This window comes from Arachis ipaensis, chromosome B3 (genome assembly GCF_059453495.1).
Source record: "Arachis ipaensis isolate K30076 ecotype BB chromosome B3, ASM5945349v1, whole genome shotgun sequence".
In the NCBI taxonomy this organism is placed as follows: domain Eukaryota; kingdom Viridiplantae; phylum Streptophyta; class Magnoliopsida; order Fabales; family Fabaceae; genus Arachis; species Arachis ipaensis.
In genome coordinates, this window is record NC_142438.1 from 133,642,351 (window position 1) to 133,703,298 (window position 60,948).

The 60,948-nt window shown below is 35.6% G+C and overlaps 8 protein-coding genes and 1 non-coding gene across 21 annotated transcripts; 5 read left to right on the forward strand and 4 right to left on the reverse strand.

Moving 5' to 3' along the window:
- Window positions 1-1,549: 1,549 nt before the first annotated feature.
- Window positions 1,550-3,031, reverse strand: LOC148572507 (uncharacterized). The gene is made up of 5 exons (XM_088507556.1): window positions 2,794-3,031; window positions 2,345-2,547; window positions 2,196-2,252; window positions 1,783-1,883; window positions 1,550-1,637 (listed from the first exon to the last, which is right to left on the reverse strand). The coding sequence occupies exons 1-5, from the start codon at window positions 3,029-3,031 to the stop codon at window positions 1,550-1,552; spliced, it is 687 nt and encodes a 228-aa protein (XP_088363682.1).
- A 386-nt stretch (window positions 3,032-3,417) lies between these two features.
- On the reverse strand, window positions 3,418-3,960 carry LOC107633722 (uncharacterized). The gene has a single exon (XM_016337323.1). The coding sequence runs from the start codon at window positions 3,958-3,960 to the stop codon at window positions 3,418-3,420; it is 543 nt and encodes a 180-aa protein (XP_016192809.1).
- A 4,121-nt stretch (window positions 3,961-8,081) lies between these two features.
- On the forward strand, window positions 8,082-11,038 carry IQD9 (IQ-domain 9). 7 transcript variants are annotated; one of them, XM_088509174.1, is made up of 7 exons: window positions 8,084-8,372; window positions 8,709-8,815; window positions 8,956-9,105; window positions 9,402-9,560; window positions 9,744-9,971; window positions 10,191-10,304; window positions 10,410-11,038. In XM_088509174.1, exons 3-7 carry the CDS (start codon window positions 9,031-9,033, stop codon window positions 10,749-10,751), a joined length of 918 nt encoding a protein of 305 aa, XP_088365300.1. In that variant the 5' UTR covers window positions 8,084-8,372; window positions 8,709-8,815; window positions 8,956-9,030; the 3' UTR covers window positions 10,752-11,038. The 7 variants fall into 7 exon arrangements, with proteins under 7 accessions (XP_088365305.1, XP_088365303.1, XP_088365300.1 ...); XM_088509178.1 differs by lacking the exon at window positions 8,084-8,372 and adding an exon at window positions 8,386-8,610 and having other exon boundaries at window positions 8,989-9,105; XM_088509175.1 differs by lacking the exon at window positions 8,084-8,372 and adding an exon at window positions 8,387-8,610.
- Window positions 8,148-8,221, forward strand: TRNAI-UAU (transfer RNA isoleucine (anticodon UAU)). The gene has a single exon. It is a non-coding gene; the product is annotated as a tRNA-Ile (tRNA).
- Window positions 11,039-11,151: 113 nt separating the features above from the next.
- LOC107631176 (nudix hydrolase 15, mitochondrial) lies at window positions 11,152-13,530 on the forward strand. Of its 2 annotated transcripts, XM_016334533.3 has the most exons (5): window positions 11,152-11,778; window positions 12,010-12,152; window positions 12,763-12,882; window positions 12,965-13,159; window positions 13,252-13,530. In XM_016334533.3, exons 1-5 carry the CDS (start codon window positions 11,388-11,390, stop codon window positions 13,255-13,257), a joined length of 855 nt encoding a protein of 284 aa, XP_016190019.1. In that variant the 5' UTR covers window positions 11,152-11,387; the 3' UTR covers window positions 13,258-13,530. The 2 variants fall into 2 exon arrangements, with proteins under 2 accessions (XP_016190019.1, XP_016190018.1); XM_016334532.3 differs by having other exon boundaries at window positions 11,164-11,778; window positions 12,965-13,530.
- A 1,576-nt stretch (window positions 13,531-15,106) lies between these two features.
- Window positions 15,107-18,117, reverse strand: LOC107631175 (magnesium-chelatase subunit ChlI, chloroplastic). Of its 3 annotated transcripts, none has more exons than XM_021119517.2 (5): window positions 17,832-18,117; window positions 17,586-17,695; window positions 17,339-17,457; window positions 16,713-16,822; window positions 15,107-16,343 (listed from the first exon to the last, which is right to left on the reverse strand). In XM_021119517.2, exons 3-5 carry the CDS (start codon window positions 17,433-17,435, stop codon window positions 15,291-15,293), a joined length of 1,260 nt encoding a protein of 419 aa, XP_020975176.1. In that variant the 5' UTR covers window positions 17,436-17,457; window positions 17,586-17,695; window positions 17,832-18,117; the 3' UTR covers window positions 15,107-15,290. The 3 variants fall into 3 exon arrangements, with proteins under 3 accessions (XP_020975176.1, XP_088363518.1, XP_088363519.1); XM_088507392.1 differs by having other exon boundaries at window positions 17,607-17,695; window positions 17,832-18,084; XM_088507393.1 differs by having other exon boundaries at window positions 17,573-17,695; window positions 17,832-18,083.
- Window positions 18,118-18,772: 655 nt separating this feature from the next.
- LOC107631174 (dolichol-phosphate mannosyltransferase subunit 1) lies at window positions 18,773-21,622 on the reverse strand. 4 transcript variants are annotated; one of them, XM_016334530.3, is made up of 9 exons: window positions 21,503-21,622; window positions 21,019-21,171; window positions 20,664-20,763; window positions 20,544-20,577; window positions 20,401-20,477; window positions 20,178-20,203; window positions 19,913-20,077; window positions 19,702-19,816; window positions 18,773-19,106 (listed from the first exon to the last, which is right to left on the reverse strand). In XM_016334530.3, exons 2-9 carry the CDS (start codon window positions 21,126-21,128, stop codon window positions 19,002-19,004), a joined length of 732 nt encoding a protein of 243 aa, XP_016190016.1. In that variant the 5' UTR covers window positions 21,129-21,171; window positions 21,503-21,622; the 3' UTR covers window positions 18,773-19,001. The 4 variants fall into 4 exon arrangements, with proteins under 4 accessions (XP_016190016.1, XP_020975177.1, XP_020975178.1 ...); XM_021119518.2 differs by having other exon boundaries at window positions 21,312-21,577; XM_021119519.2 differs by having other exon boundaries at window positions 21,019-21,157; window positions 21,503-21,557.
- Window positions 21,623-22,225: 603 nt separating this feature from the next.
- Window positions 22,226-22,948, forward strand: LOC148572508 (uncharacterized). The gene has a single exon (XM_088507557.1). The coding sequence runs from the start codon at window positions 22,232-22,234 to the stop codon at window positions 22,946-22,948; it is 717 nt and encodes a 238-aa protein (XP_088363683.1). The 5' UTR covers window positions 22,226-22,231.
- Window positions 22,949-36,784: 13,836 nt separating this feature from the next.
- Window positions 36,785-42,478, forward strand: LOC107634671 (uncharacterized protein At4g18490). Its single transcript, XM_088509554.1, has 14 exons — window positions 36,785-36,863; window positions 37,381-37,507; window positions 37,769-37,954; window positions 38,087-38,860; window positions 39,030-39,218; window positions 39,307-39,423; window positions 39,537-39,671; window positions 40,199-40,393; window positions 40,478-40,658; window positions 41,059-41,120; window positions 41,227-41,263; window positions 41,416-41,577; window positions 42,036-42,146; window positions 42,240-42,478. Exons 1-14 carry the CDS (start codon window positions 36,803-36,805, stop codon window positions 42,294-42,296), a joined length of 2,394 nt encoding a protein of 797 aa, XP_088365680.1. The 5' UTR covers window positions 36,785-36,802; the 3' UTR covers window positions 42,297-42,478.
- The last annotated feature ends 18,470 nt before the right edge of the window (window positions 42,479-60,948 follow it).

The following is a 60,948-nucleotide window of genomic DNA, read 5'->3' on the forward strand; positions in this document are numbered from 1 at the left end:
TTTGGTTTTCTAGCTGGAGGAGAGAAGGACGGTTATCTAATGAGATGGATTATGTTCACATTTCTGATTCGAATCTCCGGATACAGGATATTTGGTCGGTTAGTAAGTGGCATTTGGATACTCTTTATTCTCCTTTATCTCAAAATCTGAAAGGTAATATTCTCTCTTACAATCCAGATGAACAAGCAGGTCCGGAAGTGGGTTGGTATTGGTGTGGGTCTGCTGCCAAAGTCTATGACTCACGTAATGGTTACTTGTGGTTGTGTAAGCAGCTATTTGGTTGGGAGGAGCGGGAGAATTGGCTTTGGCTTTGGCTTTGGCGTCAGCTTGTTCCAGAAAAGCATAAGTTTTTGGCTTGGTTGTGTCTTAAGGAGGCTCTTCTTACTGCAAGTTTTTGCTTTAGAAGAGGGATGTCGTCATCGGATAGGTGTCCAAGATGTCTTTCTAGCCAGGAATCGGTTTTACATTGTATTCGGGATTGTCCAAAAGCTCAGCTTGTTTGGCATAGGTTGGATATTTCTTGTCATCCTTTGGATTTGAAGAACTGGTTCTTGTATCATAGCAGAGAGCATCCGTTCAAGTTCTTTTTGGGACTTTGGTGGATATGGAGAGCAAGGGATAATGACTTTAATCCTCATGAAACTTGGCCTCCGGAAAAAGTGATTTGTCTGGCATTAACTTCAGAAAAGAAGCTTAGGAATATTTTTGAATTACAACGTATGTCCCTTCCCTCTACTCTAAATGGTTTTTGGAATCCCCATCCATTGGTACTTTTAAGATTAATTGTGATGCTAGTTATTTTGGTTTGGGTGATAGTGTTGGTTTTGCTTGTGTTATTAGAGATTGTAATGGGAGTTGGCAAAGGGGGTGTTTGGGAATGATTGAGAGTAATAGTATTCTTCAAGGAGAATTGTTTGCCATTTGGAGAGAATATCTCTTAGTTTGGGATATGGGTCAACGAGATGTTATTTGTGAGACGGATTGTGTGGAAGCATTTAATCTTGTTACTCAAGATGGTTTTGGATTTCTTGATCCATTGGTACTCAAAATAAGAGATATCATGCATTGGAATTGGCGTGTTGACTTTCGTTTGATTATGAGAGATGCAAACACGGTGGCAGATACTATGGCAAAGATGGCGATGAAGTTACAACTTTCACATGTGGAGCTTCTTTCACCTTGGGAGGAGTTTAAGAGTAGTCTTAAACAGGACTGTCCCTCTATTTAAATAGTTCCTTGTTTTGTTTGTTTTATTTTTCTTTGTTTAGTTTATTTCAATCACAAAAAAAAAAAAAAAACAACAAGCAAAAATAAAAACCTAGCTAAAACGATCTAGCCATAAAACTCTTTTGTCATCTCTGACAATGTCATCAACAACTAAAAGGGTCAGCACCTAACCACTCAGTGTAGCTCTGAACAGACAAGTTTATAATCTCCTCTGCTCTTTTTTCTTTATTCTAAAAAATTCTCCTATTCCGTTCCAACCAAATGTTCCACATAATGGCACAAAAAGACACCATCCATCTCTTGCGCTCCTCCTTGTTAATTGCTACCTCAGTCCAACTGTGAAAATGCTCCTTGACTGTACCCGGGCATATCTATTGTAAACCAACATGAGATATCCAAGCACACCAGACCTGCCATAAAAAATTACAGCCCAGAAACAAGTGGTAATCATTTTCATCACCTACTTTACATAAGACACATAGAGAATCTTCTTGGTTAATAACCCCGAAACGACGTAGTCTCTCCTTCGTATTAACCCTGCCAGTCAATCCAAACCAAACAAATAACTCCACCCTAGGAGGGACAAGTCCTTTCCAGATTGAACTAGTAAAGCTATAACTTGATATATCCTCCAGAGCCATTTCTACCTGCAACACCTGCACAAATGAGTTAGTAGAAAAAACACATTTTTTATCAAATTTTCACACAACTCTATCCTCTCTCCCACGTGCAAGTTTAACTATGCTCAAAGTATTGTGAAGCTGGTTCACTAGATCCAACTCCCATTGGAACAGTTCTCGCCTCCATTGGAAGTTCCATATCCAAGTTAACCCATCCCAAAACCCACAATCTCCTATCACTGATCCTGTTTAGTTTGACACCGAGAAGAGCCTTGGGAATCGATCTTTCAATGAACCTCCAATAATCCAGACATCCTCCCAAAACTGAGTACGTCTCCCATCACCTACCTCCATAGCCAATCCAGTAATCATCTTCTGCCTAACTTCTTGATTCTTAAACTGTAGCTGACAAATGTCCTTCCACGGACCCCCCGATCAGGCAATTTCTGAGAGGATTATAGCTCATTTGGATTCAAGTTATTACAAGAGCAAATAACCTTCTTCCACAACGGACAGTCTTCTTTAGAGAACCGCCACCACCACTTAAACAAAAGAGCTGTATTGCGTACCACAACATCTCCAACTCCCAATCCGCCCAACTTCTTAGGAGCCTGCACCACTTCCCACTTCACTAAGGCCATACCAGAGCTCCCATCCTCCTTACACCATAAAAATCTTCTTTGCAAAGAAATCAGTTTCTCTGCAATAGTCTTTGGCATCTTATAAAGGCTCAAATAATAAACCTGAAGGCTATTCAACACAGATTTGATAAGCACCAACTTACCGGCTTTATTAAGCGCCTTGGCTTTCCAAAGGCTAAGCTTCTACTCCACTTTGTCTATTATTGGCTTCCACGTCTTGACCAACCTTGGGTTGGCGCCTAGTGAGATGCCCAGATATTTAACTGGAAGGGAGTCTTGCTTGCATCCTAGAACACAACACATACGTTGCACCCACTGCTCATCACAGTTGATAGGAATTAAACTCGACTTCTCAAAATTGATACATAAGTCTGACATCAACTCAAAGCACCGAAGCAACCTCTTGTAGTTCTTAATGGTCTCATCTTCAGGAGGGCAGAACAAAATAGTATCATCTGCGAACTGTAGATGCGACAACTCAATATGATATCTTCCAACCAACAATGGAGATAAGCGACCGTTCCTCACTGCTTCTTCAAGCATTCTATGTAAGACATCCACTACAAGTACAAAAAGGAACGGAGACAATGGATCACCCTATCGCAGGCCCCTTTCCATCTTGAACGGCTTAGAAGGCGAGCCGTTTATCAACACTGATATTGAGCACGACGTCACACACTCCATAACCCACGCCCTCCATCTCTGTCCGAAACTCATCTTCTGCAACACGAGGTCGACGAATTTCCACTTTACCCTGTCATATGCTTTCTGGAAGTCTAATTTTATTATTGTCGCTTCCAACTTCCTCATTTTGATCCACTGAACCGTTTCACATGCGATAAGCGCCCCATCATGAATCTTCCAACCCTTGACAAATGCGCTCTGCGTCTCACCTACTAATCCAGGCATAACGGCTCTCATCCTCCTCACTAGCATCTTCGAGATAACCTTATATACACACCCACCATGCTGATCGGCCGCAAATCTTTGATTTTCTTAGCACCAGTAAACTTCGGGGCCAGTGCCACCCAAGTTACGTTAGCATCTGTCGGCAGCCTTGATGATTGGAAGAAATCTAGTATAGCTGTCGTGAATTCAGAGCCAATGTCGCCCCAACACTTCTTTATAAAGTTCATGTTGTATCCGTCACTTCCTGGAGCTTTGGACGATTCACAATCCCACACTGCCTCTCTAACCTCCTCAGGTGTTGGTAACATCTCTAGAGCCATAGCATCCTCATCGTTGATTCTTTCCACTAGTCCGTCTCTGAACCCCACCATCGGAGACTCCTCTTGACGATATAACTCCTTGTAGAACTCCCTTATGGCAATCTTAATCCTAGCTTGATTCCTTATCAACCTCCCATTAATGACCAGAGCATCAATTCTATTATTCCTCCTTCTTGCTGAAGCTAAGTTATGGAAATATCTCGTGTTTTTATCCATTTGTCTCGCATGCCTAGACCTCGACATCTACTTCCAGTGAATTTCTTTCCGAACATACCACTTCTCACAGCAAGTAACTAAGGCCCTCCTTCTAGCTTCCATTGTTCCATCATATGCCCCATTGCCAACCATGTCATTAATTTTCTTAATTTCTTCTTCAAACATAGTGATTTTCTTGTCCATGTCATCAAAGTTGTCTCTGTGCCATCTTCTCAAAGGACTCGTCAAAGCCTTCAATTTGACAGTGAATTGTATAGCTCCCAATCCTCTCCATTCCTCCTTGACCATCCTTAGAAACCCTTTTATGAGTAAACCACGAATCAAGGCTGCAGAACGGTCTCGGACCATCCCTTATCCTCTTATCTTCCACTATAATAGGACAGTGATCTGACAGACCCCGTGGTCCACCCCTCAAGTGGGTTCCTGGAAACACCTCAAGCCATTCCAGGCTAACCAGGGCTCTATCAAGGCGGCTACAAGAACGTCTTCGAAACCACGTAAACTTCCTATCAGTAATCAGCAAGTCCACCAGTCCCATATCATTTATCCAATCCTTAAACTCTTGTGCTGACAAAGACAAGTTATCAGTGCCTTGCCTCTCCTCCACATGTGTAATTTCATTAAAATCTTCCAAAAAACAAAAGGGCCCCTGTCATAACTCAGCCACATAGCATAACTCCTCCCACACAACTAATTTCTCATCTCTAGTATGTGCACCATACAGCAAGAAGAAAGCACAGTTGATAGAGTTTTCTAACAAGACATCTCTCACCTTTATAGCTATTTCTTTTTTTAAAAAATCCCTCATCCCACATTAACAACAACCCTCCAGAAGCACCATCAGATTCTACATACTCCCATCCCGCACAATGTTTACCCCAAATTTTCAAAACATCAAATTTCGTCACTATCTGTCTTTTGGTTTCTACCAGACCTAACATATTCAATCTATATTTGTTCTTAAAATGTTTCACCATTCTCAACTTTTCGTCTCCCCTTAGCCCCCGAACATTCCATGAACTAACAATCATTTTAAATTAATATTACACACCTTATTGTGACATTTAGGTCTGCTCCGCCTTACTTTAGCCTTCTGTTTTGCAAGCCTTCTTTTCCGGGTAATTTCTTCATTCTGTTCTTGAAGGATAGCCATTATGTCGTCATCTTCATTACATAGCATTGCTCCTGACTCCTTTGCTAAATTCCAAGTCTTTTGCTTTTCCAACATTTGCTCATCCAAGCTTGCACCCTCGTTTTCTTTGTCCTCATCATTATTGCCCTGCCCTTCATTTTCCACATGGTCTTCAGTGTCTCCGTAGCCCTCTCTCTTATTCTACCCCATCAGGTTATTATCATCAAGCGAGACGTGACCCGGGCCTTCGTTAGCTTCCTCTGCATTAGTAATAACCTCCTCTGGTATAAGCCTTCCATTCGCATCTTCCCCTGGTTGAACCCCTTCAGATACCGCCCCTACCCCTACATCCTGCTTATCCTTATTAGCATCACGACCCTCTTGACATTTTTGCTTCGCTCCGGGATCAAGGTGTCGTTCGAGACCTTTAGAAATTTTAATATCTTCCAACACGGTACTTCCACCTATTCCTTGCTCTGTCCTCAATCCCTGTACAGCCTCTGGTTCCAACCGGTTATCCCTTCCCATCTTCCCGTTGGCCCCTCCGCCCGCCTTCATCTCACCACCAACAAGGTTCATCTCCCTCGCTCCACCAGCAAACCTAGGTGCAGCTTCTACTTGGGCCAGCAGCCCCTTCGACTTTCCATCGCGCACCCTACCCTCGTGATTGGCACAGCCGCACTGCACTGAGACGAAACCCTCCTCACGGTCCAAGCGATGCCGCAGAACAACGTCTTCAGTGGGTCCAGCGTTCGTCCCTTCCTGGTTGCTGCGGAGCCCCCGAGTCCATGAGACCGCACTTTCAACACTGGATTAGCGCCAGACCTGGGACTAGTAATCGGTCCACTTACAGCCCGCCCCATAGCTCCTTGACCCAGCCCAGAATAAGCCACCACTTCATGCTCCTTTCCATACGGTAATGTTCTTTGAATCACTTGGCCCAATACCCTCCTGTTGAGGTGATAATTATTGTTGGCCCAATATTTGTTTCCCATGCTAAGATTATTTTTTTACTCCCCTTGCAAGTCCATCAAGATCACCGTTATAATTCCACGGGATGGTAAGCTCTAAATCCGCTTCAAAACTTTCCTCATATCCCCCAAGTTCAGCCAGGCGTTCAGTATCACCATTAATATGTTGATACGTTAATAAATTGGTTTGATTGGGTCTTAAATTGTTATAACTCCATTCATTCAAAATTGATTCAGAATTTACCAATCTGCCCTCATCTTCAACCCTTATCGTTCGAACCTCCATAGCTACTATTGCTGCTTGATCTCCAGTATCTATCAACTCTGATGCTCTAGACAGCGTTATATCTACACCATCCGAGTCCTTTGTGATTTCGTTACTTTGGAGAATATTACCATTACCTTCTTGCATCTTATTTTCGGAGTTACATTGCGAACTATATACTTCCTGTCCCATCTCCTTTACCAGAACATCAAATTCACTGGTACCTAATGTGATATGGATCCATTCATTCATCACATCCATAACACAAGTATCAATTAGTACACGTCCAACACTAAAAGAGGATCGGGATTCCGTCACTTTATCGCACCCAATTACCTCTCCCCATTAACCTCCTATCGTCTTGAACGTATCCACTGACCAAACATACAACGGAACTCCAAAACACTCTAGCCAAACTCTTCGAGATTCACTTCTCTCATATTCGTCCCACCTCCAAACACTATGAAAAATCTGAAGTAGGCTATTCATCTTAAATGTGTACGTCTCTTCAGCATTCAACAGGCTATCAAAAGTCAATAAAGCTTTATATGCTCCCATTTCGGATACTTGGATAACTTGTGGGAAGTTCTTCGCCACCGTATCCTTCAAGGAGCCAAAGTCAATAGCCTTCGTCGTTCCACCTATCAGGCTTTTCTGCAACCAGTCCAAGTTTTCTTTTGCCACAACCACTTCTAACTTTTTCGTCCACCCCTTCCCATTTGAATCTTGGGTCTCTTTATCCTTTCTCTCATCTTTAGAGCCACTAGCAGGGGGTAGCGGCGCATTTTGATGTTCTCGAAGCGGCTGGCGAACAATTCCATTTCGTATGTCAACTCCTACCTGTACCCTTCGCGAGTCCTTAGCATCCGACGACGCTCTTCTGTATTTTGCCTCACCAACAAACACGACCTTGCCTCTCAATCTTATATGGTTCATTTTTGTTATAGCCTTCAACGCCCCTCCCTTCGTAGTGTAGCGTATGAACGCAAAGATGTATATTCTATCTCTCTTTTGCTTTCGTGATAGATACATGTCATTTATGTGCCCAGTCCATCAAAAAAGTTGAAACAGTTCTCGCTTCGAAATGTCCTCCGAGAGATTATCTAAAAGATCGAAAACGACTCATTCTCCAGTCGACGATACTCTTCTCGGTTCCAAACTCTAGGATCCTTGATACTTGATAGCATGCTGAATCAGTTACTTAGGAGTTATAGTTACCATAGACTTAGTTAATCCCTTTATTATGTAAATGAGCAACGTAGGATTTGGTTTTACTTTTAATTTAAAGCCTCACATTTTTTTCTCTATCTATTATGAGAAGAGAAGGCTGAAAATACTTATTTGTTGTTCCAACATCACCAATCAATAACTATGTATAGAAGGTGACACTCAACAACCTCAAGGCAAATTTCCAAAACACTTCAAAAATTTTCCATCGAAAACCAATGTTTCTACTTTACGAACGGAAAACCAACAAAGTTGTTAGTTGATGTGTTTTCTGCTCAGTTTCTAAGTCTATGTTTTGGGTGGATTAGGGAGCAACCTAAATGGAGTCTATGGTAATATATTAGTAACCTGATGAAAGTGATCGATGTGTGTGCTTAAATCAGATTATCAAAATTAAATACTATATTGTCTTGACAATCAATTTTATTTTTTGAAAATATTCTTTATATGTTAGTGTATACAGGTTTATAAAAGATACACACACATAATTACATGAAAGTATATATATACTTGTAGGAAAAAAATCAGTAGCATATAAAAAGAGAGATCATTTTGATACCCAAAGGAAGTTTATTTTAAATCATTTGAAATATAGAAAGTAATACCTATATAAACACATGGTCCCGTAGCTCAGTTGGTTAGAGCGTTGGTCTTATGAGCCGAAGGTCGCGAGTTCGTGCCTCGCCGGGACCATTAAACTTTTTAGGGGCTTGCATGCTATCTATTGGACATCATTTATCACCATAGAAAGTAGAAACAGTTAATTGCTCCAATAGATGAATACAAGAAAGCAAAAACAAGATGAGAAGCAACCCCCGTGGGAGGTTCACTGTCAAGTATCAAGGTATTTTGTTATCACAGTTTGTTGTGCATTGCTTGTCGCTGTAACTTTGCATTCACCAAAACTTTCCAACCAACAGTGTCACACTGTCACATAACAACGTTACGTTATTCTCTGCCTCTCAGTTCTGAGACTAAACATGCACACCAATGGCCATCTCTTTTCTCTTGTGGGCCTTATGTTCTGCATAAATGGCTGGTTGATTATTTGATTGAGAGAGAGAGTGTGTGTGTGTGCTTGTGTATGTACTGTTTGTTCTCTCTCCTTTTTGTTTGGTTTAGTTTGTATCTTTTTCTCCTTCTACATCATAATAATGTCAACAAATCAATGGTGGTGTAGGGGTCATGGCATCTCATATTCTACACCCACTCACCTTTTACTTCTGACCCTTCATCTCTATTTCTCTTTTCTCTATTGAGCTTTCCTTGGATACTTCCCATTTCTTGGTAAGTCATTCTCAAGCAGATTCATCTTTGTTGGATCAACATGTATTTGGTTTCATACTTCCATTAAGAAGTTCTTAATATGTATTTTTATCTTTGATCAGCAGTTTTGTTATTGCTTTTTTTCTTGTTCTGTATGGTAGGTAGATCATAGTTTCAACTAAAATTACTACCAGGGTTATGTCAATTTGAAAGAAGTTACTTACTTCACATCAAGCATGGGTTCAGGCCATTGGTTTAAGACAATCATTCGATTAAGAAAATCAAAGCAAAGCAGATCAAAGAAATCAAAGGTACAGCACACTTTCTTTGTGTCAATTTTACCTTCATTAATCATCCTAGTCCAGGATTTCATTGCATGAGAGTCAAAATGATTATGCAAAACTATGTAGTACCACTATGTGGAGAGATTTGAAGTTCATGTATGTCTTCCTACCAACAAGGTCGATACAAATGAAGTTTTAACTTGAGTTTAGCATCAAGTCCTTAATTACAATGATATGAAATCTACTTCATATGAGGGTTGTTCACTTTTAAGTTCTAACAAGAAAGTTTCTATTTCCACATATCTGCTAATAATTTGATATAGGGATCTTTAGCTTCATTGAAGATAAAGAATAATACAGAAAGAGAGTCTAGTGGTTTAGCAAATGGAACTAGTACTGCAAGTGAAAATCTTGTGTCCTCTGGGCTACCACTTGAAACTATTGCTGCAACAAGAATACAGATGGCATTCCGGGCATACAAGGTATGTCAAAAATTCAGAGTAACGATTTGAGATCATTGATTTAGCACCTCCCTGCCAAGCATGCTTCCCATTTCATATTTTGTTGTTCAACTCTGGATAATATGCTTAACATTTATTTACAGATCTTTCTTAAAGCCATCTACTTTTTTTTCGTTTTACCAAGACAACATTCAAATTCTACAGGCTAGAAAATCTTTAGGCCGATTAAAAGGATTGGCAAAGCTAAAGATTCTGACAGAAGGTTACTCTGTTAGAAAACAAGCTACTACAGCCATAAATTATCTTCACTCATGGAGTAAGATACAGACAGATATTAGAGCTCGCCGAATCTGTATGGTGACAGAAGACAGGATCAGGCGGAAGAAACTGGATTCACAGCTAAAGCTTGAAGCAAAGCTCCATGATCTGGAGGTAACCTTCCCATACATTGTGGTATGCTAGCATGTAAAGCTAGAAAGTTTTCATAAAGGAACATTTTCCCTTTTTAAAACTAATGCTTCTTTACAGAACACTTTTTACAATGTGATATTACCTAGTGAAAATCTTGTTAATGTACTAATTTTATTAAAGTCAATAGATAGATGAACTTATTTGAACCCCCCTTTAGATACTCTCTTCTCTGATTCATAGGTGGATTGGTGTGGAGGCCCTGAAACCATGGAGGAAATCGTTGCAAGGCTACATCAGAGAGAAGAAGCAGCAGTTAAGAGGGAAAGAGCCATGGCTTATGCCTTTTCTCATCAGGTAGGTTAACCTTAGAACATGAGTCTCATCTGAAGTGCATGATCTTGTTTATTTCCCCTGACACAACTGAAAGCCAATTATATATATATATATATATGCACACAGTGGAGGGCCAACTGTAGTCAGAGTCAAGGGCTAGGCAGTTATGAACTTGGCAAAGCTAACTGGGGTTGGAGCTGGAAGGAGTGCTGGATTGCGGCTCGCCCGTGGGAAAGCCGCATCCCCAACCTAACCGTGAGTCCCAAGAAAGCTCAAAATAAGTACTCAAGCCAAGGTCAGAAGGATAAGAACACATTGACACCAAATGGACAAGTTTCAGTTAAAGCTCCTTCACCTAATGTAAAAGGCACTCCTCCTTCTTTAGGTAGTGCAAAAGGGTCTACAAAAGCTAGGAGATTATCTTACCCAACCACACAGAAAATGGTGGTGCATGAAGGAAAGCAATGAAATCTCATGTGGCTGGCACTCATAATATGCAGTTTTCTTTTAATTCAAGCCTATTGTGTAACACTTTTTTTTTTTCCTTCCTTGTGTTTTTATGCTACCTTTCAGGGTTCCAAATTGATCAAATATTCACAAAATTAGAGAACCAACAGACTTGTCTTTCTAAAGAGAGTAGACATTCAAACTGTAATATCAAGCTTATGACATGGACTAATTTCCCTTAGCAACTGGGCCCCTGGTTTTCATATTATATGGCAATAATTACTTGGATTTATATGCTTTCCACCAAACATCTATTGACCACCCAACTACCTAAAAGGCTAAAAATTATTATTGTCTTATTTTTTATTTTAATAATTTAGTTCCCATAAATTTTAACTTCCAAATTAATTCATAATTTTTTAGACAAATCATTCTTCGCATTATATTTTTTTTTCCGGAGTGTTTGAGGCTAATCATAATAGGTTGTTCTGCCAATTCTGTTATCGCTGAAGAAGAAATGGTAAACTCAACCACCATAACAATTAACATAATAATGTTCCATATCTTCAAAAATGTATCAACATAAAAGTGGGTCAAAAACCATAATTAATTGATATAGTATGTAATATAGTATAGGCTATAGCAGCTAGCGCACACATGGTTTCCATTCTGAGAGCGTTATTATCAACACCGTTATTATTACCCAGAGCATCTCTCTCCAGATTCATGGATTCTTCTTCTTCTTCTTGTTCTTCCAACTTCCACGAAGGAGGATCCCAGAAGCTTCGGGCTTTGGCGCAGCAGCTCCGATTCTACAAGCCACCGCCTTTTTCGGAGGAGGTTGAGGAACAGAGCAATGAAGAAGAGTGTGGGAGCGGTAAGGTTGTTTCCCAAGTGGGATTTCCTGAATCGGCCACACCAGTGGCTCAGAACCCTGAAAAGTTCAGACCAAAGAGAGCTGCTGTTTTGATCTGCCTCTTTGAAGGGGATGCCGGTGATCTTAGGGTTATACTCACTAAGCGCTCTTCTAAGCTCTCCTCTCACTCCGGTAGGTCCTGTATTTTTTGGGAGTGTTGTTTGTTTGCAGGTCAATTGTTTGAGAAATTGTCTCAAAGAGATTAATTTTGAATTTTTGTTATGGTGATCATATGATATGGTAGCATCATGTGTAGATATGTAATACAATATTGAATTGGATAATTGTGTATCAAAATTAAATCTTCGTGTAAATTCAGCTTAATTAGTTTTGCAATTAAGGTTCTGTGAATTAAGTGTTCAGGTGAAGTGGCTTTGCCCGGTGGGAAAGCAGAGGAAGGGGATAAGGATGATGGGGACACTGCAAAGAGAGAGGCAAAGGAGGAAATTGGGTTGGACCCTGAACTTGTCAATGTTGTTACTGTTCTTGAACCATTCTTGTCTAAGGTGTGTGTTCTATTTTATTTGATACTTGGATAATTTGATAGACAGATCCCTGGCTTGCTTGTGTTTTTAAAGCAAGACTGTGTATTCTCCAGTTGTGTGTGATTAGGATTTTAGCTGTAGGATTCAGACACTTTTAAGAGTGTTGATTTTTGGTTTCCACAGGTCACTGATTGGTGAAACTCAGGGTTCTTGCTTTATTTTGATTATGCAACTAGATGATTTCCAGTAAAATAGTAATTGTTAATTAATGTTAATGTGATTATTGTCTTATATACTAATTGCTTCATAAGATATTGATGTAATGATGTCTGTGTAACTCTAATGAGTGGTCAATGGGTTGATGATGAGATACATCCCCTTTGTTATGATTGAGTTCCAATTCACTCGTTATTTCTGGAAATAGAAATCTATAAATGATATGCTAGAGGGTCCTCATTTCTATGCATATTTCATTTCACTAGTTAGTATAGTCAGTAGCTGTTATTTAATCTGTAACAACTGATGTTAGATGATTGGGACTCCTTTTAGTTAGGCTAAATCTCATCTTCTTCAGATTATAAGTGTTTGATAGGAAATTTACCAGCAGCTCCCTATCATGCTTCTTTTGTAGCACCTCCTCAGAGTGGTTCCAGTCATTGGCATACTTCATGACAAGAAAGCATTCAAACCGGTTCTAAATCCTGCAGAAGTGGACGCAGTATTTGATGCACCTCTGGAAATGTTTCTGAAGGTGCGGTCTAGTTTCTTTCTCTGTGTCTTCTAAATTATTGACATTTCTTTTACAGGTTGTCTGATGATGTTGCTTGAATCAGGATGAAAATCGGAATCAGGAGGAGAGGGAGTGGATGGGAGAGAAGTATTTGATACATTACTTCGACTATGAAACTGAGCATACAAACTACCTCATATGGGGTTTAACTGCTGGTATATTGATTAGGGCTGCGTCAGTTGTGTACAAACGGGAACCAGCTTTCATGGAGCAGAATCCTAAATTCAAAGTTCCAAAGGTTTTAACTAAGGATACTGTAATGCGTTGAGTTCAATATTTACTTTAACTTGTCATTAATATTTGTTCGTCCCACAATAATATTTTACACAGCTATAAATTTCTTGAGTCAAAGGAAGCTGTTTTATATTTACTGAAAGAAAGGAAAAGGGTATGACGAAGTTGAGGGTTTCGAGACCACTTAAAAGGGCGTGGATATCAACGAATCCTAGAAGCATTTCCTGAATATTGTTCTTTTTCCTCAGGTACCATGGTCAGTTTGTTTTGTCATCTCCAGGATTCATGGTAGTCTTACTCATGTGTTGTGTGTCTGATACTCTGATCCAGTGCCTGATTACACCATTGATAAAGAAAGTAACATTTATGGGTCCAGATGTTTGGTTTTTTTTCTGTTGAATTGAATTTATAGGTTATGATATAATTAGGCTTAGTTGTTACTTGTTATGTAAGAAAGAGCCGCATGCCATGTACCATCCTACACTGACTACGTAATGCTGGGTTAAGGTTGGAGGGCTTATAGTAGTTATTTTATGACTTTTGAGTTGAACTTTATATGTTCAACACTAAAAGTTTGTGACGACCCACTGTAAATCGTGGTAAATGCCAGATGAGTACTGCCTGGACGCTTGCTGATAATGCATCGTGCAACAGAACAAGGAAAACTACCGAATAATATAGATAGAGATTATGGTGTGTGGACAATTCATTGAGTTATAAAGGTTAGATGATGATATTTACATTTTAGCAAGAGTACTGCAAAACACTCAACCCCAAACAACAACAAACCCCCACACCCAACCCCCCCCCCCCTTTTTTTTTCTCTTCTGTCCCAAAGAAAAACAAGGAAAATCTAAAAAATAAGGAAGCACACTTCTTTTATTGATATAAAGTCCAAACTCAAACACACAAAAGGCCTAGGTATTAGAATTGAGATAATATTCAGATTGTTCTCTGAAATTTGAAGGTAGGATTAAATTGACTCCTAAAATGTCAATTGACCCAAAATGAATTTTAAAATTTATAGTTGTAATTCATATTAGTCCTTAAGCTCATATTCGTTAAAGGCACTGCTGTTTTGGCACGTTAACTTATTAGACTCAATAAAACAAAACGACATTTTATATTGACGCTCAATCTTTAAAAATTTATGTCATTTTATTTTATTCAGCGTGTCAAGTTAATGTGTCAAATCAACCAAGAGCTTAGTGACTAATATAAATTTGAGGGTCCAATTTAGATTAATTTAAATTTTAAGGTTCAATTTGGGTATTAACACCTCTAATGACTTTATCCTTAAAGTTTTGTTTGTTTTTAGAATAATCAGATATTGGAAATATAAAAAGTTTCACCCTGCTTTTAGAACTAAAATTTATGGAGATAGATACTATCATACTAAAACTTTAATAACTTTTTTTTTTTTAATTTTCTTACTTAACTTTTCAAATTTCAATTTACCCCTCGGTGATTGATGAGAGGCTGATGACTGAGAACCAAAATTATAAGAGAGGAGGGGGAAGGGACAGCGCTGGCGGGTTGAATGCCTTCGTCACCATTGACGCAAAAAGGAAGAGGAAAAGTGAACAAGAGAGAGGAGAATGCTGGTAGGGGAAGAGAGAGAGAGAGAGATGGACCGCGCCAGTGAGCAGGGGAGAAGAGGAAGAAGGCGAGGACGGCCGAGGAGGACGCCGCCATCGCCAATCAGTAAAAACACACACACACACACAGAGAGAGAGAGAGAGAGAGAGAGAGAGAGAGAGAGAGAGAGAGAGAGAGAGTAATCATTGTCGAGAAAGGGGAAAGGGAAAATGGATTAGGGTATATTTTGTATTTTTTTTTTAATTAGGTATTTAAATAATTCTATTTGTTGCAGTCTTTATATTTATATCTTAAACTAAATAGGATACTAAAACATAAGTTAATCATGTACACCTTGAATCAAACACAATCCTAAAACAAAATTTAGTTATGTAATTTTCCTTCTAAACGCAGCTTAAGAGATGTAGAACTTGTAGTACCAGAATTTGTTTATACATGAATGTCCCAGGACAACAGATGAAAATGTAAATAGTAAGGTGATAATAATATCTTTAGTAAATACTATATGGCATATAATGTTATATGTTATTCCACAATCAGCTAAATACCTCGTAAAATTTCTCAATAACAAGTAAACCTGAGTCTATCGATTCCAAGGGATCCTTTCTAAGCCTGTGCCTCAAGCAGTTAGGGATGACAGTAGCAATATCCTCTGCACTTACTTTGTCTCTTCCCTTCAAAGCAGCAAGAGCTTTTGCAGCCCTATTGGTTACTATGTCTCCTCTTAATCCATCCACATTCAAGTCAGCACAAACCTTGGAGATTTTCACCTTGAGATCATGATCAATTTGAACAGATGGGAGGGCACTCCTTGCTGAGGCAATTTGTTGCTGGAGCTTATCTTGCTCAGCTTTGTAGGAATCTCGGAACTCCTTTGGATTCTTGTCGAATCTAGCCCTCTCCTCCACAATCTTCACTCTTAGCTCAGCGTCCCTTACAGTCCCAACTTGAGCATGCATTCCAAACCTGTCCAGCAGTTGAGGCCGGAGCTCACCTTCTTCCGGGTTGCCTGAACCAATGAGTATGAACCGAGCTGGATGTGAGATTGAAATTCCCTCTCTCTCCACTGTGTTCCAACCTGATGCAGCGGAATCCAATAAGACATCCACCAAGTGATCATCCAAAAGGTTAACTTCATCAACATATAGTATTCCCCTGTTGGCTTTGGCCAGTAGGCCAGGCTCAAATGCCTTCACACCCTCAGTTAGTGCTTTCTCAATGTCAATTGTCCCACACACTCTATCTTCCGTAGCACCCAATGGCAAATCAACCATGTTAATTTTGGTGTACACAACCTCGAGTTGCTCTCCTTTCAGCACCCGCTCTCTCACTTCAATGCCCATGAATTCTGGATCTTCAGGATCTGAATTGTATGGGTCACCAGCAACAACCTTGATCTCAGGAAGCAAATCAACCAGTGACCTAACTGTTGTAGATTTCCCGGTTCCCCTATCCCCCATGATCATCACACCACCAATCTTGGGATCAATCACATTTAGGAGAAGGCAAAGCTTCATCTCATCCTGTCCAACTATAGCAGAAAATGGGTACACCGGCCTCTGGCTCTCTTTAGAAGCAATCTTCTGAGCCTGAATATGATAAGATCAGAGAGTTGGGAAGCACATACAGATAAAAAAAATTAAGAACTACAACCAGATTCCTTGTTTGTAATGGACTTTCAAATATATATCAAGTGTAGCCTTTACAGGAACAACAATGGGAAGCTATAAAAAAGACTGAATAAAAATTTAAAAGGGAAAGGATTTACACACTATTTGTATTATACAGATAAGCTTCGTATCAAGTGTTTTATACATATTAAGTTCGATCAATGCTTCCCCTGACTATGAATCCAAAGCTGAAAACCAGTAGTTTTAAGATTTTACAAAGCATTTTACTTTCCATGTATGAACAATGGAAGAAAATCTGTCATAAAAACTGGAATATCCCTTATGTACCTGTTCTACAGAGTTAACTTCAGTGGCAACACTGGCAACTGAGAATTGAGGCCTTCCCTTTATGCCATGAAATCCAATTCGTCCGTAAAACTTGCGCCCAAATACCTGCCCTGCAAAGCCAAAACCCATCCAATATCAATAACAAGTTACACAGTACCTGCAAGTGCAACAAGCACCCACCTTCCATTTCCATGTAGAAACTCCCCAAGCCGATAAAAGTTAAAGAGATTTGGCACAAAAGAACAGATATGAAATGGGTTTTCCTATTAGGCTATAAACACCCAAAATAATGGGAGGACAAAAAAACAGAAAAACTATTGGGGCCAACAATTTTTAATATTTTTTGCCATCATTTGACCAGCATAAATACTAAATTGTATTTAACAAATAAATTCTACTAATTTATGTGTGCAAACCCTGAAAAATGTGAGTGCAAACTATATTGGCTCATGTGTACAAAACTCTAATAAATATAAGTGAAAACATTATACTTCTTGTGTGCAAAACACTGTAAATATGGGTGCAAATTATTGCTGGCCAAGGCAAAAAATGATAAAATTTGCTGGCCATGTAAATTGGGATATGATATAGGTACAAATAGTGAAGTGTCTGTTAATGAATTGTACCTGTGGTTAGAGAGAGAGCGTGGACAGAAGGGGAAGATTGGCATCTGGAACGAGAAGGAAAGAGTGCAATTGAGGAAGTGCCGAGCATGGACGCCATATTCAGTTAGTATGCAGTAGCTCTACATGGTTAAGGTTAACCAAAAAACCAAACCTGATTTCAGTTAACTAGAAATTTGATTTAGGTTAGTAAGTAAAACTGGTTTTAAATGAGAAAACCGGTTATTAACCAATTACATAAGTAACAAACCAATTACGAAATCAGCTATACACTTGAATGAGTGTGTGATGAGCACTGAAATCAGCAAAGACTTGAATCCAAACAGAGGCTGAAGAAGAAGGAATGTGTTGAGCACTTCACTGAACGCGCCAAAACAAAATCAATCTCATTATCACATTCTTATTGTTATTGTAATAATTGTTAAAATCATATTAATCACAATTATTTATTGTCAAAGCATTAAAAAGAAGGGTGAATGGCGGAGTGAAGATGTACCCGAAGGAGAGAGAGGAAGCGGAAGAAATGGCGGAGAAGCACAGGCGACGACAGAGCACCACCGACCACTAACGTAGTAAACACCACGGCGAACGTGAGGGGAAGGAGCTGAAGCAGCAGTGGCGGCGAGCACAGGAGGAGCGGAGGCCGGAGAGTGTCTCTGGTGAAAAGTGCAAACAGGTTTGAGGGTGAGGCTACCTGAGGATAAGAAAGTGGATGATTTCGCATTTGCAATATTCGGGTCACGTCTCCTTTTTCCTTTTTTTTTTTTTCAATTTTTTTTTATAAATTTTCTCATTTGTTATTTTTTTTTAACCAACATGTATTATTTTCTCTTCTGGTCACTCGTTTAAGCAAAAGCAAGCATAAGAAATTTGAATTTCCACTTTATATATAGCAACTCATTGATCAGTAATAAGCTTTTAAATAAAATTTAAATTCGTAATCAATTAATCTTTATATATAGCAACTCATTGATCAGTAATAAGCTTTTAAATAAAATTTAAATTCGTAATAAATTAATCTTTAACCTATAAGACTAAAAGATACCATAAACAAAAAATTAACTAAATAAGCACAACTAACTTAGATTTAACTAGTGATTAGTTCATTCTTCGATTTAAGTAAATATCTAATATTTAAATAAGGAATGCTAAGAGACTAGCAGAATTTGTGATATTTAGCCATCAATTAGCCATCATCAATATTTTCAATAGTGTGAAATGAGATCTAATGATGTAGGATTAATTATTTTTCCTTTGATGGTTAAGTGCTGGCCAAATTTCAACAAAAATACTGACCCCATAGACTTTCTCTAATTTTAATAAAAATAGCATACAGATGGCTTAAATATTACCACATGGTAAATTAATTCTTTTAAGCCCGACGTGGGCTAATTGTGAGTGTGAACATTTCAAGAAAAGCTCAGTGTCATAACCTCCGCAAAAACCGAACAAGATGGTTAAAAACTTAAAATCACAAATTCCACAAAAATTGTATACACATGGAACCATACAAATGCTTCCTACTAAATTAGAGAAACAAATGATAACATTCTACCAAGAAGCTTATGTCATTATTTGAATATTTGTAAATAAATAACCACCACCCCCCACAAAAACAAAACAAAAAAAACATACAAAAAAAATGACACATGGAGGATTTATCTTTTTATGTTGTCACCAAAAGATATGCTAGGCCTTTCAGGTATTCAACAATCTCCGATCCACCAAGTTTTGAACTTCCAAATACTCTATCAACAAATGTGATTGGAACCTGTATGTATGCGAAACTAAAGTCAGCTCCAAAGTGAATTATGAACTCTTAGTCACCCAATCCTCAAGTTGCCATCATGAGAGATGTTTCATACGTAGATTCAAATGTGAAATTTTGTAGCATCATTGTTTTATCTAATCATTAAGTGCTTACTTCGCTGTATTAAACTACCGGTCATGTTTATGCCTAGTGGCAAGCAAATAATATAACTCACAAAAAGAGAAAGATCAATAGAAAAGAATAGAGCCAACCCTGAGAAGAATTCCAATGTCCAGCCAATTCAGTGCTATTAGAAAATGTTTCTATGATTTGTTTGTGTTCAACATCGTTCCAAATCTCATGGATATCTACTGAAGACCAAGGGCTATCTACTTTTGTACGTTAAGGTAAATTTCACAAGGTGACCGTCAAAGGCACAACTACAGTGGCCACTAGCACCAACAGTGCACTAATTGTCTCAAAATAAAGCACACACTTGTATGTTGTATACAAATGATCAACGCTAATACACATCTAAATCAAGAGCTATGAACTAATGAAAGTCAACAAAACAACCAGGTTAACCTATATTATAAACATCATTATGTAAATGTACCTCTTCAATATGGTATCCTTTTCTGGATGCTCTTACTATCATCTCCATTTGAAAGACATATCCCTTACTAACACAGCAACTAATGATGTCTTCAAGAACAGACTTCCTATAAAGTCTACAAAGAACAAGAATAAATTTATTTCAAATCATGGAAACAAGGGAGAAACTTACTCTCAACAATGTATTTATTACAAATTATCAAGATCAATACCTAAATGATCCTGTCAAATCTGAGACACCGGGCCATAAAAATGTTTGAGCAAGAACATTTGCTCCCCTGCTTGTTAGTTTGCGCATAAGATTCCATCCGTGCACACCACCACCTTTAACATAACGAGTACCAGTAACTATATCTGCTCTAGTTTCCATCTGCTTGCTGAAAAACATGAGAGATCAATAGTAACAGCTACTCATATAAAGATGGCATAGGCAGTTCAAAAGAGAGCAAGAAATGAATTATTGAAAGCTTTTCTTACCTAATGAATCTTGGCAAATATTTTGGCTGCAGAAGAACTAAACAGATCAGACAAAGAAACATAAATAAATAAGAAGAGGTTAACACATTTCTCATACTAATAATTGTCTAAACTAAAATGAAGTTCACCTAATTATTCTCTCTTATTTTTCAGTATTTATTTCCAAATTTAATCACTATTAATAACCACAATCTGTCATTTACATGTAAACAGCAAATCTTACATGGTGTGACAGATCAGCATCCATGATGACAACAAAATTTCCAGATGCATGCTTCATGCCATGAATATAAGCAGTTCCTGCACATGAATTGTATCAAAGGCCAATACAATCAAGATCATTTAGCAAAAGTATCAGGTACATACCTAAACCCAGCTTCTTAGGTCTCGGTCTTAAAAGCTGGAACCAAAGAAATAAGCTCGATTATCCTAAATGATAAAAACAAAGGGGGGAAAATCAAAGATAACTAGTTGTTTAACTCGTACAATTCGATCTTCTCCATAAACTTTCTGCAGTTGTATGACTATATCTTGGGTACCATCAGGACTCCCATCATCCACAACGATAACTTCAAAATCAACATCCCTAAATTGGGCAACGAAAAGGAGTGTCCATAAAGATAGATAAACACGGTATCAATATGGTATATAAGATGGTTTTCTGAAATTTTCACATGAAACACAAAAGCATAACAAAATGACTACTCTTTGTCAACCTTTTCCACAAAGGAACAAGCTCAGAATACAAAATTGGTGATGCAAATTATAAATTTATACCCATAGGAATACGGTAAACTGAAGAAGCGGATTGCAAGAGCCATGAAGAGAATGGAAAACTTACTTAAGATGCTTGAAGATGAGGTAAACTATGAGACCAATGTTGAGCCGTTCATTGTACGTAGGAACAATTATACTGTACTTGTTTGCTTGATTCTTATTCAGTCCATCCATTCTCTAACGGAGACCAAAGCCACCCGATGCTGAGTTTGTCAGTCTGATGAGTTATCATAGATTAAAAGGAAAATATACAATAAAACAACAATTCATTAGGGAAAGTAAAACGGTTAAGCAGAAAAATCAGCATTCAAATATTAAAATCTCAAAAGATCAGTAAGGAGACAGAATCATGACAACCAGTGGCTTCTCGAATTCAACCTAGCAACTGGAGGATACGCAAAATCGCTTGTGGATCATCAAGGTGCAAAATTTGTCAGAAGGGGAAAGCTATTTTCTCGGTGACGAAAAAGCCTTGACGTGAATCACTAGATTCCATTGGGCAAATTCTATCGCAAGATTGAAGAAAATTAAGGGAGCGATGAACTAACCTTAGGATCCAAGCAGCGGCAGCTAATTCAGCTACGGGTTCCCTCCCTGGCTCCTATTAATAATATTAATAACTCGAGAAATACTCAGATATCTATATAATTTATTGTTTTTGTTTATTATTTAATTATTTATCTAATTTTTTTAATTTAATAATTTAATAATGTATTTTAATTCATACTCAAAGTTCCTATGGTCTTTTAGTGTTCTCCTTGACAACTCTCCATTTTAATACAAAATAAATATTATTAATTTAAGAGTAAAAAATAGGATAAATCATATGCATAAACTAAAGGCAAGAAAAAATGACGTGTATCATCAAAATAGAAAATCGTTATGTGTATATTTCTAGAGGGTATTTCTATATAAATTGAAGCAGGCAAACTCAATTTAGCATGGTTCTATGTAAATCGAAATAGAGAAATTCGATTTAGTAAAATCATGTAAATCAAAATAACCTCCTTCTATTTATGTATGTAGGGCTACATTTCTATGTAAATCGAATTTACCTCATTTGATTTATGTATGGTTGGAATGTTTCCAAGTAAATCGAAGTAACTTAATTCGATTCACCTCCTTCTAGATCAACGTGAATATATTGAATTAGGGGGGCAGATTTACTAAAGTTTCAGCAATATATATAAATGGATACTGGGTAATTCGATTTAGTAGGGTACAAATGTGTATAAATAGCTATGAAATATGAATTCTCCATCATAGTGAGCCCCACAATGGCTAGTGATGAGAGTTTCTTAGTTTTAGTACGCTATAAAGGGTCGATTAAGAAAAAAACGCATTCCAGAATTAAGTTTATTGATAAGGATCCGCTTAGTATTTTCATGAAACCTTCGACGAGTTTCACCGAGTTTCAGGATACTATAATCCAAAAACTGGGGTTGCAAGACGAGAAACGGGTGGAGAAGTTATTCTACAGAATTTTGATATCTATTTTGCGGGATGATGTGAAGTATGATTTGTTCGTCTTAAGCAGCGATGAAGATTTGGAAGTTCTATTCCATTGTCGTCGGCAATTTCCGGAGGTGAGGACCGTTAAGTTGTTGGCCAAACTTGTGGATGTGGTCTTTAGTTCAGGAGGTTCTAACCGGAATCCTTTGCCTTCAGCCACAGCAGCCGACTCGAGTTCGAGGCCTATTGGTGCCTCTTCATCTCTACCCGTGATTGAGCCTGAGGCAGTTTTGGTGGCCTCCCCATCCTTCGATGCTGATCTAAATCGCACTCGTGGCGGAGAAAGGGTTGACACTGGACCCGTAGTTGATGTTGCGATTGCTATGGCCGGCATTGATGATGTGGTCCCAGAATCCCGACAGGGTGGAGCACCGGATGGCGTGGAAGATATATTTCAGGATGAGGATGATGATGTGGAGCCCGCCACGATTAATTATAAAAATCAAGTACCAAACGGTTTAACATCACTAACAATCCTCTAACACACTACCAACCCTAAATCGATATTCTAACTACTACTTTAAGCTTAGACCTTCTAATAATTCTAATCATCAAATTCTAAGTGACTCAATATTACTAACAACAATTTATTTCTTAAATTAAAAAAATTACTAATCTCGTCATGCACGCTACCAGCAATATGCGCGACTCCATCCAACTGATAGATTCGATTTGGGTCATCTTCCATTTGTACGCTATCAAACTTGAAGAGTAAAGTCACTTTCTTTGGATTTTTTTGGAGTTGGTGGGGTATGGAGGTGTAATGTAGTTCGAATGAAACGAATTCGAACTCTATATATAACTGAAACAATGGTAATGAAAGAGCCTAGCAACGAAAACGACACAAATATCCAACACAAGAATAATATGGAAGCACTCACAACACAATATGGCAGCAACCATAACAAGAAAATATAGCAAGTAAAGCAATAAGAAGAACATACCGAGATCTTAACGTGGAAAACCCCCCTCAGTGTGAGAGGTAAAAATCACGGGTCGTCCAGACCAATAAAATAGCTCCACTATAATCAAATGAGGTACAAGAGAGTCTCAAACAAAGTACAAAAACGTGCATATAACCAGCCAAAACATCAAAGCACCAAAGCTTACAAATGAGAAGCAAGAAGATGAAAAATACCCAAAAAATAGAGCTTCTATTTGAAGCCTATTTCTCCATTTATAGACCTCTAATTAAAATCTTCACCGTCCAGAATGAAGAACAAGATGTGAAAAATCTGCAGTTCAAATTTAACGTCGATCCAACGGTGAAAGAATGAGAAAATGCCATTTAAATTTTACTGCTTTGCATAAAAATAGAAAATCTGTTTTTCCCTCTTCTCTCTCACTTTAGTGGCTATACTCTCTCTCTCAAAAAAACCTAAAAAAAATATGAGTAGGATTGTGGCACATTGGGTGCAAAGAGACACCCTCAAAATGTTGGGTTTGGGCCTCACAAATGAGAGAAAAAACCCAACAAATCTCCCCCTTCTCGACTAGGTGGAAGCCCTCGCCATTCCGGCGATCAAACAACATATTTCAACATTTTCTCTTGACAATGCTTTTGTCATCATATCAACACCATTGTCATCAGTGTGAACTTTCTCAAGTTCCAACAACTTGGAATCTAACACATCCCGTATCCAGTGATACCTAACATCAATATGTTTAGATCTTGCATGAAAAGTAGAATTCTTGGCAAGATGAATACCACTTTGGCTATCACACAACAACACATAACGGTCTTGCTTGAAACCAAGTGCTGCAAGAAATTTCTTCATCCACAACAATTCTTTACATGCTTCAGTTGCTGCAATAAATTCTGCCTCTGTGGTAGAAAGTGCAACATACTTTTGTAGTCTTGACTGCCATGAAATAGCTCCCCTGCAAACTTGACCAAATAACCTGAAGTAGACTTTCAAGAATCAATATCTCCTGCCATGTCTGCATCAGTAAAGCCAACTAGCAAAGGTTTCTCACCACTAAAACTCAAACTGAAGTTAGTTGTACCTTTGAGATATTTCATAATCCATTTAACAGCATTCTAATATTTTTTACCTGGATTAGAGAAAAAATGACTCACAGTACCAACCGCATGAGCAATGTTTGGTCTAGTACACACCATAGCATACATCAAGTTTTCAACAGCTGAGGCATAAGGAATTTCATTCATTGCTTGTTTTTCCTCATCAGTGGTTAGACACTGCTTGGTGCTCAACTTAAAATGAAGAGCAAAAGAACTAGCAACACATTTGGCATCATTCATGCCAAACCTTTGAAGCATCTTCTTTATGTACTTCTCCTGTGACAAATAAAGCTTCTTAGAATCTCTATAATGAGTAATAGTCATGCCCAAAATCTGTTTGGCAGGATCCAAGTCTTTCATAGCAAAGAACTTGCTCAACTATTTCTTCAACTCATTAATCCTCAAAGCATTCTTGCCCACAATCAAAATATCATCCACATAAAGCAAAAGAATGATAAAATCATCATTAGAAAATTTTTGTACAAATACACAATGATCTGAAGTTGTCTTACGGTAACTATGCTCTCCCATAACAGATTCAAACTTCTTGTACCACTGTCTTGGAGCTTGCTTCAATCCATAAATACTCTTCTTAAGCTTGCACACAGAATCTTCCTTTCCTTTAACAACAAATCCCTCCGGTTGCTCCATATAGATCTCCTTGTCTAAATCACCATGAAGAAAAGTTGTCTTCACATCCATTTGCTCAATCTCCAAATCAAGAGACGCTGCTAATCCAAGTACAGCATGAATGGATGACATCCTCACAACAGGAGAAAAGATCTCCTCATAATCAACACATTTTCTCTGTCTAAAACCTCTAACAACCAATCTAGCCTTATACAGAGGCTTAGAATTGTGTTCTTCATTCTTGATTCTGAATACCCATTTGTTCTTCAAAACTCGCATACCCTTTGGTAGCTTCACCAACTCATAGGTATCATTCTCAAGCAAGGACTTCATTTCTTCTTGCATAGCTTCAAGCCATTGAGCTTTGTTTTCATCTTCAACAGCCTCTCCAAAGCATTCAGGTTCTCCCCTATTAGTCAACAAAATAAACTCATGTAGAGAATACCTTGACGAAGGCTTCCTCTTTCTTGTAGACCTTCTGAGTGCATTTGCAGGAATTTCCAAAGTTGGTTGTTCATCTTGATCATCATCACCAACTTCATCAAGTATCGGATCAACTGTTTCATCTTCACCTGCACTTGCATCATGCTCATTATTTTTAGCTTCAACTTTACCATCTTCTACCATAGGCATAGAGGGAGTAATATCCAAGTCAGAAAAATCATCACTAGGCTGAACCATTGGCTTCTCCGCATTATCAATATCCTTCAATGTTTGGTCTTCAACAAAGACAACATCTCTACTACGAATCACCTTCTTGCTAACAGGATCATAAAACCTGTGACCAAACTCATCCATGCCATAGCCAATAAAAATACACTGCCTAGTCTTTACATCAAGCTTAGATCTCTCATCTTTGGGAATATGAACAAAAGCTTTACATCCAAAGACTCTTAAATGATCATAAGAAACATCTTTACCTGACCATACGTTCTCTGGCACTTCAAATTGCAAGGAAACACATGGTGTCTGGTTCAAGACATGAACAATAGTGCTCAAAGCTTCACCCAAAAGGATTTTGCCAATTCAGATTGTGACAATAAGCACCTAACTCTTTCAACCAATGTTCTGTTTATCCTTTCAGCCAAGCCATTCAACTGAGAAGTCTTCAGAAGAGTCTTTTGATGTCTTATACTATGCTCTTTACAACAAGCATCAAATGGACCTGAGTACTCACCATCATTGTCAGTACGAATGCATTTCAAATTCTTTCCAGTTTCTCTTTCAATAGAAGCTTGAAATTGCTTGAACACATTCAAAACTTGATCTTTGGTCTTCAAAGTGTAAACCCATAATTTTCTAGAATGGTCATCAATAAAGATTACAAAATATATAGACCCTCCAAGTGTTCTTGTCTTCATCGGCCCACATACATTAGAATGCACCAAGTCAAGTATCTTCGGCTTTCTTGAAGGTGGATGACTCTTAAAAGAAACCCTGTTTTGTTTCCCAGCAAAGCAATGGTTGCACTTTTGTAAAGCAACCTTACAACTAGATAAAAGATTCCTCTTGGATAATATATTCATGCCATTCTCACTCATATGACATAATCTCTTATGCCATAAATCAGTTTCATCAAATAACTTAGCAGCATTAACAACATCTTTCACAATCTTTGCTTGAGTTAAATAAAGAGTAGAGTGTCGTGTACCTCTAGCAACAACCATGGAACCCTTGGTGAGCTTCCAACTATCACGAGAGAATGAGCTATCCAAGTCTTTATCACATAACTTACCAACAGAAAATAAGTTCAACCGAATATCTGGAACATGCTTTACACGCTTCAAAGTCAACTTGGTACCGTTGGAGGTTTCTAAGCAACTTGTCCAACACTGGCATATTTTGCAACACCTTGATGAGCCATTTTCACATCACCAAAATCACCAGGAGTATAAGATGTAAACAAATTCCTCCTAGATGTAACATGAATAGAAGCACCACTATCAATCACCCAACTAGTGCTATTATCAACAAGGTTAATAGATTTAAACTCCTCAACAAGAAGAAAATCATCATGAGTTACATTGACCTTGTCTTCATTGCTACCATCATCTTTATTTTTGCTCTTGTCTTTACTTACCTTGACTTTCTCCTTCTTTAGCTGCCAACAAATTTTTTTCACATGTCCCTTTTGACCACAATGATGACACTCAATATTCTTATACTTTTCTCGAGAATTGCTTCTGCCTTGATCTCTACCTTTAGGACCTCGACTTTTGTTTCTCCCCTAGACTCAGAAACAAGAACATCTGAATGTGTAGTCGATGTACCTTGTGACTTTCTTCTCATTTCTTCATTCAAAACATTGTTCTTGGCAAGATCCATAGAGATTACACCATCAGGAGCAGAATTAGACAATGACATTATGAGAATTTCCCACGAGTCTAGTAAGGAGCCAAGAAGTAACAATCCTTGAACCTCTTCATAAAACTTGATACCCATGAAAGATAACTGATTCATTATTTCTTAGAAGTTATTAAAGTGATCTGTCATTGATGTCCCATCTGTATACTTCAAAGCCAACAACTGCTTGATAAAAAATATCTTGTTATTTCCAGTTTTTCGAGCATACAACTGTTCAAGCTTAATCCAAAGAGGCTGAGCATGTGTCTCTCCAATAATATGGTTTAACACATTATCGTCAACTCACTGCCTAATATATCCACAAACTTGTCTATGCAACAAAGTCCAATCATCATCAGATTTATCATTAGGCTTCTCTGTACCAAAAACTGGTTGATAAATTTTTTTTATATAAAGCAAATCTTCCATCTTTGACTTCTACAAATCATAATTAGGACCATTAAGAGTGATCATTCTACTAGTATTAGTATTAGCTTCCATTTTTCACAGAATCACAAGTCCAGAAAAATACCAACAAGCTCTTATGCCAGTATGAAAGGGCCTAGCAGCAGAAACGACACAAATATCCAACACAAGAACAATATAGAAGCACTCACAACACAACATGGCAGCAACTATAACAAGCAAATATAACAAGTAAAGCAATAACAAGAACACACCGAGATCTTAACGTGGAAAACCCCATCAATGTGTGAGATAAAAACCACGGGTCGTCCAGACCAATGAAATAGCTCCACTATAATCAAATAAGGTACAAGAGAGTCTCAAACAAAGTACAAAAAGTGCATATAACCAGCCAAAACATCAAAGCACCAAAGCTTACAAATGAGAAGCAAGAAGATGAAAAATACCCAAAAAATAGAGCTACTGTTCGAAGCCTATTTCTCCATCTGCAGACCTCCAATTAAAATCTCCACCGTCCAGAATGAAGAACAATATGTGGAGAATATGCAATCTAAATTTGACATCGATCCAACAGTGAAAGAATGAGAAGTTGCCATTTAAAATTTACTACTTTGCATAAAAACGAGAATTCTGTTTTTTCCTCTTCTCTCTCACTTTGGTGGCTACACACACTCTCTCTCTCAAAAAGACCTAAAAAAATCTGATTAGGGTTGTGGCATGTTGGGTGCAAAGAGACACCCTCAAAATGTTGGGTTTGGGCCTTACAAAGGAGAAAAAAATCCAACAGATAAATTGAATTAGGCATTATAGATTTATGTTCGACTAACCATCTGTGTAAATCGATTTGCCCTGATTCGATTTACCTTAAAATAAAAAAACATGTGCTAATTTGATGTAGCCTGTTTCGATTTACTATTATGTGACACCCAAACCATGTACTCCCCTAGTAATTCGACAAAGGCAGTTTTGATTTATATCCATAATACAAAATTGAGATGCTCAAATTTAATTTACTATTAGTTATTGTAAATCGAATATATCTCATTTGATTTATATAGATACACTGTTTAAGAACATGCACGTAATGTAATCTTATCTACTTAATATACTAAAACTTTTCTCCCAACTATTGAAGGTGACGTGTCGATCTCTCATGACTCCGTTTTCCCTCCAAAATGAACTTTCCTATTCTCTATTCTAAATTATTTTATAAAAAATATATTTATTATAATTATATTATAATTAATATTTAATAAATAATACATAATTATACTAATTTAGGAACATATCTTTATTTTTAGAAAGTACTATTTTCATATAATTAAAGCACTCTTCTCTCTTCTAAATTTTTTTTTAGAAAAATATCTTTATTATAATTATATTACAATTAGCATTTATTGAATAATGCATGATTATACTAATTTAGGAAATATCTTTATTTTTAGAAAATACTATTAATGAAAGGACTATTCTCTCTTCTAAAATTATTTTTAGAAAAATATCTTTATTATAATTATATTACAATTAGCATTTAATGAATAATGTATAATTATACTGATTTAAAAAATATCTTAATTATAATATATAAAAAGTTAAACATAATTTTATAATTCTAATTGCTATAAATATGATACTAACGTTCATAGTGATAAATTGATATTGCAATAATTAATTTATATAATTATTTTTGTACTACTAAAGGCTATATATAGTGTTTCTTTGTGGTTAGTGAGTCTAAATCTAAGAATCAAAACATTTTTTTCTAATCTGTTATTCTTTTTTGATTGTGCAATTGTTTCTAAGGAGCTTTGTAGGTCAAGTTCAAGTCACATCTCCTCTACGTTTTCTACGTTTGTCCAAAAATATTCGAAATGGAGCATATAATGAGATCGAATTTCCTCAATTTAGGTTCAATTTTGAAAAATTCGTGCCAACCTTGAAGATGCAATTCAAAGATTGGTACTATATTTAAATTTTTTCTCTTAAGCTTTTTGTATTAAAAATAATTTTATAATATATTGTATTTTTTTTCAGAAACTATCGGTCTTTTGGTGCATTAATGCAATGCCATTGAAGAGAATAAAAGTCAATTTAATTTGATAATTTTAACAAGAAGATAGTCTGAATTTGTACCGATTTTAAGTATTCGATCTTATGATGTTATTTTGGTTAGTTGTTACGAGAATGACTCTAATTTATATGTATCTAAGGATTAGAATAGATTAAATATTATTTAAATAATTTAGTTCTAATATTGGTAGTTGATTAAATTAGTTTTAGAGAAATTTAAATTGTTGTCTCAATTTATATATTATGATTATTCTTTATGGATATGTTATTTTTAAACTTTTTAATATGATTTTTTTAAGTTTATTTTCTTTTTTTATATATGTATCACCTTTTTTTATATTTCATATTAGTAATTCAATTATTAAGAGAAATGTAATTCATCAATAAATTAGAATGATTAAAAGTTAAATTAAGATTAACTAACATCTGTTTTGGACACAATATTGATTAATTAAGATTAAGGCGTGAAAAAGGAAAAAGAGTCACAATACGTGGTTTTGTTTTCTTGCTAATATATAAAAATACGTGAAAGAAAAAAATTAAAATATCACCATTTTAAAAAAATTGTTAATCATACATATGAAAAAGGATTGGGGAATATGCATGGACATAAAAAATAAAAAATTATTACTCGATTGTAGAATAAAAAATAATCATATATATATATAAAAAAATAATCATAACAAAAAAATAATTAATATATGTGACTTAAATTTTTATATGTACAATTAATATATATATATATAAAGAAGTATTTAGAATTATTTAAAACAATAAATATATTCTAAAAATAAAAAAATTATTAACTAAACAATTGATATATATATATATATAAATAAATACGGAAATTAATATGATTTATGAATATTATTACGCATATGATGGTATTAATGGAATAACAAAATTAGTATAATTATTGTAGGCTAAAAAAATTATTTATAATAAAAAAATCAAAAAATAATTAATATATGTGACTTAATATATGTGTACTTAAATAAGGAAAGATTTAAAATTATTTAAACAAAATAAATAAATATATCCTACGAATAAAAAAACTATTGACTAATTGATTAATATATACTGGTAGTATAAATAAAAAATAATTAAATAAAAAATAGTATATTTTCAATTTTGGGAATAAAACATAAATAATTATAATATAATAATTTGTTTAATTATTAATATTTATAATTATTATTTTAAATCATAAATTTAGAGGAAAAAAATAGATTAACAAAAACGATTAATAACTATATTAGAGTTGATACACATAACACTAGATTAAGAAAAAATAAACGCAATTACTACAATTTAAATTAATTTTAATAAAATAATTTAAAATTATAATTTCAAACTTATCATGTGCATAGTACGAATTATTGAACAATTTATTATTATGTACATGGCACCGATTATTAAACAATTTCTCATGTATTTTTTTTCCAAAATAAAAATACTATTTTTACTTATAATTATTATTCTTTATCAACTCTTTCATTTAAATACTAATATTATTTATTAATTTTTTTTATTTTTATTCCTCACATTTATTAAAAATTTCTTTTCAATAATTTAGGTATTAATTGTTATTATTTAATTAACTTATTTTAGGTATTTACTTATTAAAATTTTAGGTATTAATTATACCTCAATTACGGTATTAAGACTTTTAACATAATTTTAATTTAATTTTGGACAATATCAAAAACAAATATATATATATATATATATATATATATATATATATATGATATTTTAGATATTAATTATTATTATCTATTAACTTATTTTAGATTTTTAATTATTAAAATATTAGATATTAATTATATTCTGTTTATCATGTTAAGTCTTTAGACATAATTCCAATTTAATTTTAGACAATATAAGAAGCAAATATATATATATATATATATATATATATATATATATATAGTTTATTATTTTTTCATTACATGACATATTTATTATTATATTTCAAATTTAGAGTTTCTTTGATCTAACATTGCAGTGAAAGAATAACAAACAAAAAAAAAAAATATGGGAACATTCTAAATTATCTTAGAGTAATTTATTTAGAGTAATAACTAAATTTATTATAACTATAGTAAAATTATCTTTAAACTATTAGTATTATTAGTAAATTTTTAAAATTATTGACATATTATTAGTATATATAATAAGCAGTAAATTTTCTTTCATGTTTATTATTTAAAAAATTTATAATTTTCACATAGTCTTTATTCTATTTTTTTTCTATACCTAATGACTATTGACTACGATCCTATTAATAGTATCACCTATAGTAGATTATACGAAGAGAAAGTATGAAAAATAAAGACAAGAATTATAAGGCTATAAAAAGTTCCATTTAAGTTTGATAAGAGTAAGACGGTTTACATAGAAATAGTTCTAATAGATGATAAGATTAATTGATTCGTTTACTAAATTTTTTCAAGTAATGCTAAGTTCAATTTTTAAATAGAGTTTAATTTTGATGCACTGACAGTGTAAAGCGTTTTACGTAATCGTGCAATCACATCCGTTCTTTTGGATGACCATTCACGCGGTCAATGTGAAATGTATTTATTTTTATTGATGTGTCATTACGTAATTGGATACACGTGTAAAACTACTTTACACTGTCAGTGCATCAAAATTAAATTCTTATAAATATTTGTAGTCCATATTTTAAGTTAATTTTATAAGTACACCATTTCACAAGTCAAAGACAATTCTTTTTAATAGCTTTGTAAATGCTAATAGCTTTTATATTTAATTTATTTTGCAATACGATAAAATTCATTGTTCAATCAAGTCAAAGACAATTCTTTTTAATAGCTTTGTAAATGCTAATAGCTTTTATATTTAATTTATTTTGCAATACGATAAAATTCATTGTTCAATCAAGAATTATTTGACAAAAATATTTGAGAATGAATTGGTAGAAAGGAAAGTCTATGTCTTCTCAAATTTTGAGATCGAGAAATCAAGCGGAATATATCTTCTAACTGTACACACGTGCAAAATATCTTTTAAGATGGAGTTAGGTATAGTACATTTGGTCGATGATCGTAAAATTCTGGATAATCATTTTAATTTTCTTGTTCATGCTGATATATTGAAACAAACAAATAAACGATTCTACTTATTTGGTACGTAATTAATTTATATTAACCCACACAAAATTATTTCCTTTTGATTTTAAGTTTTGCCAAAAAATTGTATAATAGCATCATTTTATCGATAACAAAAATTTTAATAGTTTATTTATGAAAATATTTGAAATTGTATTGTGACTTTTTTTAAAGGTATATCCTTTTATTAATATACTATTTTTAGTTTTATCGTTTAATATAAAATAAATCAATAAATTCTTTTTATTTTATACACGTTAGAAGTTATAATTTCTTATATTATTCACTCATTTGTCCTTAATTTGGTATTTTTAATTCAATTTTTTTGTTCAATTAGATGTTATTAGATTCTTGACTAGAAAAGAAAAACTCATATCATGGTAAAAAATAAAGAGAAGTGACCAGTATATTATGATTGATCTTCATGATTTGCAGTATGTAAAATTTAATATGAATATTTCTTTAGGTTATAATTATGTATTGCGGTGCAATTTTTTTTCTTTATATATTACTACTTACTCCCTTAATTCATTAAAAAATGAAAAAAAAAATAAGATGTACACTATGAGATCAATTTACAATCCAATTACTTGATCATCTATGTGATCACTAAGCAACCAAATACATAATTTATTCTCTAATTTATAAAATTTAGCAAAGACATTAGTAAACATATTGGTTTCACATTTATTTATATATTTTATTTATTTATGTTATATTCGTAATTATATTATATCTATTTTTATCAATATATTTTTTAAAAAAATATCGTTAGTGTTAGCACATTGTGTATTAAATAAATTAGATGATAGAAACACGTAACTATTTTTTTTCAGTCAAGATTAAGTAAAATACTGTAATTTAGACTTGTAATATCAACATATTAATAGTAAAATGAAGAAAAAATGTAATATTATATAAAAAAAAATTTAAATCATAATTGTAATTTACGATTGAAATCATAATTTAAATATTTTAAACGGGATAATTTCATTTAGAGAATTCATAATTCAAACATAATTTTTATACACTTAATAACTACATTCGAGTTAATATATTTAATATTATATTTGAAAAAACACGAACAATGCACATCATATTATTTATTTATTAATTAAATTATTACAATTCAAATTAATTTTAATAAAATAATTTAAAATTATAATTTCAGTTTTATCACGTGCATGATACGGGTTATTACACTTGTTTAAGTGATATATGTAATTTTTTTTTACCTTTAGTTTATGCACGTAATTTGCCATTAAAAAATATGTATCTATCAGTTAATAACTTAATATCTTCTTCCTCTTTTTTATTTAAAAAACAAAAGATTCAGTACTTTTTAAATTAGTTCATTTCTAAATATAAATAATTTTTTTGGTCGAGAAATGTTATTTTTATTATTGGCAGGAAAAGGGTGAAAAATATTATTATTATTATTATTATTTTGGTCGTAATTTTCTTTTTTTGGCAAACGTGATATTATTATTTTTTTTTTGGTTTTTCACGGTATTTTCCAACCCGACAAGTCAAGGACTAATCCGTCGCGGATCTGAACTCTATTTAAGGGTCTACCACTGGCCAATGGGTTGCTGCATGTACAAGGCGAAATTCAAACCCCCGACACTTACTTAAGCGGACGAGTGAGTTGACCACTCGACCAACCCAAGTTGATTCGCGATATTATTATTTTAAAAATGAGAAAATGAATGTGATATTGGGCTTAAATTTCACGCCAACATATTAGTTACCACTGGGCTTTAAGTTGGATGCTCCACGTCCGACATTGTATACGTTGGGCTTAAAAAATAGGCTACCTAAAATGTTTATAAGGGCTCACATTATTCACTGTTCCAGTCATCTATTGGGCTTCCACCTCCTAACAATGAAAAACCTCGTCTATTTTGTTTCTTGTCGTCGGAAGTGTCCGACAGCCGGCTCCGCAGCCGTGAACGCCGTCGCTTTCCCAAATTCTAGCTTTTCATGTTCCCCAAGGAAAAGCTTTCTGGATTCGTGCTGACACCATCTTCCATTACGTGTGATTTCAATAGATAACATATTAAATAGTATGTGTGGCTTTCTTTTACATTTATCTTTGTTTATATTAAAATAAAACGTGTAAAAATTTTAGAAATTAAAATAAAATATTTAAAATGTTAAAGATTAAATTAAAATTTAGTCTAAATATTAAAAATTAAAATAATAATTTATTTTAATCATTTAGACAAATAAAATTTGATACTAGTTTATAAATTTAGATAAAAAATTAAGTACAATTAATTTCATGTTAAATTAATAACTAAAAATTATTAAATAAAAATTAAAAATTTAATTAAATCAATCAAATTATTTAATTATTTTTAACTATTAACTTTACCTAAAAAAAATCAATTACACGAGTTTTTACCACAATTTTATATCTGTCATTTATTTTACCTCTTTTTCTCCCGCCTTCCCGTAGCAAAGACTTAGAAGCCGTTCATATTTAATGCTAATTCGAATGAACAGTTCAGTTTCCATTGTTTTCCTCTTCGGTCTTCACTCTTAACACTGTGAAGCTTCCCGTGTGGCCGCGTTCATTTTCTTTCGATCAAAACGCTACATTTTCTCGCATCTCTATTCTCATCACAGTAACCGAACGAATTCTCTCTTGCTGTCGATCGTCACTCTCACTCTGTTACGCAAATTGCAAATCTCTGCTTTCTCACAGGTTTCGTATCTTAACGCTTCCGTTTCCGCTTTGTCACCTAGCTTTCCTCGATCTGTCAATTACGCATCTATTTTCTGCTGTGAATTGATCTCTTCGATTCTCACAAATTTCGTGTTTTCTGTTTACAATTTTCATACATTTTGTTAGTTTTGGTGTCCGTGGAGTTATGCCAATGCCGATAGATTCACTAGTCACAACTTCACTTGCGCTTGATTTATTGCTATTGCTAGTTCCTTTCTCTTCTTGACGAATTTTGAATTCCTTTGGTTATTTTCACAGCCTAATCAATTTGACTTTTAGTCAGAATTTTCATGGATCGCCAAAGTTAATTGATTTCTCAATGTATTATTATATTATATGCAATAGTTTACGGTATAATGGTATTTCACTACAGGATGCTAAGGAAGTGGTTTTTGGACTTTTTTTACGCAATTTACCACTTCCCTGTTAGCTTTCCATAGTACGATATCTGTAGTTAGCTTGTTCATAATATGCTTTTGACTACGACTAGGATACTTTGCAGTAATGTGAAAACTGTAAATATGAAACTATTTTCTCTATAATGTCAACTCTCAATTGTTATATCTTGTTATGTCTAATTTGGGAGGATTAACCAAAAGAGTGATGGACATCGTTCAAAGATGGTTCATATGGTGAAATGGTCAACTTTATTTTCTTTGTTTAATTCATCCTAAGTCCGTAGGATATCCTAATTTGCTGTTCTCTCTGGCCTATTATTCACTGTTAGTTGTTGGTAATCATTTGTATTTGCTTGACGAATAGCTAATTTGTTATTCTTTGTTTCCATCATTGGAGGGCTGAAGCACTTGGTTTATTATTGGCCAGATATTTCCACCTGGATGTTTTCATTTATTTTTACATTCTTCCCATGTGAAGCATCTATGATAGCTAACGGCTTGCAGTCTGTCTTAAGGTTGTTGGATTTGACAAACACTTTTGTTACCTTTTTTGTATTCAGAATTTTTGCCAGCCTCAAGCAATGGCAGAAAAGAACAAGGAATCATCATCTGCAGATTCAAAAGATAAAGGTTCATTGCTAGGTAATATAAGTGAACTCTTCCTAGTATTTTTATATGGAAATTGAAACAATATTAGAATAAGAGGATGAAATAAATGATCTAGGAATTAATTACATTTACTTGTCATATTTACTAGTAAACTTTGTTTAAAATGAGTGTGTTTGTTGATAGTTCATAAAATTTAAGGAAGCATATCAATTCAATGAACTCAATTCTTCTAAGTATTTTTCCATTTCAAATTAAGAAAAAATATATCAGGTTTCTGCATACAAAATAGTACTGCAACAGATATCACCATTGCATTTGATCAGTTGCCAAGGATATGAAGTGAACATGAGTAGAATATACAAAGTAAGATAGAGTTCATCAGATTCAATAATAGTTCTGATGTATAGGGCTTAAGTTCTTCACTGTTTCCATATGCAGTTTTTTGCACTTCATTAAGGATCTAACCTATTATATTATCGATGCAAGATTCTTAGAGATATTATGTTACATGAGTTTTCTTTTATCATTATACACTTTTCATTTCCGACAGATGAAGACATTGGAAAGGAATTTCTTAGTTCATGGAAAACCATGTCAATGGCAGATGATGATACAATGGATTTTGGCTTTGACTCTATTCCTAAAGGGAAGAAAAAGACATTTGACTTTGAGAAACTGTGAGTCTTCTTGAATTTTAGAGTTTGATTTTGGCAAAGGGAAATATGAAGTCAAAGGATGCTGTTATTGGTTTCATTCTGAAACATCCTTCATTTTAAATGTTCCAGTTGACTGATAAGATGTTTGTATTTAACACTTATACTAGAGAAAGGGTTATATGATACATTAAATTTTTTATTTCACTAAAGGCAGGATATACATATATGCAAATGTGAATTAGTAGCAACTATTTATTTCTAAGAAATACTCTCTTGCTGTAGGGACATGAATTTTAATTTGGACGGTGATTTCAAAAACATATCATCATTTAAGATGGACATGTCTGACCTTGATTTTGCATGCACACCCAAAAAGTCTTCCCAGTCTAAGGACAAAAAAGGAGAATCTTCTGGTGGTGGAAAAGCAGGAAAACAAGATGCATTTAATTTCAGCTTTGATTTTAATGAGTAAGTAGCAAAATACTCAAGACAATAATCATCTAATGTGGAACAATGTTATTGTTGGCTTCTGCTATGGTAGTGTGAGTGTTTTGAAGGTTCAAATGTATTATCATATTTACACATCTTCTATTGGCATAGGTTGGATAACTTCAATCTTGATCCAAGCTTAATAAAAAGAGATGCTTCTTCCAACAAGAACCTTAGGGAAAAAGTAATTACAGCAGAAGAAAGTGACAATGCAGGTGCTAAAATGCCTAAAGCTAGTAATGATGAAAATGCTCATGCATCTACTGATAGCATAGCTATAAAACCACAGGCATCAGAGAGACTGGAAAAATTGAAAATTGAGACTTCAGTTGGTAACCTAGGGAATCTAGATTCTGGACTAGGTAGTTCTACTTCCAAATTGTCATCCTTGGGTTCCATGGACGTTTCAATTGTGAACCAAGCTTCAGATATAAATAAAATTGCAGAGACAGAAGAAATGAACAAAGAAAAATACTTGTGTGAGATGACAAAGTCGACAGAATCAATGCCTGTACAAGTTACCATTAAAGAGTCTTACCAGTTAGTAGGTCAGAGTGATCCAGAGAAAGACATTATCCCAGAAGAGGTTAATGTTTCAGGTGAAAAACCAAAGGTTAATGATGAGGCAATATATATGGATTCTGATGGAGTTGACCTACATTTAGAGCATTCATCCCTGATGCACAGCACTGGGTCAGATAATACTGTTGGAGAAAATCTAGGTAGCAGTACCCAAGGTGTAACAAATGACCCTCAACCTGAAAAGAGTGATAAAAGCCTTGAAGATACTGCTAAAAGTGATGCCCCAATGGAGACTTCATGTGACAATGACATCATAGAAAAGCAAAATTCAAGTTTGGAGTGTCAGTTGGCTCCAACAAGCAGGTCGAGATTATATCATTTTACTGTCATGTCTATACCCATTCATTTCTTTTTGTGTTGTTAGCTTTGGTAAAACTCCTACTCTGTCGGACTCACAAGGACTTGAAATTAAAATGGTTATAACCTTTATAGGTAAGCAGCATTTTTCACAATTCTTACACACTTGATACAGTAAATCCCTAGATTATAAAACCAAGCTGATGAAAGACAAAGAACTCCAAGGCACACAGTCAAATATAATCAGCCGGCCAGAGGATAAAAGCTCCATAAAACATCATGCATCAACAGCTGGGGCAAAGAGTATTACTTTTGGCTGCCAAAGAAATGGTGATATGAACCTGAGATCCATAACTCAGGCACGGTGCGTTATGCTTGCTAAAGCAATTATTTATTATCTTTTAAATGGTCAGTGTTTTTTATAGATATCTTTAAATTGGGAAGGGCTTCAGATCAAATAGCACGAGCTCTGGTAGCAAATTGGCAATTGATTTACTTCCGGCTTCCAGCAAACTAATGAGACCATTGCTTGATAGCAAAGATGGTCTTAAAAGTGGTTGCAATATGAGGTGATATATATGTTCCTTGACTTATGTTATACATGTATTTACTTTCTATTTGCAAAAGTTAGGTTGCTACATGCCAGTAATGAATGTTACTGTCACTTCTGAATCGTGAACAGGGAGGGAACATCGTCTGTTACGCCAAGTGCAGGCAGGTTAACTGGAAATGAGCAGTTATTTCACCAAGAAGTAAATAAAAGCAAGGCTATATTTCCAGGAACTAGAACGTCGGCTAAGGATGTTAGTATATTGAAGTAAGGAGCTATTTTTCCTTTTGTGATATAACCGTGTTTGGTGGTAGTATACCAAAAATTCCAGAAAATATTTTGATGATAGGAGAGTATGTGCTAACCTACAGCACTGTGAATGAAACAGATCGAATTTGACCATGCTTTTGGTTAATATAATCAAAAGAAATGATATTTTCAAGCAAAAGAAATTAATCGAAGAATTTGGTCAATAAAGAATTAGCATATTGGAAGAGTTTGTAAACCTTCATATCATATGGAATCTTGTCTACGTGGTTCAGACTTCTGATATATATCTCTGCCTGATCTTTCACCAATGCATTAAAGAAGGGAAAAACTCTGAATATTTTATATTCAATTGTGATCTTTCTTGATAGATAATTTTCATGGTCTTCACCGTGCATTTATTATCTTGATTTTCTCTATGTTAATGCTAGGATAAATAAAGCTTAGTTAAATTCTCTACTTTGAGCTTTCAAGACATCCTGCAGAATTATTGTGCATGATCTGCTGCTATCTGTGGTGTTTTGTAGTTCTCAACTTAACCCTTCCTGCTTAGCTGAGAAGACAACTAGAAATGCTACACAGATGTCTGTAAATTCTCAAGCTGAAGTGTCAGCCAAGGAATCTTCTCAAAAATCAAGGATGAGTTCCATAGATGGAAGTAAACTTGCTTCTGTTAAAGCTTGCAAGATAACTCCACCTCTCTCTAGCTTGAAATCTTTAAGGTGTGATGCTGTGTTCTTTATTCTATCTGCTGCTTCCTTCGAAATCATGAAGGGACTTTGAGTGGGCTTTATTTGTTATCTTAGGAACATTGAAGCTAGCAGGGTGCTACCAGCTAACATACACCAAAAAGAAGCGAACTCCAAAGTAAGCTCTGAACAAAGTTTGGAGATTCAGGGCACTAAAGCATCAAAAGATCACCATCTTACTGATAGCGGTGGCAATCAAAAGCCTTTGACACCACTCTTGAAGAGGAAAACTATTGAGGTGGGACCCTTAATTTTTCTGCTTTTTAACGGATAAAATAGGAGTTATGACTCAAATGATTTGACACCAGAAGCCCTATGTTGGATTTCTTTTTATCTTTCACATCTACGTATGTATTTTCTTACTATATTCTTTTACCTTTTTTAATTGATTTGGTATATCATATGATTACTATTGTCTGCTACGTTTGGTTCATAGTTCTTCCCCTTGGTCCTCACCCTCAATGGCATAACAAATCATTTTTTTTCCCCAAAGGAAAGAAACTCAAAAGACAAATAATGTCAACTGTCAAAAGAAATTCATGATTACAGTACTCTAACTTTCTAAATAAGATTTGGTACCTTATGTGTTGAAGAAGTTAATCCCTTATTGAAATTCTTCGAATAATGCAATTGTGCAGGGTCTAGAAGCAGGTATGACCTCGTTGAGGTCCTTAAAGCGCCTCTCTCAGTCTCCTAGCAGGTCATAATGAACAAATTAATTGTTCTATATATTTTCTTTGTTAGGGGGTAGTTCTTTTTCTTTGTTGGTTCTTCTAGACAAGTAACATAGTTCTGAACATCTGCAGAAACTCCAAGGAATCCTTGGAAGAAGTTATTGAGCAGGTACATTTAGGCATAATTTTATACGGCCTGTTTTCATATAGTTGAGGATGAATGATATAATGTAAGGATACTTGAAGATACGTATTTAACCGTGACTGTGTAATACCAGTTTCTTTTCAGACATTACTCAGTTTTACTTTCATGGAAATTAGGTACAGAGTAAGCCGGCCAATTTAATCTGTCAGCACCCAAGCTTTGGACTTGAAAGTTCATCAGAGATTAAAGTGAAAGAAATCGAAGTAACTGATTCTATACTCATGGAAAATAACAGCAATGTTGGAAAGGCAGAAGCATGTATGAAGGAACTTGAAGATGTGAGTGATTCAAAATTCTACCATATTTTTTGTATGTCAATTTTATGGTTGCCCAGAAATTTGGTGGTTGTCTGAAAATTGAAAATGGGCTATTGTATTTCCTGAATAAAATAGCATGAAATATTTGTTAGCCATCTTAACAAAAACTGCATGTACTATATTTTACACATCAGAATTTTTGAGGAAACGTGCATCTTTTAAACAGGGCCATTCTTGTTCCTAAAGATACATTGCATGTGTTTCGGTGAGGAAATCAAATTATTCTTTGCACATAAACAAAATGATAGATTCATACACTTGCAAGTTACAACGATTCCGATCCATATCTGTTAACATATTTGATGGAAATAAATTAAACATTTCCATTCAAGCATTCATTATAATTAGAGCTTGGAATGAGAAAAAAAAAAATCACACTCGGTGGATTTATTCTTGAATCAGTTTTTTTTTTTTGGCAGATTTGTAACATGCTGAGAAAGAAGCACGAGGAAGCAAAAGAATTATTAGTTAGAGCCATTGTGAACGATAATAACTTGCTGATGCTTAATCATCCCATTTATGAAGAAGAAATATCCTTTATTCTCTTCTGCCATTTGCTACTTGTCAATAAATTTATTTATTACAGTTGGTAAAACTGGATATTTTTCTTAACTTTTGTGAACATTCGGAAGGTTCAGCAATTTGCTTCCCAATTGATGTCCAAGGGGATTCAAACATGATCAGCAGCAAAATGTTGCATTTGGAGGTCAGTATTCACACGAATCTACAAAAGTTTCTTGGTTGCTGTGAATTTTCTTCTTCAATATAACACTTGTTAGATTATTAGTCATCATTTGAATTTAGGGACCGAATATCTGGACTAATTTTGGCCATTCCATAGAAAGAAATTTTAAAACATTTGCGATTTTGTGGGTTGTGTAACATGTGATTAGACATAACTTTGGTCCGTTTGAGATTTTGAACATTTAAAAGAGGAAAAGTCTAGGGGGCCAGCAGTTTTGTTGAATTTTGGCCAGCATGTAACCAGCAGAGAAATGTGAGTCATTGGATGAAATCTCACATCAATCACACACCATTAGATCATCATTGATGGCTATTTGATGGCTACCAATCACAAAAGTTGCTGGCCCCTAGCATTGCTCTTTAAAAGAAGACGATTGCTGAGCATGCCTCAAGTCCATTGTGGCCCTAAATTGTCATCTCGAAAGATTCCTCTGTCAGATTTTGACATTTTGTCTCGAGAATTAATGATGAAGTAGAATTAACTATTCTACGTACAAAGCTAAAATGTGGGCTCCATTGCAAAAATGAAGGGTGAAATATAACATTATCGACGTTAATCTACAATATTTCTCTCTTAGCGTAGCATTGAAGCAGGGATCTGAGTTCTTAGGATAAAATAGAAAACAGTTAGGGATTATAAGATAATTTGTTTAAGAAAAAGAATATTCCAAACTACCGAGTTCTGAGAAACATAGCAAGGCTTCCTACATAATTGACCCAATTCAGTGGCCAATTTATTACCAAACTAGCTTTTACCTTTATAACTGTTATGAATATTAACGATTTGACCAAGGTTTCCTACCCAACAGTTTATCCAGTCTCTACGTTTAATCCTCCGTTCTAAATAACGAAGAAAGCAAGGATTCATGTTAGCTCCACGAATCCACAATAAATTTGCTGTATCCACCACCTCGACAATAGCTTTTGTCGCCTTTCTCTTTCTTTTCCACATACGACATAGATACACAATCATAAGGCAACAAATTGGCACTAATGAGTTGAAGTTTTCTAGTTGACATTCGATCGAATACAACAATCTAACCTTTACGTATAAGACTCCAGGATACATCTTTTCAGCCATATATCCAATTAGCTTTCCGCATGGTTTGTATTTAACCTACAAGACAACAAAGGCTTTTGACGATTACTGGAAGTGCTCATAAAGAAACAAAAACGAATCGCACGACACACTCGGACAATTTTTTGTTGACCTTGCACTTCCCACATGGATTCCTATAAAATACTGGCAGTATCTACGCCCCGAACCTCTATATATATGCTTCCATCTATACTTGGAACATAGTAAAAACGTCAACAATCTCTTGAAATCTTGAAGGTGTGGAGAATGGCGAGATCTGGTTTCTGTTTCTGTTTCTGCATCTTGCTCCTATTGCTTTCGTTCACCATGTCTGAGGCTCGGCCTCTAAGAATTCATAGTCCCTTTTCATCTCACATCCCTGTCTTCCTCAACAGTGTCAATAAAGATGGTACCATATTGCATGAAAGTTCTAAGGTATCTTCAAAGGTTGAGTTAAGAGCTACGAATGCAACGGGAAGCCAGTACTACCATCCCCGTAGAGTGAGTCCAGGGGGGCCAGACGCACACCACCACTTGAAAACAGTTGGCATCGGAGGAAGAGAGCGGAAGTTGCTCAACTTTGTGTACTAAGTTTAGTTTCGTAGCGTCATGACTCATTAGGCGATTTATAACTTGAAAAATAAAGACCTGGCTCTGTTCAGGGTGGCGTGAGATGCCTTTGGAAGCAGTCAAATCATCAATAATAAAATTGTTAAAAAGACAGAATTTTTGGTAGGAATCATAATCCAAAATCAGTGAATTTGGATGAGAAAAAAATGTCTTACTTTTTATATTTCATCCGATTATTACCATAATTTATATAAAAAATTCTGGTTATATTATTGTGGCTTTGTAACATTGCTGAATTATTTTGGAGTTTTGTTATGGAATAAAGTGTACTCGCATTTCACCAAAAAAAAAAATGTACGAATTTATATCTTAAAATTTTAAAAACTCAAAATTATATATTTTTGTTACAAAAATATTTGGTAACAAAAAAAATTAATCAAAATTAATTAAAATTTATCTTATTTAATATTTATTAATTATTACAACAATTAATGAAGATTAAATAACATAAATTCTAATTTTTTATTTTTTATCTTCCTAGTTCCTAGCATATGATGCTATTCCTTCCTTCCTATATAGGGTATATTTGTGAATTATGAGGAAAATGTAAGGAGAGGCATTAGAGAGGCAGGAAAGGGTAGTTAATGATAAGTTTCAGGTGTTTTTTTTTTTTTTTTTTTTTTTGCAAATTTTAAATAGATAATTAGAAAATTCTGGTTAACTGACTAATGGTTTAAGACACTTTTTTTTTTTAAAAAAAAATCACTATTAGTGTACATAAAAAATTAGTCATTAAATTAATTATTTATATAAAATATATATTAAAATATAAAATATATATTTTAAATAATTACAATTAAATAATATATAAATTTATACAGAAATATAATAATTAAATTTTGATGTACATATAATATTTTTATTTATAGATATATTATGATGCATAAATTAAAGCAGTTATTAATTAACGATGTAAGTAAAAAAGAATGCAATAGTTGTTTTTTAGATGATAACTCTACTATAAATTGAAGCAGCTATCAATTATATCTTCTCAAGAATGTATATTATGAGACCGAAGAGAGAACATTGATTTTCCCTCGTTGTCAATGTCTAGATATACATGTTCAGTGCCCAACCAAAACTATTAAAAGTAAAACAAAAATATTCATTGATAGTTGGATACTAACAATGCAAAGATGAGAAAGTCAATAGGTCGGGGATGAATTTTCCATATATGGATAAGAGTTTAATTTTAATGTATTAATAATATAAAATATTTTATATAATCATCTAATTATATTAGTTTTTTTAGATATTTATTTAAGGAATTAATATAAAAAATAGTTATTTTTAGTAATGTAAAAAAATATAATTAAATACATATATAAAAAAAATTATTTATATACTAAAATCAGCTACTAAAATTAATCACTAATATATGAGATAATACTCAATTTGGTCCCTGAACTTATACGCGAGTCTCAATTTAGTCCCTGAGGTTTCAATTGCCTCTATTTAGTCCCCGAAGTTTATAAACGTGCCTCATATTAGTCCCTGTGACCATTTTTAGTATAAAAACGTTAATAGAGCGCTGTTGTAGACTATCATATGTCACGTTAAAACTTGTAAAATGATGCAGTTTTGTTTTTGACATTTAAATAGCTCAAAAACGACATCGTATTACTTATTTTGTTAGGTAAAAATTTAATAAACACCATTTAGGATGTTGTTTTTAGGTTATTTGAGTGCCAAAACCAAAACGACATCATTTTACAAAGTTTAATGTGGCATCCGGCTGTTACGACAGTGTTCCGTTAACGTTTGTACGTTGAAAATTGTTTCAAGGACTAACATGAGTTATGTTCACAAAGTTTGGGGACTAAATAGAGGCAATTGAAACTTCAGGGACTAAATTGAGACTCGTGTGTAAGTTCAGGGACCAAATCGAGTATTATCTCCTAATATATTTATGTATAAATATATATGTAATTTAATTTATTTTTAATGTGTATTTATATTCTAATATATATTTTATATTAGTGACTAATTTTAGTGTACATGTAACATTTACGAATTAAATTGTAAGGATAATGCTAACTTGCTAAGTGTCTATATAAAAATATTTAAGCAACAAATGCCAATAAGGCAAGGGATATGACCCACAATTAATTAGGATAAGGTTAGTATCGAAAAATGTAATTAGGATAAGGTAAAGAGTATATAGAATGATATCTTCTCATCAAAGTGGATTTTTCTGTTGATATTCTATAAGTAATGTATGATATGTATCTTGGTACTCCAGGAGGATTGCATATAATATAAGTATGTATCTTGGTCTGGATCATATATACTAAATACTAAATTTTCAGACAGATTTGTAGGATCCATTCATTGAAAGATGATAACAATATAATGCATTCCTGTGGTTATGAGTTGCTTCATCAAATAGATATATGCTCTTCATTCTCTAAGAGTAGGACGAAATTGTCGGTGTTTTATACAATGCCGACCAATATTAACAAATAATACTGCGATTTAGCACTACTGCAATGGATTTTATTTTAATTTTTGAAAAATGGATAGCATCTACAAGCTAGGGTTTATTAGGTTTTGGATGTCTCGTTTATGGTGGATGCATGATCTATATAGTGCAAGGCCACAATTCTTTTATAATGTTACAAGATCAGATGATGAATAATTTGAAACTCTATTACAATTTAAAATCCCTTTCAGAAAACTACTCTGACGAACTTTAATTTTGGAAGAACGAAGAGCTTCCTTCTCCACGTTAAGTTATCACTAGGGTGTGCATGGGCCGGGTGAAATCGGATTTGATGTGACTCAGATTCGACCTGAAATATATACCGGGCCTATTTGTTAGATTCGAACCCGACCATAGACCCGATGAAATCTATACACTTTCGGGCTACGATTATACCGGGTAAAAACCGGGCCGTTAATATTATATTACCTTGATACCTTCTTGTAAGTTAGCATGTAAAAATATCCAAATTTTCAAGACTCCAATCATTATTTGACATGGTAAAATTCACTTAGAAAAATATAATAAGAACCAATTCTTCTCTAAAATTAAAGCATAACCATAATCAATACTAATATTGCCTAATAACACCAAATATTTAAATCAATACAAATAACACAAGATTATGATTTAATCTAAAGTCTTATACATTTTAAACATAAAATATTAACTTATAGTCTTATATATAATGACTAATAACACAAAATATTAAGGTTTACAACACTTAAATTTCACATAATAATAGCCATCATCCATCACTAATAACACAAAATATTAATTATGTATGATGACCGGGCTACCAGGCCGATTTCGGGTGACCCGAACTATGACCCGGACCCGACCCAAAATAATTACCGGGTCTATTTTTGAGACCCATACCCGACCCTAGACCCGATGAAATCACACCAAATTAGTCCCTAAAGTGTTCGAGACCGAATCGGATCTTCGGATCGAACCGGGTCATACACACCCCTAGTTACCACTAAAATTTGTATTAAATATGAAAGTATGAACCCAATTGTTAAGTGTGTAACTATCAAAACAGAGCAGCGTAGGATGGCAATGGCTTTCATAGCCTCTCATCTCTGTTACTAATATCTATTTATCATCACACGGATATTTTAGATATTATTAATTAAAAAAAATCTCAAAAGAATAATACCAAATAATAAATGAATAATACTACACATTCAAATCTTTTTATTAATCAAATTTAATGTCTAATATAACAAAAATCAATTATGATTAATATTATTTTAAGTCTTATTATTTAGATTGGTTGGATTTAGTTCATGTGATATGGCAGCTATCAATACGAGTTATAACTCGGTATCGCCCGTTATAATTCGGCATTCATGACCTATAAATCAAACAACTAACATTTCTGTCTTAGCCGAGCATTACCCGTTATAGCTCGGCACTTATGAGCAATAACTCGGTCAGGTTAATGTTCCTATCATAACCGATGTTCAAACGGCACAACAATTGCTTACATTACTCATCATACCAAAGCCGACGTTAACGCCAAAAGCGTAACGGACGAGAAACCCACCATATAAAGCAAGGTAAAGTATTTTCTTCACTAAGTTCGAATAATACAAAATACTAACTTAAGTTTCGATGTGCCTTTGCAGGTACACTCCCCCTTCTCTCATTTGCTCGCGCTCTTATGTCACATTGAGAAGAAAGCTCGGATTCAAGGATTGGACGTTCAGCCACCGAGGTGATAGCTCGGCAATCATCCATCGTTAGGGGCCGAGCTATTTCACAAGCAAGAACAATTGGCGCCCACCGTGGGGCCGAAGAAATAAGTCTTTTCTTTTGGTCCTGCTACCTTCACTTACACTCATGGCTGACGTACTACCCACTTCCCCATCCGAACTTCTGCGAATGGTAACCAAGCTGCAACAAGCTAATCAGCGTATGGCAGAGGAGAATCAACGAATGGCTGCCCAAATAGCTGAGATGAACAACGCCCTCATCGAGAATAACAACGCTCATGGGCAACAACCAGAAGATAACGAACATCATTCTGATCCTTCCCATGTTTCGGAAACCATCCGAGTTGAAGGAGCCCAACCTGAAGATGAAAACGAAGATCCCGACGAACTCGTGGGACCCTTCACATTAGAAGTGATGACTTCGAACTACCACGAAGATTCACCCTGCCACTGAAACTCACACCTTATGATGGGCTCGGAGATCCGAAGAAGTTCCTCAAGAAATTTCAATCAATAATGATCGTTAACGGTGCATCAGATATTATTTTATGCCGTTGTTTTTCGAATTATTTAGATGGTCCTGCACTTGATTGGCTTTGTGCTTTGCCTGCAGATTCTATCTCACGATTTCAGCAACTGGCCAAGCTATTTGAAGAATACTTCGCTGGATCCACAATTTATCTGCATGACTCAGATTATCTGAACACTATTAAGCAGGGGCAAAATGAAAGTTTGAAGGACTATATGACTCGCTTCACAAAAGTCGCCATTAGCATACCCGACCTCCATCCCGAGGTCCATCTGCATGCAATCAAAAGCGGCCTCCGACCTGGGAAGTTCCAAGAAACAATTGCGGTGGCCAAACCAAAGACCCTTGCCGAGTTCCATGAGAAAGCCAAAGGCCAAATCGATATCGAAGAACTCAGAGAGGCTCGCAAGTCTGACAAAGCAAATTACAGAGACGAAGATAAAGCTTCGAGTAGTAAGAAAGGTTTTAAACTCACACCTCGTTTTGATTCTTATACGCAGTTCAACACTAAGCGAGAGGATATAATCAAAGAAATTCTGAACTCAAAACTCATCAAGCCACCAAGGAAGGCCGGCACCTACCAAGAAACTAAGAATGTAGATAAATCTAAATATTGTGCTTTCTACCAGAAGCACGGCCACACCACTGATGACTGTGTGGTGGCAAAAGATCTCTTGGAGCGGTTAGCTCGGCAAGGCCATCGTGACAAGTACATTGGAGGTCACATTCAAAAACGTACCACACTTTCCAGCAACGATGATCGGTCGAAACAACAACACCGAGAAAAAGAAAAGTCATCCTCAAACCAATATGAAAAGCCCCGAGGTATAATCAATTGTATTTCAGGGGGATACGCTAGTGGAGGACCCTCAAGCTCGGCCAGGAAGAGATCATTCCGAGCTATATGCTCGGTAGGTGGCCCTTAGCGCGAAGCCAGAGTCACAACCCAGCTTCCGCAAGTGACATTCACACACGCCGACTTTGATTCAAGCATACACAACCTAGATGATCATGTCGTCATCACTCTTCAATTGGGGGATCTATTGGTAAGGAAAGTACTCCTGGATCCCGGAAGCAGCACCGACGTTCTATTCTACTCAACATTCCAAAAAATGAAGCTCAGCAACAACATCATCCAATCAACAGGAGGTGACCTTCTCGGTTTCTCGGGTGAGCGAGTTCCGATATTGGGATTAGTGTGGTTACAAACCACACTAGGTGAGCATCCTCTTTCCAAAACATGTGATATTCAATATTTAGTAGTAGACTGCTTTAGCCCATATAATCTTATACTTGGCTGACCTTTTTTGAACAAGTTCGGCGCCATTGTATCTACAGTTCACCTGTGTGTTAAGTTCCCTTTGCAGGACGATCAAGTTGTAACAATCCATGGGGATCATAAAAAGGCACGCCAATGTTACAACATCAGCATGAAACTACCAAATCGTTCCAAGCAACAAGTCAACAACCTCCACCACGTCGCCAATAGCTCGGCATTAGCCGACCTCGATCCAAGAGCCGACTTTCTTGAGCGACCAACACCATCAGGTGACTTACAGAAAGTATATTTCAATCATGATCCTAACAAATATACTTATGTAGGTACGTCAATAGACGCGATGGAATTAGAGGCCATCACGACCTTTCTACAAGAACAAGCCGACCTATTCGCATGGATGCCTTCTGACATGCCCGGCATCGACCCACAAATCATCAGCCATAAATTAGCTATAAACCCGTCCGCACGACCAGTGCAGCAAAAGAAAAGAAAAGTCAGCGATGAAAAGAAAAAAGCATCATTAGAGGAAACTCAAAAGCTTATCCATGCAGAATTCATTAAAGAAATCAGATTTACTACCCAGCTGGCAAACGTGGTAATGGTAAGGAAACAAAACGGTAAGTGGCGCATGTGCGTCGACTTTACTGACTTAAACAAAGCTTGCCCGAAAGATTCTTATCCTTTACCATCCATAGATTCTTTGGTAGATAACGCTTCCGGTTATGCTACCTTGAGTTTCATGGATGCCTATTCGGGTTATAATCAAATCCTCATGCATCCCTCTGATCAGAGTAAAATGGCATTTATCACTGAATTTGGTAATTACTGCTATAAAGTTATGCTCTTTGGACTAAAGAATGCAGGAGCAACTTACCAGCGTCTTATGGACAAAGTCTTCGCCAAACAGATCGGCAGAAATATAGAGGTATATGTCGACGACATGGTGGCCAAAAGAAAACTCGGCAATAACCATATCGATGACTTAAAAGAGATCTTTGCCCAAATACGCCATTACAACATGCGTCTGAACCCAGAGAAATGTGCCTTCGCTGTTCAAGGTGGTAAATTTTTAGGGTTCTTATTAACAAGCAGAGGCATTGAAGCGAACCCTGACAAATGCCGAGCAGTTGTGGAGATGACAAGCCCAAAAACAATAAAAGAAGTTCAACGCCTCACAGAAAGACTTGTGGCTTTATCCAGATTTGTCCCATACTCCCATGCCTAGCTACTAAATCTATTCCATTTTTTTAAACGATAAAGAAGAAAAACAAATTTCAATGGAACGACGATTGTGAGAGAGCTTTCAATACATTAAAAACAACTCTCTCACAACCGCCGACTTTGCAAAAGCCCTTACAGAGGAAAGATTTATTCTTGTATTTATCAGTTACTGATTGGGAGATAAGCTCTGCTCTTGTTACAGAAAGGGACAAAACTCAACAGCCAATATATTTCGTCAGCAAAACTCTACAACATGCCGAACTCAACTATCCGAGAATAGAAAAGCTAGCTTTGGCATTAATATTTTCAGCTAGAAGACTCCGACCTTATTTCCAGAGTCATGTCATCTATGTCAGGACCGATCACCCATTACGCCAAGTGCTACATAAACTAGAAATCACAGGCAAACTTATTAAATGGTCAATAGAATTGTCGGAGTTCAACATCAGGTTCCAATCAAGAGGACCGATTAAGTCACAATTCCTGGCCGATTTTATTTCAGAACTTACAATACCTTCAGAGGACGACCATACAAAAGAGTGGACCTTATACGTCGACGGCTCATCAAACAATGAGGGCTGCGGTGCCGGAATCCGTCTGGAAGCTGACGATGGCTTTATTCTCGAACATTCCTTACACCTGTCTTTCAAAGCTAGTAACAATCAATCGGAATACGAAGCCCTCGTTGCAGGACTCCGACTTTGTTTAGATCTCCACATCTCCACTATAAAGGTATACTGCGACTCCCTATTGGTAGTACAACAGGTAAACGACCTTTTTCAAGTAAGGGATCCTCTCCTCTCTAAATACTTACTGCTAGAAAAAGATTTGACTTCAAAATTTTTAAAATTTGAAATACAACACATACCACGAGAACAAAATCAAAGGGCCGACATATTATCTAAACTCGGCAGCACACAATCTGATTTATCCACATTGCATCAATCCACTATTACCTCTCCAAGTGTTAGCCTAACAGATGTGTTAAGTGATACACAGGAACAGGATTGGCAAGACGACTACATACAATATCTGAAAATAGGTCATGTACCAGATAAGGTCGACAACGCAAAACGGTTCCGGAGACAAGCATCTTTTTTCACCTTACTCAATGGGACTTTATACCGCCGAGGATATACTCGCCCATTGCTAAAATGCCTTATCAAAGATGAAGCTGATCTAGCCTTGTCTGAAGCACATGAAGAAATTTGCGAAACACATACGGGAGCTCGGAGTTTAGCCTCAAAAATCCTCTGTGCCGATTTCTTTTGGCCGACCTTACAACAAGATAGCAAGAATAAGGTTCAAACTTGTGAAAATTGCCAGAAACACGCACCACTCATACACATCCCTACCGAGCACCTGCATTATTCCAACATAAGTTGGCCCTTCCATCAATGGGGGCTGGATATCCTCGGTCCGTTTCCAACGGCACCGGGACAGGTAAAATTTTTAATCGTTGCAATTGATTATTTCTCAAAGTGGGTTGAAGCCCAACCTTTTGCCAGAATCACATCGCAACAAATGATTTTTTTCACTTGAAAAAATATTATTTGCCGCTTTGGCATTCCTCACCATATCATCACTGACAATGGTCGCCAGTTTACCGACCACAAATTTCAGTCCTTTTTGCAGAACCTTAAGGTCAAGCAACATTTTGCCTCCATTGAACATCCTCAGACAAACGGATTAGCAGAGGCTGCAAATAAGGTCATACTGCATGCATTAAAGAAAAAGTTAGATGATGCCAAAGGACTTTGGGCCGAACTAATACCTGAAATCCTTTGGGGATACAATACAACACCACAATCGTCAACAAAAGAGACACCATTTCGACTAGTGTATGGCTCTGAAGCTATGATACCTCTAGAGATCTCGCAAAGCTCCGTCAGAACTCAGCTCGGTAACCAAGATGAAGCTCCGCGAGCCGAGCTAGATCTCATTAAAGAAATAAGGGAAACAGCAACACTTCGACAACGTGTGGCTCAACAAACAATTGCTCGACGACATAATAAATCGGTAAGAAACCGATCATTTCAAATAGGCGAGCTAGTGCTTCGAAAGACAGAAACGGCATGGAGACCTCCATCCCATGGAAAACTCGCAGCGAACTGGGACGGCCCGTACCAAGTTAAAGAAGTCCTCGGCAACGGAGCCTACAAACTAGAATCAATGAATGGTACAACACTACCTAATACCTGGAATATTTCCTCTCTAAAGAAGTTTTACAGTTAAAAATCAGGAACAGGCTTGTACTCTTTTTCCTACTACCAAGATTTTTTCCAAAAGGTTTTACTTGGAGAGGTTTTACTTGGAGAGATTTTAACGAGGCTAGCCTACTTGAGCCTTTGAATCCAAAAGGTCATCAATGTTACTGTATATGAACAATAAATTTTTCTTCCATTCTTTTTAACTCAAGTGTATACCAACTCTATCCCTCAATCATTCTGATATTTGCTCTTACAATTAAACTCATGCATCCAACTTTATCCATGGTCGAACCTCAAAACATGAATATCTTCGTCCAAATTACAATCCGAAGATTCTCGGCAGAAAGACTATGCAAACATAAAATGGAATATTCTGAACAGAAGTTCCAATCAATTATGCAAACGCTTTTTTCAAAAGCAAACCAAAATCAATTCATATAGCAAAAGTCAAAAAACACCATCAGCAAGCTACAAACTACAAAGTAGCAACTATAACTATTGTATTATCGATTACATCATCGAGGACAAAATATTCAAAACATAAAAGTTCTAAAAATAGAACAACATCCTACACATTCTCTGCTTCATCTTCGGCAACGCCATCATCCTCAACCATCTTCCCATCCCGGACAATCTTCCCAGGATCCATCTCAGAAAGATCAGCTTCTGGTGCGAAGAACTTCGCCTATAAAGACGCCCTTTCAAACCCCTCAACAAATGAATCCAAAATTTCATCACTCTTCTTCTTTTCCATTTCTTTAAGCTGAGCAGTTACCTCAATCAGCCGAGCTTCCATGCTCGCCAAATTAGCTTCCTTCTTCTTCAAATCCTCAACATTATTAGCATAATTTTCTTTGGTCTCCTTCAACTGTTTCTCAGTTTCAGTCAACTTACTCTGAAGTTCAGAAACAACACCTTTGCACTTACCCAATTCTTCTTTCAACAACAAAACCTCATTTCTATCCACCACCACCTTCTTATGCCTCAGCTCCTGGCTACGCCCTAAGCTGGCTAACCTCAAACCAACAACCTACAAACCATGACAACAAGAAGATCAATATATCAACATCCTACTAACAAAAATGGAATCACCATGGACATAAAAGCGGACCTTACCTGCATATACTGCCCAATAGCCATTTCACCGATCTCATTCGCCAAAGACACATCAGCTTGAGACTGACAATACTCATCCGCCACAGCCATGTAGGGATACTCCTTCCCCCACAAAGACAAACCTTCGCTCTGCTCAGATATCTCATGCAGTTTCTTCTGATTCACCACAAAGGCATGAAGCTCTTCTAAAGAGACTCCCTGCTCCTTCTCACTAGAATCATCAGATAAATCTACCACGCCCCGACTTTCTCTTCTTCACAGTCACTTTCCTACGCCCCTGGCGGGGCTGACTAACTTCTCCGGCCGCTCCCCCTTTTTCACGATTCGACGACGACACTTCCTTTTCCAGATTTTTACTTTTAAAACGTGACCTAAGGGAAGCAGCTAAAACTCCAGGGTATTTACCACCTGCAAAACAAGTACAGCATCTGTCAGAAACTCATACGAAGTTAGTATGCACTAAAAGAAAACCCCAAACTCACCCAAGTACTCTATGACAGCATCTTTATCCTCTTCTCACTTGAGTAACTCATACATAGATATCAACTCCTTACGATCAATACCCTCAACCAAAAACTCAATCAAACACCTATTTCTCGGCCATATAACCTCCGGCCCGAGTATATTTTGCGGTTCTGAGCACCACCACAAGGGAAACCTCTCTGCCAGATTCTCATCAACATAAAAGGAAAAATCTTTCTCTAAGTTCCTAACCTTAAGGTACATTTCCTTAAAATCCTTAAAAGAGGATTTATATAACTTGAATATTTCAAACCCAGGCGTGCTATTGAAATTTATCCAACCCCCTTTCCACACCCCTTCCGCTTGAAATAAAGAAAAGAATAGATCCATTGATGGCGTTTCCTCGAGATATTCCATCAGAATCTCAAAGGAACGTAAGAACGCCCAGCCATTAGGATGAAGTTGAGATGCAGCACAGTTTAACTGTTTCAAAACCTGACACTCAAACTCCATAAATGGCAATTTAACCCTCAATTCCTCTAAAACGCAGCTGTGCATGTAAAAGAATTCGAAACCCTGGCCCCGGTGATACACCCTATCATCATCACTACATGGCAACAACTCAACCTGAACCCCAGAACCGGCCCTAACAACTTTTCCTGCATTCACCTCCTTCACAGCAGCCTCATCATGAAATAAGGAGATTCGGGACTTCACATCCTCACTAACCCAGTCGTAAGACCAGTCAATCTCACCCTTTTTCTCCTTTTTAAACCCCATTAAGAAACAATAGCAAACAAACAAGAATAGAAGAAGAACAAAGTAGTAATAAGAAGGAAAAAGAAAAAGCATACATACCTCTCTTACTCATTCTGTTACCAAAGAAGATAAAACCAAACACCAATAGATACCAAGAGTATAACTTCAGATAGTAACCAGTAAAGCCAGTTAACCACAAAAAACGCTTCGAATAATAAAACTGCTACCACATCAAACGACGCAGCCACTTTGGAAAGGCAACAAGACTTTAATGCGTTCATCAATGTTTCTCTCTCCTCAGCAAAACAAGGACACAAACCCCCACATCATAATAATAATAATTTTTTAATGAAGTATGTTGAACTGGGGGCTCACCCAGTAACCTGCCCAACCAAATTATAACTCATCAAGAAGCTCAACCTGCTTCTTTAAAAACTCTCCTCAGGCTAAACTTGGGGCTGTGATATGGCAGCTATCAATACGAGTTATAACTCGGTATCGCCCGTTATAATTCGGCATTCATGACCTATAAATCAAACAACTAACATTCCTGTCTTAGCCGAGCATTACCCGTTATAGCTCGGCACTTATGAGCAATAACTCGGTCAGGTTAATGTTCCTATCATAACCGACGTTCAAACGGCACAACAATCGCTTACGTTACTCATCATACCAAAGCCGACGTTAATGCCAAAAGCGTAACGGACGAGAAACCCACCATATAAAGCAAGGTAAAGTATTTTCTTCACTAAGTTCGAATAATACAAAATACTGACCTAAGTTTCGGAGTGCCTTTGCAAGGACACTCCCCCCCCCCCTCTCTCATTTGCTCGTGCTCTTACGTCACATTGAGAAGAAAGCTCGGATTCAAGGATTGGACGTTCAGCCACCGAGGTGATAGCTCGGTAATCATCCATCGTTAGGGGCCGAGCTATTTCGCAAGCAAGAACAGTTCATAAAAAGACTTAAATGTGTAGTATTATTCATAATAAATATAACACAACATAACCAACATAATTTAATTTAAATATAAAATTTTATGATTTATTCATTAAAAAACACAATATAAAGTTAAAATATAACATAAAAATTAATTTATATCATTCCAAAGACAAACTATTTTAAACATATAAGATTATTCATGTATTGTGTATCACATTTTTAAGATAATATTGTCAACATTTCATAACAACAAAATCAATAATAACTAAAAATTTTAATTTTAGATTCTTTTTATAAATAAAATTCATGATTATATTATAACTTCATGTCATGAGATTTAGCTGGTCTCTATAGAGTTAATACTTAAAATGGCCTCTGAAATTTGATCTCCGACTCAATTTAGTTCCTAAAATTTCAATTGACTCTAATTGTACCCTGAAATTTTGACTCGTGCTTCAATTTGACTCTTCCATAGTTTTCCGTCACCAGAAAGCTGATCTGGCAATTTTGGTTGACACCTGGCAGCAAAACAGTTAGATGACGTGGAAAAATGTTTGAAGGCGTCAATTTAACCGTTAAAAATTTCAAATAAAACCTAACAGCCCCAATTTTTTCAAATCGCAAGAGTCTCTCGAAGAGTTGAGAAGGATGTTGGGGAGCAGCACCCAAGGCTCAGGTAGCTCTATTAAAGCTCCTTCGCATGGTGGCTGGGTGAAGAACGCGCACCGTGACAGAGGTGGGAAGGTTCCCTATTGGTGCGGTTGTGGGTTTTGCATCCTATTTTTCGATGGTTTGGGACAGATTCTAATCACCATTTTATGGATGCCCTAACATTAATGTGAGTTGGTTGAATTGTTGCAACTTGATTGTGTGTCTCATTTCTCAAATTCTTCTTGGTTTTGTAGTTGCTCTTCCTCTCAATTTTTTTTAGGTTTTTGGTGTTGTAGACTGCCGGTAAGAGATGGTGCGGATTTTTTAAATGGGTAGATGGTAAAGAAGAAGAGGCCATAGTTGGGAGAAATGAAACTTCAGTTAGTGAAGATCATTGAAAAATTTATCTCTGATAGAAAATTAGTGCAGTTAAAGATGAAATTAGAATCTTAAAAATGTGGAATATTATGTTGTCTTTGTTTGTCATTATTTTTGGATTTGGGATTGTAGCTTCTGGATTAAGTGGAATGAAATATATGTAAATGTGATATGAATTATGTGAATGAAATATTGGTATGTATTTGATTGTTTTTTTTTCATAGACCTGAAAGTTGATGACAAAATAGAAATGGAGTTTTATGTTCTCTTGGGTAATGATGTGTACTGTGAAAGTTGAATAAAATTGAAATTATATGAAAGAGGTATAAAGTTTTACAAAATAAGTTATAAAAAAACAAAGATAGCCATTCATGTAGGAACACATAGTAATTAATCATTGTCATCAATGATAAGTAGCATTAACAAAAGCAGTATCTATAACACAACACAATACCCTACATAACAGAATTTCAGAATATCCTTAACCAAAATAGATTACCCTACATGACAGAGTCTCAAAATATCAAAAGAGCATAGTTTGATCAAATGCACTTTACAAAAAATATGTCCTACACAACATCCAGTCAACATTGTAAATTGTATTCTATTTTGTTGTTGGTGGTTTGAAGCCTGGAGTGGGGACGAATTTCATAAATTCTGTCAAGCGTGCAGCTGTCCCAGAGCCCATTTGTTAGTATTCTTTGTTTGTCCCACCACTTTTTCTTTTAGTCTAGCAGATGACCTGGTTGTAGTAGAGGTTGATTTGAATGAAGTGGCTTTAGATTTGGGTGCTGAGTTGGGAGTTGGATTGGGCTTGGGTGCTGGTTTAGGTGTTGAATTGAGTTTGGATCCGGACTTGGGTGTGGACTTAGTTCTATTTGAGGTGGATTTTGGTTTAGGAACTGGTTTAGATGTGGTATTGGGCTTAGGAGCTGGTTTGGGTGTGGACTTGGATTTAGGTGCTACTTTGGGTGTGGGCTTAGGTATCTCCTTAGATGCTAGTTTGGGCTTAGTTATCTCTTTAGGTATGGACTTAGGTGCTGGTTTTGGTTGGGATGTCTCCTTTAATTGGGGGTTGGGTGATTTGGGTGCTGTATTGGAAGGGCCTTCAGCTGTGGAGTCAATGGGTAAATGGGTGATTTCGGTGCTGTATTGGAAGAGCCTTCAGGTGTTGTAGGATTGGTTTCTTCAGAAGGAATGGTTGGCGTATAATTTTTTGGGCTAGGTGTGGTCCCTTTGATATCTTTGTCTACACCAGTGTGATCGGGTGTTAACGTTATCAATTCAGGTGGTTCATCTACCATGGGTTGGGAAACTTCATGCTCATAGTATATGTGCACTCTTTCATCATTATTCTTTGCATAGAAACACATCTCTACCAGCTCCTTGTCATGACTTAGTGTTCACAGTCCACTCTTCATAGGTCTACCAGGAACAAGCCACCAACACTCAATCATGTTAATATAACCTAGGACCTTGTAGTGATCTCTCAGTGAAAATACGTCTAGTACATCCTCATCCAACCCAGACAACTCATCAGTATAACCATTGTCATAAACCAAACTACCATTTGGTTTCGAGACAAAACTACCTCCATGATGATACACAATGGTTATACTTTCATCTATCTATAAATAAGATTAAAAAAGATACAATAGTTAAAAATAACACTTACTTTAATATATTAAAAACAGTAATTTAGATTACAGACAATTCAATTGGAGCTTAATTAGTTATAATATATTGAATAAGTTAATCATAACCAAATATCACTGTCTACAAGGAATAGAATAATAGAATGGGCATCAAATATCTATGAGGTGAAAATTTAAGCCTCTGGTTTGTACTGATATGCGATCAAAATTCAAAATAAATTTAGTGTTAGTTGAATTATGTAAAATTATAGAGACAAATTTAGAGTACAAACAAAAAGTAAACAATAGAATTCAAAAACAAGTCCCACATGTATTTTCATAGATCAATGCAATTTCTCAAAGATATACAAAAGTTGTTCAGTTGTTCTATACCACATCTCATAAATTTTACCGCATAGATTATTGTATCTATTATATTTAAAATGATTAAAAGGTAACAAGAACATATTGAATGACATACAACATGACTCTACCATTAAAATTACATAGTTTTCCAATGAAAAATCAATTAAAAAGAACAAATAAACAAACTAACCAGAATCGCGCAGCTAGAATGTCAAATTAAAAGCTAATATTTTGCAACAAATAATAGAATCAATTCTCAATTAAAATGGGATATGAAGGAGTAAGATTGTCATTTTAAAATGAAATATGAAGAATTCATGACTGCGTTACAAAAAATTATAGGATTCAGTTGATCACAACCACATACATACAAAAAAATTAAACCCTAGCATATAAGAACTCTACTATCATCAACAACCGTAATCAACCAAAGTCCCCCAAATTTGTCCCCCAAATTTTCACTGATGAAATAGAGCGAAAAAAATGAAGACAAACCTCATGCAACATTTTGCAAAAAATAGAACATCGTATGTTAATAGAAACGATTTTGTTACTAACCTGTTTTCGAAGAGATGGTGATTTCCAGGCAATTAGTCTTCACAATAGGGGCAAAACAAGTAAGAAAAGTTTCAAGCTTTAGTTACAGCGACACCCATGGTTCTTCTCTGAAGGTACGTATACGAGGGGAGGAGAAGGAAGAAGGAGGGTCAGTTGGGGGTTTCATTTTTAAGTAGTTAACGTTTGGATTTTGGTATTAACCCCTTTCTCATGTCAAACGACGTCGTTTCTAAATAATTTGGGCGCCAAGAGTTAAACGATGTCATTTTGATAGTGTCAGGTGTCAACCAAATTTGCCAGGTTAGCTCTCCGGTAATGGAAAACGACAGAAGGGCCAAATTGAGGCGCGGGTCAAAATTTCAGGATAAAATTAGAGTCAATTGAAATCTTAAGGGCTAAATTGAGTCAGAATCAAATTTCAGGGGTCATTTTGAATATTAACTCGGTCTCTATATGATAGGATTTCTTTTTTCTCTGTTCCATTCCTATTTATTTGTGAGACAGGCTTTTATTCCTTGAGAATTTGATGGGTCTCTCACCAAGAGTAATAATTCCTACAATTATTTTTGCTG

What these genes read in the sequence shown, in the direction of transcription:
- LOC148572507 (XM_088507556.1), bottom strand. Translation starts at nt 3,031, where the DNA reads ATGCTTGAAGAAGCAGTGAGGAACGGTCGCTTATCTCCATTGTTGGTT. An exon ending in TTACTGGATTGGCTATGGAG is followed by an intron (nt 1,884 to 2,195) that starts GTAGGTGATGGG and finishes TCATTTGTGCAG; the next exon opens with GTGTTGCAGGTAGAAATGGC. An exon ending in AGGGTGGAGTTATTTGTTTG is followed by an intron (nt 1,638 to 1,782) that starts GTTTGGATTGAC and finishes TTTTTATGGCAG; the next exon opens with GTCTGGTGTGCTTGGATATC.
- LOC107633722 (XM_016337323.1), bottom strand. Translation starts at nt 3,960, where the DNA reads ATGTCGAGGTCTAGGCATGCGAGACAAATGGATAAAAACACGAGATAT.
- IQD9 (XM_088509179.1), top strand. Translation starts at nt 9,031, where the DNA reads ATGGGTTCAGGCCATTGGTTTAAGACAATCATTCGATTAAGAAAATCA. An exon ending in TGGCATTCCGGGCATACAAG is followed by an intron (nt 9,561 to 9,743) that starts GTATGTCAAAAA and finishes CAAATTCTACAG; the next exon opens with GCTAGAAAATCTTTAGGCCG. An exon ending in CTTATGCCTTTTCTCATCAG is followed by an intron (nt 10,305 to 10,409) that starts GTAGGTTAACCT and finishes ATATGCACACAG; the next exon opens with TGGAGGGCCAACTGTAGTCA.
- LOC107631176 (XM_016334532.3), top strand. Translation starts at nt 11,388, where the DNA reads ATGGTTTCCATTCTGAGAGCGTTATTATCAACACCGTTATTATTACCC. An exon ending in TAAGCTCTCCTCTCACTCCG is followed by an intron (nt 11,779 to 12,009) that starts GTAGGTCCTGTA and finishes TTAAGTGTTCAG; the next exon opens with GTGAAGTGGCTTTGCCCGGT. An exon ending in TTGAACCATTCTTGTCTAAG is followed by an intron (nt 12,153 to 12,762) that starts GTGTGTGTTCTA and finishes CTTCTTTTGTAG; the next exon opens with CACCTCCTCAGAGTGGTTCC.
- LOC107631175 (XM_021119517.2), bottom strand. Translation starts at nt 17,435, where the DNA reads ATGGCGTCCATGCTCGGCACTTCCTCAATTGCACTCTTTCCTTCTCGT. An exon ending in CGCTCTCTCTCTAACCACAG is followed by an intron (nt 16,823 to 17,338) that starts GTACAATTCATT and finishes TTGGCTTTGCAG; the next exon opens with GGCAGGTATTTGGGCGCAAG. An exon ending in AAGTTAACTCTGTAGAACAG is followed by an intron (nt 16,344 to 16,712) that starts GTACATAAGGGA and finishes TATCATATTCAG; the next exon opens with GCTCAGAAGATTGCTTCTAA.
- LOC107631174 (XM_016334530.3), bottom strand. Translation starts at nt 21,128, where the DNA reads ATGGATGGACTGAATAAGAATCAAGCAAACAAGTACAGTATAATTGTT. An exon ending in TATTTGCCAAGATTCATTAG is followed by an intron (nt 20,078 to 20,177) that starts GTAAGAAAAGCT and finishes CATGTTTTTCAG; the next exon opens with CAAGCAGATGGAAACTAGAG. An exon ending in GATTTGACAGGATCATTTAG is followed by an intron (nt 19,817 to 19,912) that starts GTATTGATCTTG and finishes TGTTCTTTGTAG; the next exon opens with ACTTTATAGGAAGTCTGTTC.
- LOC148572508 (XM_088507557.1), top strand. Translation starts at nt 22,232, where the DNA reads ATGGCTAGTGATGAGAGTTTCTTAGTTTTAGTACGCTATAAAGGGTCG.
- LOC107634671 (XM_088509554.1), top strand. Translation starts at nt 36,803, where the DNA reads ATGGCAGAAAAGAACAAGGAATCATCATCTGCAGATTCAAAAGATAAA. An exon ending in TCTAGCTTGAAATCTTTAAG is followed by an intron (nt 40,394 to 40,477) that starts GTGTGATGCTGT and finishes TTGTTATCTTAG; the next exon opens with GAACATTGAAGCTAGCAGGG. An exon ending in TGGAAGAAGTTATTGAGCAG is followed by an intron (nt 41,264 to 41,415) that starts GTACATTTAGGC and finishes CATGGAAATTAG; the next exon opens with GTACAGAGTAAGCCGGCCAA.